The following is a 72,089-nucleotide window of genomic DNA, read 5'->3' as shown; positions in this document are numbered from 1 at the left end:
CCACCTTAGAACACACAACACCCAGTGACGCATTGCACCATTTTTGGTAAAAACAATTTCCATTTGGTCTCCCTTCACACTGTGCAGTTTTAAAACACTCAAGTAAAATGGAAGAGCTTCAGGCTCGTACTTCAGGCACGTACTTCATGCACGTACTTCAGGCTACGTGCATGTGCAATCATGATGTGACATGAAGGACGCACTGAACAACACAGGCTGTGCTGTACTTCCACAAGGACCAGGCCCTCAGTGTTCTGCAAAAGGGTGCAAGCCCAGCGAGCTCCAAGAGCCACCAGTGTGGAGGTGGTGGGACATGCAGGAGCTGCTGCATGGTCGTTTGGGGTACAGGTTGGGGTGCTGCCAGCTGCTGGGCACAGGTGGCATTGTCATTCTCCTCCAAGTGCCCAGGGCAGAGGAATGGGCCCAGGGAACAACAGGCTGGGGTCAAAGGTGCCTGAGGAAGCGAGACATGCCCTGCAAGTGCGCGTTGGTCTGTAAAAGGTCAATGAACAGCAGCACCATCTGACTCGCCTGGTCACCTCATGAGCTGTAGACATGTAAAGCTCCCACCCCTGAGTGCAGACCTCCCTAATTCCTGCAGTCCCTTGCACAACTGTGAGGAGTTTCTTCAGGTCTGAGAGTCAAGCTCCTTGTCTGCAGCGGCCTCACCACCTGGGAGTTCTCTCTGCCTCTGCAGAATATATTTCTTTCTTCAGCCAGCTTGAGCAGGCTGGCTTCAGGTCTGCCAGGCTGCTGTCCCATACCCACCCCCAAAGTGCCTGTTGTGGGGAAGAGTCCCCACCTGCCTGACATCCAGCACAGCCCCCTGGCCAATGGCTGTCAGATGGGAATAGGAATGGGCACTAATGCTGCTGTTTCCCAGCCCACCTGGAGACAGCTCTATTTATGTCTTATCTTTGATGGCTAATCATTACACTTTAGATGCATCCTCCTGACACTCGTTTATTCTTTCTGGAAATAAGTTTAGTCTCCTGTGACAGAGTGAGTAGTGGTAAAAAGAAATAAAAACTTAAAGAAACTAAGCTGAGCATCTCATGCCCATGTGTAGAACACCTGTACCATCAGACCTAGGGTATTTCTGAAGGTCATGAGTCAATATGCTTATCTAAAAGTGAAGCCAATGGGTTGTTAACACTGGTGTTGCAAATGGTAACATTCAAAAGTTAAATGTTTCAGGTTCTGGACAAAGCCCACTGCTGAAGTCAGCAATGTAGTGAAGCGCCAGGAGTGTGACAGCGACCTCCTCACTCCTGCAATGCCCCTTGGCAGGTAAGGGCAGGGTGGTGTCACGTGCCCTGGATGAGAGGGTTAGGACTCAGAACAAGTGGCTTTTATTCCCCCTTCTCTGTTTAATGTGCTCCTTACTCCTGGACCATGTCAACAAACTTCTTTCTTCAGTTTTCAGTCACTGGGCTGGACTCCATGGAGTGTTGTAATACTTAAAACAGCTGGACAAAGTGGTTGAAATATATTATCTACATGTAAAGTGCTCAAGTATTTTTCTAAGATAATAAAAGTAACTGGGTAAGCTGGGTTCCTGGAGCACTGAGAAATGATGACAAAATTAATGAAGGCCATATGGAGAGCCAGATAGGAGCAAACCCCACTTTAATACCACTGGGAGGGCAGATATGATGTTTCTGGCAGAGGGGATGTGGGTGTTCCCAGAAATTCTCAGTAGAAATAAATGCTTTTAGGGTGAAACAAAATTTCTAGGTGAAAGCAAAAATGCAAAAATAAATTTCCATACCTCTATTGAATATGAAGAAGGCTGAAGTGTTCTCCTGTGCAGAAGGCAAGCAGGAACCTGTGTGCTTTCAGGTCAGGCTGTAAATCCACTGAAGCCAAAGGTTATTCACAGGAATTACGGGCTAACAGCACAGATCCTGTTGTAAAAATTAAACTGTAGTTTTTACTCATTTCCCGGCAACTGTTCTGGATATTGGTCGTTTCTCAATATTCTCTGAAGTATTTTGTCTTGAAATAGAAATCTGGAGATCATTTCCATGTAACTAAATATTTATTCTGAGAGTTTTCAATGATTAATTCACATTTAATCCCCTACCTATGTGACTGAACATGAAAATGGAAGTACCTCAGTAACTAGTTATAGCCTTGAAATATGGTTCTATTTTTACCCTTTCCCCCTCACCACTATTTTAGGGACATTTTTCCCAGAGCAAGTCTCTGTTATCTTGGCAATCCTTGCTGGCCCTATCGGCCCTTCCAGTTGTCTCTGAAAGCAAAGGAATGCTCTGGCTCTTGGATGTGCACTGACCAAGGGCTGATCCCCCAACGTAAAATTTCTCCTGCGAATGAGTCACTGGGTAGCAACCTCAGCAGTGTTTATTTTCCCTGCCCTGCACGATAAGGAGTGACGTGTACTGCAAATCCTGAAGCCTCTAGTGCAATTTAAAGCTGTTTATAATGAAGACCAGAGCATAATATCGAATTTCATTTCGGTGCACTAAAGGGAAAAGGTGCCAGCTGTTCTTTATATTGCCATTAACGAATATGCAGAAGAGAGGGACCCGCTCACCTCTGGAGTGGCACCACGCTGCCGTAGGAGCTGCAGCAAGACCAGCCCTCAAAGTGGTTTTCTTTCAGCACAGCAACCACCAGAGCATCAGGTATGGACACATCCCTGGCATAGCCCGCCCTGAGGGACTTACTGTCAGTCAGATTCAGAGTTAGGATCTACATTCACCACAATTCAGGAGACAGCTTTAAATAGGGAAAGGATGGAGAGGCACCCCAGCACGAACCAAAATGCTGCAAACTGGGAGAGCAGCTGGAAGAGGCTCAGCTATGGCCATGTGCTACACACAAAAAACTGAGGACAGAAAAAGAGCTCTTCTGCTCCTTGTAGCAAACAGCACGTTCTTAATCATTTGCAGCTGACTCAGATTAGCTGTAAAAATGCATGGCAGAAGATTCTGCATGGGGTGTATTATGTCAACAGGAACAAAGGAGATGTACATACATCATTTTGCATGTGCAGGCAAGGGAGGAATGGTTGGCAAGGGTTCTCCAGCTGCAGAAATACCTTCATGATTTCAGGAGTGAAGTCTGTGCTAAGGTTGTGTTATAACAAAGGTTTGGACTGAGACCTTCTGGGAGAGATTAAAGGAAGGCACAGAATTACTGCGTGACAAAGAATGAAAGCTTGTCAGGAAAGAGAGGTAAATCATGGAAGGAGGAGGACAGTGTCTTGACAGAAGGGACAAAGTAAAAAATCAAGATGCTGCAGGTAAAGGCTTGATGCAAGGGGTCATGTGAAGTTCAAAGTCAGACTCTAGCAAAAAATGGCATGTGAAGAGGCACAGCCTGTGACAGCCAGCATAAACCAGCCCCTGTATAGGTAAAGGTTGTGCAAAAGCATAATGCGTTACACTGCTGCATGGAAGAATTTGCAAGAACCAGTGGACTATGCACAGCCTGAACAGAGAGAAAGAGAAAGATGCTCCTACATCATGCAAATCCTCCAGAGTAACAAAACCAGTGCAGGTTGGCAGAAGTGAACCAGCTGTCTGAAGGAAGAGGAATATCTATGGATCCCAAGCTGGACACATGCAAGAACAGTGCAGATGAACTGTGGTGGATGAAAAGTTCTGATTTCCAGTGACTGCAGGCAAAAATGCTATCTGAGTTCCAGTGCTGTCATGCCTCTGTTTCCCACCAGAAAGATGCCTTTATGCTGGGCCAGAGCAGTGAAGGAGGGATGAGAGGAATGCCCTCCAGGGCCATGATAGCTCTGAACCCAAAGAAGAGGTGGGAGAACTCATGCAGCAGGGCTTTGTAGGTACACAGTGCTGGTACACAGTGCTAACAGGAGTGCAGAACGTGAAGCACAGTCCTTGGTTCTGGATATTCCCTGAAGCACAGGGTATAACCCTTTTCCCCCTGCATATGAAACCCCCAGGAATCACAGGCTGTGTTTGTGGCAACACCCTCTGCCCCTCACTCCAGCCCTTCCCTCCCCGTCTTCCAGGTAGCTCTGTTGGTCTCACTGGTCCAACATGAGCAATGTCCAACGATCAGAACACAGAGACTGTTTTTTTGTCAATACCAGCTTCCCAGGGATTTTTTTCTTTTTCCCAGACTGTTTGTTTACTAAAATGCTTACTCCTAAAATGTATGTCTCCTTAATTTATTGGTCCACTAGAGAAATCTTCATCATGTTTGAAACGCTTTAATAAGGATCTAAGGCAAGGGATGATCAAATAAATGATAATTACAGTGTCAGAGAGGCATTCCCAGATCCCCCACCCTCTTCAGATGCCAGTATGCCGCAATAAGCAAGCAGAAGCAGGAAGCGGGTGTTGAAAGCCTGTGTGATGCCCTTGATAGCCAGCCACCCTCAGCAGCTCTTCCCTGCCCTGCTGGGCACAGGTAGGACTTCTTATCACAACTTCTTATCACTCCAGCCTTTCTGGTGACTAACAGTTAATGAGTTAGAGCACCAGTGAACTCAAAGGCACGTGTTGGTTTTCTAATAGACTTTTCCTAGGTACCCTTGGTCCTCACTGCATGTCAGTGGAAAATGAAAAGTTCATCTCTCTGGACAGTGGGGGCCCAGTTATGTCATGAGCCAACACAGAAAGGAGCTAGGTCAAGAGGGGTCTGATTCTGAGTATGCAGGCTGGGAGATCACAGGCGAGTTTTAAGGAGAGGGTCCCATGCCTCTGTGCAGCACATGCTTCACTTTGGGGCATGTCCGTGTGCAAAGGGGAAGGGTTTTCCACTGATGCTTCAGTATACTTGGAAAATCCCCTTTCAGTTCAGCTCTCCTCTCAGTTCCTCTGTTGCCAAGGCCACAGTCTTCATAGGAATCACATGTTGTCAGGGCTTTGTTAGGACCACATACCTCTTTTACACAAGGCTTTAGCATATTATATACCTTAAAGTGGCAATATTTGTAGTTGACCAATACAAATCTGAAAAACTAAGATCCATCCTAAATGATGGATACATCCCTAGCTGCAGGTTTGGTTGTCTTCATGTCCTGAGAAGGAAAAACATGCCTGCTCTGAGCTTTGCCATTGTGTCCAGTGGAGCACAGGGGTTATCCCTGTGGGGAGTAGAGGGGAAGACTCTTTGTCTAAGGTGCGATGGAGAAAACACAAAGTCCCTCAAGCTCCTCTCATGGGAAGGAAGAGTGAAAAAAGTGGGCTAGGAGGTTGTGGAGAAGGCTACTTAGGATTTCTAGTGAAGCTGTTCCAAGAGGCTGAGTTGGAACCCTGCTAGTACCTTGCAGATAGAGTGTCTTTCCACCATGGCTCACACAGCCCAGCTCTATATGTACCCATGGGGGGCCAAGGGCCTCCCAGGCACCAGCTGCCTCCATCTCCACTGAAGACTGGGACACCTTCCCCCATCTCAGCCCTTCTGAGTCCTCTGGGTGGTAAGATCTCTGATGAAGTCCCTCCATAAATCATTTCTTTGCCTTTGCCTTACACTGAAAAATCCAGCAGTTACTTAATATTTATAATCCACCTTGACCTAGATGGTATTACACAGTATGGCAAAATATGCATATTATTTTGTATCTATTCTAATGTTGCAAGGAGTGTCAGCTCTTTCACCTGCCATTTCGTGCTACCAGTGAGGAAAAATACTGCGTTCAAACCTTTGTGGCATAGGGTTGATTTACACTAAGCTTCATGGGATGCTTTTTCGAAAAGGATTTAGTCCTTCTCAAGTGTTTCTGTTGTTGACTAGGATTGAAAATGTGTCTGGAAACGGCATGGGCAGAGCCCACAGAACTGGCAGTGACCAGAATTCACCTCAATCACTCATTCTCACAACCCATGTCTAAGGCACCATGTTTTTTGAACACAGAGGAAGACTGGTCTCTGTCCTCTGCTTCTCAGGCGCCCCAAACCATCACAGTGTGATTAGGACACTCAGAATCACAGTATGGGAGCTAAATGCTAAGATTGTCAACAGAATTGCTAATGAGAACCTAAAGATGACATGGTGAATGATAGCAGATCAGTAATTGCTTTTTCCCCATAGTGACTTAGCAATTAGAAATGGAAGAAGAAAATCAGGATGAAATTTGAGAGCTGTGCTGTTCGGAGTACCTCCTTTTATTTATTTTTAACCCTCTCTTTTATCCCACTAATCCCTCGCGCGATGTTTTCGCTCCCTCGCTCTGCTCAGCGCTGCATTATATTTGCAATGCCTTGTCACTCCCGTCATGTCTTCAAGCTGTCTTCTTCAGGCATGAGCCTATTTAGACAAGTTGTCAGGCTGAATGGGAAAAATCTTAAATCAATGCATTTCAGCATGCAATCATATATAGGCTAATTTATCTGCTGCCCTGTTCGGCCTGCCAGGTTAAAACGAGGTCTTTCAGTCATGGTTCCTCTGAAAGTCTCCTGATTAAGAGAGCCATTTTTATTGGTAGGGCAACAACATGATTGTTTTATGGTAATAGTTATCATTTGGACCTGTGTATATGCAAATGGAGAAGATTAAAGTAAATAAAATATAAAGATGATGAATATGCAGCACATAGCCAAGATGGCAGAGGGATAGAAATATTTGCTACATTGGTGTTCTCTGCCGTGGCTGGGGTGGTGAAGAGCTGACTGCCTCTCCAGGAACATGGAGATTCCCTTCCTACGGTGGCAGCCAGCAGGGCACCTACCTGCAGGTGACAAAACTGTGTCCACTCTCAGTCCCATGTTTCTGTCTCTCAGTGCCCTGACACTGATCAAGGTGGCTGCCTCTCCTCCCTGGCAAAGGGATGGAAAATAGATAAATGGAAAAAAAGATGAAACAGTAGCACAGTCACATCAGTGCAAGCAAGACTTCTTGAGATGGACCCACTAGTCCTAAGGGTAAGTCCTTTTAGGCTGGGTTTAAATGTAATTCAGTTTCTCTTTTGCTGGCTTTTCTGCTCATTACTTCCTATGACTTTTATTTCTCTTTATTTCTCTACAGGCACAGACCTTTCTAGCCCTCACTGACACAAAACCACACAGCAAGCCTACCCTACCAGTAAATCTAATCCCTCACTGGGGAAGAACTACCTTTGCAAATAAAGAATACTCCAGTCTCTATCCCGTCAGTTCTGCTGCTCCTGAAATCGAAAGTAAAATCTCAGTGGCTTCTCTGGGGAAGGTCTGGGCCCTCAGTGTCATGGCTTTCTTGAGGAAACCAGCAGCAGGTCAGGAGCACAGAGATGTTCACTTAGCCTGGATCTGCCCGCTAAGAGCTGGACTGAGCTCAGCAACTCACTTTAGATAAAGCACCAAGCATGAGATCATACCCCTTTTTTTCCTTGTTACATTACATTATTGAGGCTTACAGGAAGGGAAGCAAGACAGCAAATTTTGTCTTTATTAAAAACATGCCTGGCTTTTTCTGTTTTGTAATATATTTTAGTATCCATCTGGGAGAGCATCTCTGGCTGTTCCCTGCAGCTACAGCTGCACAGCCCGAGCCACTGCAGCCTCCCTTTTGCTCCATCTGCTGTAAATGTCGCACCTCCATTCTTCTTCATGTGCCACCATCCTCAGCTATATATTCTTGCCTTGCAAGCCTTAGTTACTCGCTCTCACTGCATCTCTCAGCTGCCAGTAGCTGCTATTTGCCTATTCCATCTCTTTCAGGAGAGCTGCTGGAGTGTGGACTTACTCTGCCTTGCCCAAAGCCCATGAGGAAGGGTGATGGCTGGTAAGAATCCGTGCACAGTGAGGCTCATGCCCAAGCTCATAATGCATCCATGGGTGGGACTGCTCCTCACTTTTGCAAAGTATAGCAAGTGATTTTACAAGATGCTTACGTGTGACTGATGTGCCTGAGCAGATCAGGCACACAGTGCTCCGGTGTCAGAGATGCTCTGTCTTCCACCAAGCATTGCTCAGGATTCTGGTCCAGTCCTCAAGGTTGGGAGGGCACATGGGAACATTGCACTGTTTTGACTGGGAGAGAGCTAATTTTCTTCACAGTAGCTGGCATGGGGTTATGGTTTGTGTTTGTGCTGAAAATGGTGTTGATAATTCATGGATGTTTTAGTCATTGACTTGCACAGAGTCAAGGTCTTTTCTGCCCCTCACCACAGACCACCAGCGAGCAGGCTGGGGATGCACAGGGAGCTGGGAGGGGACACAGCCAGGACAGCTGATCCAAATTGGCCACAAGGATATCCCAGGCCAAATGGCATCATACTAAGCATATAGAGCTGGAGGAAGAGGAAAGAAGCAGGGTACAATTACAGTAATGATGTTTGTCTTCCCAAATCTCCATTACTCATGATGGAGTCTTGCTGTCCTGGAGATGGCCTGTCCATGGGAAGCAGAGAATTAATTCCTTCTTTTGGTTGTCTGAATGCTGCTTTGGCTCTACCTGTTAAACTGTCTTTATCTCAACCCATGAATTTTCTCACTTTTACTCTTCTGATTCTCTTCCCCATCCCACTGGGAGAGAGTGATCAAGAGGATGTGTGGGGTTTAGCTACTGGCTGGGGTTAAACCAAAACATGCACATAATTCCTTAAAAACTTAATTACTTCAGCTGCTCGAGTAGAGACCAGTACTTTCATAGCAGAGGTTTGTCATGAGTGGGAAAAGCTAAATACATAGAAGATACATTTCTCTCTGCTCTTTTGTCTTGTTTCACCCCTCTTTTCCTGTGTTTCCCAGGTATAACATCCTGTCTTGTATCAGCAATAGAGCAGGACCAGGACAGTGATCTCAGCACTGTACTCAGCACTGGTGAGGCTGCACCTCGAATCTCATGTTCAGTTTTGGGCCCTTCACTACAACAGAGACATTGAGGTGCTGGAGTGTGTCCAGAGAAGGGCAACAGAGCTGGTGAAGGTTCTGGAGCACAAGTTTGATGAGGAGAGGCTGAGGGAGCTGGGGGTGTTTAGCCTGGAGAAAAGGAGGCTTGGGGAGACCTTATTGCTCTCTACAACTGCCTGAAAGGAGTTGTAGCACAGTGAGTGTCAGTCTCTTCTCCCACATAACAAGAGATAGTACAGGAGAAAATGGCCTCAAGTTGTGCCAGGGAAAGTTTCAGTTGAGTAGCAGGAAAAATTTCTTCTCTGAAAGGGTTGTCAGGCATTGGAACAGGCTGTCCAGGGAAGTGGTTGAGTCACCATCCCTGGAGGTATTTAAAAGATATGTAGATGTGGTGCTTAGGGACATGGTTTAGGGGTGGCCTTGGCAGTGCTGGGTTAATGGATGAACTCCATGATCCTAGAGGTCTTTTCCAACCTAAATGATCCTCTGATTCTGTAATTCTATATTTACAAATATTTCCTTGTGAGCCTCTGTTGTTCTATGCTATTGCCATTTCATTCACTATAACAGTGATTGTTTGGTTTGGCATTTTGTTCAGCTGCTGTGTGGGTTATGGACCCTACCATGGACCTGATGGAAGATATTCTCTTACCACTCCCTTCTCTCGCACTCCAGCTGGCAGCACAGAGACTGAAAATCTCAAAGCATCTCCACTACACAGAAAGGATGATAAAAGTGTTTTTTCGTTGAGGGCTACCTCTGATTCTCTTCCATTTACCATGACTCAGGCCTTTCCTTGGAGGGTCTCACCCTATATCAGCTGAGATGTGGTGACTTGCTGCAGTCCCAGTGACTCCCATGCTTGAATAGTTCCACTGTATCCTACCCCTTAACGCAAGCTGCTTCTCTGTACTAGACAGTTCCATCTGGAAAACCTATCCCAAATCTCTTGCTGCTCACACTGTTGATCCATTTGAGGTGTCTCCTCTAATTTAATCTGACAAAGCATGTCTTTGTTCTGCAGTTTCAGCACTTCTACTGCTTTCAGTAGTGTTTTCCCCAAGAAGTCACCATGATAAAGCCACAGATGCATTCCAACATGCTCCTCTCTTTGAGGAGCGTTGGCCAAGCATCTTCCATAAGGTACTTTCACTCATGAGTTATGTAGACCTGAAGACATGTCTCAGAGTTATCCCTTCCCCACGTCACTGGCAGGCATCGGCCTCAGGGATGAGGAATCAGTCCTGTTCAGCTTTGTCTCAGCAAGGAGCTAACTGCAGCTCATAGTCCAGAAAGACTGATTTTTTAAAAACTGAAAGACAAATTACTGGAAAAAAATCCTACCATTTGAAGTGGAAAATCTGTTCAGCTGGAGCTGGGCCACAGAAGAGGATGCATATCTCATTTTGTATGACACCAGCAAGTAATCTGATGCTTTTCTGTGACTAACACAATAGGTCATATTTGAATGGTTGATGGAGAGATGAGAGGTTTCATATTCTATTACCAAATCCCTGAGCCATCTGGTTCCTAATGGCTTCTTTCAAAACAAACAGAATAAAACTTCTGAATTGTGCAATGCAAACTGACATCCTCTCTTAGACAGAAGATGCCCATTGCTTCACATCAGCAAATGAGATCAATGCCTCCATCAATTACAGCTTCTGTGCACCCCTTTGAGGTATTTCTGATCATGCACTTAATGGCAAATATATCCTCCTTATTGCTCAAGCTGGTATCCTCCATCACTGGGAACCAGAGGCTGGAAAGTAGAGGGCAGGGTCTGTGGCCATAGTGAGTGTTTGTTTCCAGTGAGGCAGTGGAGTTATGATGGCATGGAGAGAGGGAAAAGCCTAGCAGGGTGACCCACGTGAGTGGGAGCTGTAGGTGAGGAGCAAAGGCCTTTCCTATGTCACATCCTTTTTCTCTGATTAGGCTTTGACACCAAAAGCATGTGCAGAGTCTCCTTCATTCATAGCTTGGCTTCTGCCACAGATTGGCACATCCTGGAGAGGATTCCTCAGAAAAACTCGGATGCTCACTGATGCTCACCTGCTCAAGGAGGGGCACCCCATGCCAGTCCAGATCCTGAGCTGGGTGAAATGCAAAGTGCAGACAGAACACCCTGGAGAAACAAAGTGTTCTAAATGGGAAGCTGATGCCTTTGCTTCCCGAGGCCAAGCTCCCAGCACAGCCCTGAGATGCCATCACTGCCTGGGGAAGTCAGCCATGCTGGTGCCTCCTGAATTACTGATCTGAGCATGGTATCTATGGCAGTGACAGCCACAGGGGCTCTCAGCAGCCTAGACAAAAGTCTGTGGTCATTGAAGACCATGCCACACTCACCAGACTGGTAAAATTACCTGAGCTGGTTTGCTTAAGTGATAGCTCAGTAATGTTTATTATTTGTGGTTGCAGTGCAAACCTGCCCCAGGGAAACCCAGAGTTTATCCATCCATGCTTTCACTGTTGTGAAGCATTCAGTGATGTAGGGTTTTCATGTTGTCAAGCAAAGGCCCTGAGCCCACTCTACATGCTGCAACCTCTGCTCCAGGTGGTCTTGAGCCACAGCAGAGGTGCTGACGTGTTCTGCTTTTGGTCCTGCATATCCTTATAATTTGAGTTAAAACCATACCAAAATGAAAGGACATAAAATGTATATATTTATTATTCTGTATTTATCACTTATATAGTTTAGCCAAGAACATCATAACATTGTTTGTGAGATGTTATCTGGGATTACATATCCAATAAGTACAGTGTATTATCAGCATACTATAGCACCATTATGTATAATTATATATGTTTATAGATACCCCATCACAACCCAGCGTAGTTCTTGGTTACATTTGTGATGTGCTGCTTATTGCATCATGTTCACAAATGTTATGCTACCTCTAATTATGTACATTTATAGATATACTCTGTATTTACTGCACAGTATCACATTTGCATCATCAATCAGAGTCATCCTGTTGATAGGCCAGCTGATGTTTATTTGCCTAACATCTTTTAATTCTTTAAACATCTGTTTTTTAAGTGATGGGTGCCTTATAATGGACTCATCCCATAGTTAGACCTGACTTCCACTACTGATTAAGTCAGTCAGTGAAATCCTGATTTTTCTATGACCCTCTGGACAACCTCCCGGCCGTTTCACAGGGAGCAGGGTTTCACTGCCTGTGCTGAGTTACGTATCTACCCAATTCAGCTCATTTAGGAAGAGCAATTCCTAATTTTGAAGAGATTTGGGGTTGCTGTAGACCTCAGTTCAGCTCTCAAGTGAAAGGCTGGATGAGGGTTGTAACAGCACCCAAAATCTGGGATGCCAGCTGTAGCTCCTCTCTGTTGTTTGCTCAAGGGTAAGGATTCTTGGGTCTGCAAGTAACATTGGTCTGCTGTGCTCTTTTCCTAATGTCTATCGAATCGTTCCTCTCTTTGTACTATATAATTTAGGTCTGGTTGAATACAGAGTATTTTATTTATTTATGTATTCAAATTTTTAAAATGTATTTCTAGGCATCTTAGCAGTACACTGGGCGCCTACCACATAAATTAAAAATAACAGCATAAACTTAGACAAAGGACCTTCCATAAATAATTCCTCCTCAGCTTACACCCTTAGCAATAGCCTTATCTTGGAACAGGGAAATAGATTAGTTTTACAGCCTGTTGGGAAGGTTAATAAATCTGGGTGCTGGTGGACCAAAGGGAAAAATTGGTTTTAAAATTGAGGCACACCCTTTCCATCCCCTTTGTGGAGACTCCTTGTCTGGAATTCTTCACCTATCCTGGTCCTCAGTGGGAGATCACATCCTGTTGTACAACTTAGGGCTAGAAACACAATTGTCAGGGATATCTCTCACTGCTACTGTGGTGCAAAGTAGCTGACCATGTTCTGATCTCATGAGTACCTCTTTTTTAAATAACTTTTGTCCACAGCTTCAAAAGTGATTTAATATATCACTATAATTAGGTATCCAGTCTAAGCCACATTACAGATAGATGGGTAATCAGAAGATGGCTATTCACCCTTTTCTAAAGATCAGGCACTTTTTACAGATGTCAGGTTGAGCACCAAAATCACTGGTTAGTTTTGAAAAGGTAAATCTCTTTGTGTGAGTGTGCAGGGGAAAATATCCTCTTTAGAAGTAATTTGCTGAAAACAGTTTTAGTATTTTGTTCCTGCCTATGGCAATTTATGAAACACAAATGAGATATTGTACCAGTAGCAACGCTGAAATAAATCACTCTAAAAACAGAACTGAAATTTTATTTCATTACTAAAGTAAATATAAAAGTGCTTTAGCACGGTTTCAAATTAGATTGGGGTTCGGTCAAGCTTGTTATAAATCCAATGATTGTAAAGCAAATGGCTGGAGATGAGCTCTCAGTAGAGCACAGTTGCGAACATGGCTAATGGGATGCTGTGCAGTGCAGAGCAATAAACAGGGAAAAGCAAAGGGGTGGATTTTGTGCCTGCAGGAATCAAAGGCAGTGATTCAGCATGCTGTGCCCAGGTCTGCTGCCCAGTTCTTAAAAGGATGCTGAGGAAATAGAGAGGGGGACAGGATATGCCCCTAAAACTGACTCATGGCCTGGACAAAATTCCTTCCTCTGCAGAGGGGAGAGGCAGCTGAGCTCAGCCTGGGGTTCTACAGCCCAGCTGTAAATGATGCTGGGAGACCATGGAGAAGGGCACACCACAAAAGAGAAATATCTGCAGAAGGTGGAGTCCTCTGTGCTGGCAAAAGCCAAGTGATAAGACAGGCAGTGGTGGCTCTACCTCCTTGAGGGCAGGGCTGGCCCTCAGCTTAGGATACCCTTACACTGGAAGTGCTGTACCCGCATCCACCCAGGGATCACTGGAAACTGATCGTACAGATGCACCTGTGCAAAGAGATATTCTGGTACAAGGGGTTCTTTCTAAGGACCAAAAGCATATAATAACATCAGCCAGCTTCTGGGAGTAGACGTTCACATCAGAAACATGTTGCAACCCATGACAAGAAAGTCAAAACTGGATGTGGGTGGAAGCTGAGTAAACTTCATCTGGATGGACTTTGGGAGAGGCCTGACTGTTGACTGTAACATTCAACATAGGTGCTCCTGCCCCGGTGCATTGATGGACTCCGGGAACTGGGCTTTTCCCTCCAATCCATGTGCCTGTCATTGTCTGCTTGCTCTCATCTTGCAGAGCAACTGGCGAGGAGTGAGGAGTGACCATCTCATCCCTGAAGCCAGCAGCACCTTGGAGGGCCAGGTGTCCTGCAGTCTTTCACCCAGAGGAAAAGCCCCCATGTTGCCAATTAGTGATCAACTCACCTCTGATTTCCCACTGGAGTTAGTTGCCGGTACACTGTCCAAAAACCTGGTGGCATCTGAGCCCACACCAGCTGCCCTTGAAGGTACAACCCTTCCTTCACCTTCACGGGTGGGGCTCCTGCTGGAAAAGCCCATGGAATAGCACTACCTTATCCCTAAAGCCTTACAGCCCAAACACCAAACTGCCATTCAAGAAGGCAGGACTTGATCTCGTCAGAGACCTCTGTTTAGCAACATGCTTTCCCTCCTCAACAAGAATATTTTCAAGCTGGTAAAGAGGGAGCTGCCTTGGCATTATTAACCCACTTGTGGGTTGATTCAGAGATGTGAAAGTTATCGGAAAGATGCTCGTTGATATGTGAAACCCTGCATCATAATGACCAAGAATCAAGGTCCGGTCCTGAAGAGAGAAAATTGAAACTATAGTTTCAGGTCACTTCCTAGCAGGGCAGATGCTGCAATCTGTGCAGCACCCCAGAACTGTCGTGTTTTCTATGTGCTTTGCTATCCCCTCCTGTCACAGCACCTGCACCACTGTAACTGAGCATTACGCATGTTCATCAGCTGAACAATGAGCCCCCTGGAATGAATGATTCATTACAAAATGGTTTCTTTTGGAAGAGAAAGAAGGTTTTGTCTAGTTTTCAGAAGTACCACAGGAAAACTCTATTTATTTATGCCTGCTTTTGTTTGACAGTAGTTTCTTTGTTCCTCTCTGCTCTTGCTTTTCTAGTGCCAGTTAGCAGCAACATTTGGCAATGGCAGTCGGGAAAAGAAAGGAGAGGCAGAATCATTGTCAGAAAGCGAAAAGAAATGTGTGCCTAACAAAATAGAATTGAAGCAACATGTTTAAGCAAACCAAAAAGCATAAACACTTGAGGTTTTTCTCCCTGTGTGTTTACATTTTCTAGTTATTGGAGCCTGTCGTTTCCCACAGCAGTTCTGATTTCTCCCTTCAGGTTGTCCTTGGCTCATTACCTTACTCTGGTCAGGGGAAGTCCATCCTAAAGAACCAGCTGATGTTTTGCTTTGCAGATACAATCTTGGAGATGTTCTTTAACGGGCACAAGCAGATTTGTATCTGTTAAGGCTTTACTGAATGTGCTGAGCAGTCACCAGTAGTGATTATCCACTGACATCAATCTACAGATGCTTTAGCCCATTGCTGGCTTTTAAATCTATGACCTGTCCCAGGAGGTCCTGTGCAAGTGGACACAAGTTCTGATACCCCATCACCTCCTGTGACTGAGGAGCCCCAGCTCTGGGAGCCCACGCTGACCACCTTCCACCACCTACCTTCATTTGTCCACAACATGAAATTCAGATGAACTTCTTATTCATTTCTAATATGCAGTGTATGTTCTAGATGTGGCCTCTGAGGAGAATTCATCAGAACTACTTGTGCTAAAATACTATCTACCTGCCTTTAGTAACTTATTGTCCCATAGGACTTTACAAGCATTCCGACAGATAAGTTGTCTCTTCCCTGGGATTAATTGTGGTATTTGAAGGCATTGTCCAAGAAAGACATATCCAGGCCTGAAGATTTTTAAATATAGGATTAAGAGCATGTTTCCGTGTTACAAGGCATTTTTCTTTTATGTAACAAGAAATCCGTGGAAAAGAGTGGAGAAGTATCTTGAGAGAGTATGAGAGGACACATCAGCCCACTGATAAAATAAAAGGAAGGTGTTAGACATTAAAAAAACGTTGTACACTTCCTCTTCAAGGTTTCCCTCTGTAAGTTCATAAAGTAGCTTCACTAATGAAAGCAATTTGTGGTGTATGGAAGAGGTAGGAACGAGAACAGAGACACAGAGGGACTCAGGAGCATGCTAGAGTCTGGAAATTTGCCATTTGCTTTATAATTCAAGGCACAGTAGGCATAAATAAAACGAGATGAGAAAAATCAATGCAGGTAAATAGTAAAGGATGCTTTGGGGAAGATTGGAGAGGAATGGCGTAATTGCTGCTGAGGAATGTTTAGAAATAACTGAGATAAGAGGCATTAGGAAAATGGTATATGGGACTGGTTCAGGGTGATTCAAATCAGAGGCCAACCCTAGCTCTTTCAACAGATTAAAGGATGGCTTAAACAGATTTCTGGCTGGGACGGCTGAGATAAACCTAGCTCTGCCTGATCTCCAGAGGACAGAGCAGATTCACCACTTCACCCTTTTCTAGGTTTCTCTGCTTTTACAGCCCCTCTGGCACCCCTTTCGATTTAACCACAACATTTCCTGCAGCGCTGGGGAGAGCTCTGTGGTGACTCTGCTCCACCACACTCTTTTTTTATGTCTATCCAATCCCTCCAGCTTCAGTGTGGCATTGAGCCAACCCACAGCCAGGCATCCACAACTCAGTGTCAGCCACCACTCTTGCCCTGCATCAAAAAGGCATTTGAATAATGTCCAAAATCACATCTGACCTCACCTGTATGTTTGACACAAAGGTCGAGTTAGGGATGGAGGCTCATCTGAGAGCCCACAATTTCCACTAGCAGTGTCAGCTTGGGGCTGGGTACAGCAGCATCCCCAAAGGTCAGCACAGTTCTTGGACCAGCAGCTGGTGAGGAAAAGCCATTTGTGTTCCCTGCCATGGAGAAGGGCTGGAGCACAGCTGGACTCAGCCCACATCAGCCTACAAGGAGGTCTGGCAGGGGCCATCAGACAGCATGGCCCTGTGGAGCTATGAGCTAAGTTTGGGGTCAGCCAGGTGCTTATGGTACTTGGAGGTCTCAACTGAAGAGAGACAGAGCCTGTGGTTCCACTAAACTGTAAAACAAGGTGGAAACAGTTCCCAAACAGGGAGCAACAGAGATATCTCCTTGTAGTGCAGCTGCTTAGTGGAAAACAAGAAGCATCGGTGAGTTTGAGCATGCAAGTTAAAGGAGAGAAAGGACATGAGGTGGGCTGGCAGAAGATGAAAAGCAGGGGCACATAAATCATGGCCCATCCACAAATTTTATATGCCACACAGTAATAAATACCATGGGAGTTAAAACAGGGCACTGTGAATGAGTATGGAAGAACAGAAAATAATCAAGGCTAAGAGAGAGACATTTGTGCAGTGTAAAATATCACCCCAGAGAAGGGAGGGAAGTGTTTCAGGGTACAGGGGAGCGAGTACAAGAAGTAACACGCACGTGTGCACATATGTAGACAAACACACAAAAGCAAAAATAAGCAATGAAAGAAATATTGTGCAAGAGATCAAGGTGAATATGAAACTCTTCAGACATGCAAGGGAAAAGGTCTCAAGAGGAGACAGCAAATTTACTTGCAAGATGTGGTAAGGATAATTTATTGATGTGAGCTGGCCACTGGTAAATGGGAAAAAAAAATATAATTAACTGTTTTCCTTAATATTCCCAAAGGAAGGTAGCAGGAGAGAGAGGCCAGGGCATATCCTGCATTAATTTACATTGCAAGAGGACAAAAAAACACTGGGAAAAAGCAAGGAGATCATGGCCTGACTCTCAGAGCACTGAAGAAGTGACGAATCTCTGCGGGGAGGTCAATGAATTGCAGGAGGCCAGAGCTGACCCAAAGGCAGGGTGATAGGAGGTGGGGGTGCAGGGGTGGGAGGATGGGGAAGGCTCTGCTGAGGGCACTGTGGGACTGTGAGAGCTCCTGTGCACCCCCCAACCACACCCCTCTGCTCCCCTTGCAGACGAGTCTGCTCAATGCCTTCTTGGAAATTATAGAGATGCCCACTTGTGGGAGGCACAGCAAAGATTAGGGAAGATTCCAAAGTGCAGGTCTGTCTTCAGGAATGCAAAATAAGCCATTTTGCATTAAAGCAGAGAGGACAGAGTGATAGTGGAAAAGTTATGACTGGGCTCTAATCCATGAAGTTTGAGTTTTTCTGACAAAGGATCCACTTCTCAGATGTCCTGCTGCTCCTGCAGGAGGGCTTGGGCATCACCAGACTCTATGAAACTAGACAGTAAATGACTCTCTGACTTTAGACTGTACTTCAAAGCTTTAATAGTACCTGCAGCATCCCCAGGATGAGGTCCTACCCTAAGCACCACCTTTGTTCTCGTCGTCACCCCAGCTGCACATCGAGGGCTGCAGGACTGGGGGAAAATGTGGATCTGTGCCAGCAGGGAGAGTGGCTGTAGTGAGATCCAGCAGCTCTGCCAACCAGTGGCTTGGCAGCATTAACCAGGGCCAGGGTAGGCCAGGGCAGGAATGGTGAGGCTCCTCCATTGAAAAGGACCGGGGAGCTGCTGGAAGTACGTTGTGGACAAGGGGAAACAGATGAAATGTGGCCTGGTAGCTCAATCTGGAATGACAATAACCCTGTTACACACAAGTTTAAGAATTAACAGGATCCAGTATTATGTGGCTTTTGTAAACAGTTTGATGAGCTGTTTATCAGGCGCTCTTAACCTTCCCCTCAAACCTGTGCTATCAGCCTATCAGTGTCAGGGTGCTTTTTTTAGCCTCCCCTTTTATGTCTGTGTAAGCTCCAAGGGCAGATACTGCATCCAGTAAAAAGGATTGTGGCCAGGAAACTGATGAGTAACCCTTGCCAAATGGAGGCAGCAACATCCCTCATTTGGTTTTGCAGGACAACTCCCAACTGCATCTCTGTGTTGGTGTCCTAAGTTGTTAAAAGTGTTGCTCAACTCTGCTCAGAATCTGGACGCTCACCCCTCAGAGAGCCCTGGGAACTGGGGCTGAGGACTGTGTCCTCATGGCTTTCCCTTCTCTATGAGTCCCTATCAGCGGCAGCAACCAGCTACACGGTGCTCTGGTGTGTACTGGCAGCAGTACATCTACTACAAAAAGAGTATACTAAATTAATGGGGTATAAAACAGCTGCACTGAAATAAAGAACTGCAGCTCTTCTGAATGTTTATTCTCCAGGTCAGCTCCTCAGGTTTCCCTCTCATTTCATTCAGCTAAATATATGTGTCCATCTGCTTGTGTAACCTTTGGTGGTAAGAGGCAATCTGCTGCTTCCCCCTGCCAGGATTCCCGCTTCTGGACAAGCCCTGCTCTTGAATGTGCATTTTCTCCTGAGAAGCCTATTTCCCCTGCAGTCTCCTGTGTTTCATAAACCTTATCCAGGCACCAGTTTTCATTGCATGCCCTAAAGATTAATGGTGTCATGGTGTCTCTTTGGAAATGCTTGGTAGAGCCCTCTGCTTCACAGACAGGAAATTTTCTTCTCCCTGGGACTGGGAGCTTAAAGACCATCCTGGCACTTGAGGGGACTGTGACCAACTCATATCCTCCCCACAAACTGATTGTTTCCTCCAGACTGGCAAAGCAGCTTTTGAGCTCTGCCTCATAACCCTTCATGTCCTGATGTTTTTCCCAGAAACAACTGAAGTAGTGGTCTGACCTCCAAGGGACAGAGGAGGAACCCACAGAAGGGTTAGAAGGGAAGGTTTTGAAGCTCCCAGGTGCCTAGAGACTGTGGAAAACTTGGAAAATCTTCCTTTTTATTCCTTATTATACTGGTCCCTCAAGTCACTCAGCAACACCCTTCATTCTCTGCTTTGCCCACAGGAGCTTGTTGATCTGCTGGCATCCACAGAGATCTGACCAGGATAATAGATTGCAGGGATTTCACCTTTCTCCTTGTGTTTGTGGGAAAGCTTTTCTGGGTGCAGTCTGAGGTGTTAACACAGAGCAGCTACACTAACATACCCTTTTTATTTTTTTTCTTTTGTGGTTAAACTTGGGAAAGAAATGAACAGCAAATGAAGAAGGCAGTTATACCACAATAGTAGTGTCATCTCTGATCCTGTGCTAGGGCATCTGGCAAAACTTTCCAGTCCAGGTAACATCTAGGGTAGTCAGTTGTTCAGGACGGGGCCTGAGCTCATTGGGGATATTCAGACAGTTCCCATCAAACTCTTAGGTCTCATGAGAGGAAAAATAAACCAGAAAGTAAAGTGATGACCAATTTGAATAAGATAGAACAGTAAGTGCCTGCACTTCCTCCCCACAAGATGCTGTCATTTTTCATTTTATTTGAATTTTTCTATTACAACTTATATTTTTACTTTAAAAAGATCCCATTGGGGACAAGTGTATTTTGTGTCGTATTTCTCCTGCCTGGTTCACAAGGCACAGAGAAGGAAAAATATTGGGGCCTCTCAGTTGTCCCCACTGAATAAATCTCACCTGGAGGACAGTGAGATGATGTGATTTCCTGCAGGAGCCATCCCATACCTGGGAGCACGTGTGGTTTGCTCTATAAAAGCTGTCTTGGTAGGAACCACACAGGCATTCTGCTCTCTATGCTGACCTCCTGCATGCCTGCACCAGGATGATCTGTCTGACCCAAGGGGGGAACACTGGGGGTCCCATAAATCCCAGCACCTTTTAGAGACCTGGGGATATCTGAGGAGGGCAGACTCAGCAAAGAACAAGCCAGAAACATCCACCCTCCCAAAGCAGCTGCTGGGAATCAATCAGGATCCCCTAGGACGTTTCAAATGGCACTAGACACTGATATTTAGGCACCTGAATCCTACCTGGTGAGTCAGCAAAGCCCTTTCCTGGCAGATCCACTCCCTGGTGACAGGGTGGGGCAAGACGGATGAAGCGTGCCAGCACTTCCCTGCATGTCACTGCTAAGCATACCCTGCAGGTAGCAGTCACAGGAAATTCCCCCGGAGCATGTGAGAGAGAGAGCCTTTCAACAAGTTTATTTTTAACCATCCTGCAGAGCTATATCATTGCCTGGGAATACAACAGGCATGTCTGGGGACACTGCCACTCTCAAATGGGCTCTTCAAAAGAAAAAATAAATAGTTAACACACCCTTTTAAATCTTTGCTTCTTGTTAGACTTGTGTTGGATGTCATTTGTAAGCACGGTTCATTGTTAATTCTGTGTGGAGTTATGAAATCTGTCTGGGGTTTTGTGAGACAGGTATGGTAAAGAAAGGATCTCTCATCTCCAATGATATGGCACACAGGCTACACAGGAGAGGAGTACACCCATTCAGAATGAAAGCTGAATGGTGTACGTTACCTTCTAGCCTCTGGATTCCTTGAGCATATTGCAGTGGGTTGTTTTTTTTTTTGTTCTAGTTTTCTTTCTTTGAGAAGCAAAAGTGAAGTGACTGAGCCCCACAGCATCTTAACCCCAGGGAGCTGGTGGGCTGCTTTAACCATGATTACACAGAAAAGTGAGGGCCATTGAGGCTCTTGATGTGACTGGTCTCCGGTGCCTGAATCCTGGGTCAGCTTTTTAACTTGTGCTGCTGCTGACTCCTGCAGGATGGGAAAAACCTCTCGTGGGGTTGGGTAGCCTAATCTCGAGAGTTCGGGGTTTTCACCTGAAATGCTCTGATGCGTGTCCTTTCCTAGCTCTGTGAAGGATGAACACAACTTTTATTTCACCCTTGAGTGAAACAGAGAAGGCACCACTGACTTGTGTTTTATTAAAGCCAGGCCAACTGCTTGGGGCTTTCTTGTGACAGGAATTATCAATCTTAAATATATATAGTGGAGCAGGCTGGTTTGGCCAAAAGCCTGAAGGATGAGCTGGGCACTACACTGCCTTGTATAAACACCCATTCTTTGGTGCCCCTATGTCTGGGACAAGGACAAGTTTCCTGGCCTAAATGCTGCCTGTCACCAGGGACACTTTGCCAGACAAAAAGCAGCATATGACCCTAAATACATCATTATGTTGATTAGAAGGAGGGGCTCAGGAGCTGTCACAGTTTGTTTTATCTGTTCCTAGGGTATTCCTGCATTCCCCTCATGTGGGCTGGCAGTCCCTCAGGAACTTGCACCTACCCTGAGATCCCCTTGAGCATCTCTGGGTTTGAGAGCTCCCTGAGCATCCCTGGTTTCCCTGCTGTGCTGCCAAGGCATCCATCTGTGCCATGTGGGATTCCCTGGTGCCCAGCACAGGCTCCTCTATTCCCCTCTGGTGATCAGGTGCACAGGAGATGGGGCTGCGATTCAGTGATGCTCTTTTGGCTTTGAGCCTCGGATCAAAGTGCTGCAGCACTTTACGTGATTCCCAGAGCCCAGCAGTGCCGTGTCCTGCAAAGCCTGGATTCACTGGGAACTCACTCTGCCAGTTCAGCATCTCCAGGAGCTGTTTGAAGGCTGTGGGCTGCCAGGTATCCCATCAGCTCAGGTATTGTCTGTCCTCACACAACCCTCACAAAGGCAGCACAAAAGCAGAAAGGCATATTTTGCTCTTTGGCTACTTCATCAGAAATACCCACGCCTGCAGCCAGGCAAGTTCCTGATGGAGGGGAGAGGAAGCACCTCATTTTTCTGCAGATGCACAGAGTCTATGTTCTTTTGTCCATGATGCCCAACAGGATCAGAGGGAGAAATTATTCTTAATGTTTCCCCCCATGAGAAGGCAGGATCTAATTCTGGCCTCCCCGAACAAAAAGCAGGATGAGAAGGCGAGAATCCAGTTTTGTCTCATCTCAGATATCTGTTTCAGGATACAGGGCTTTAAGACCATTGTGCCTTGGCAGCTTCCAGCTAAGAGAATGACATCCAGAACAAACACCAAAACTGGTTAAAAAGATTGCTTAGAGAATAAAAGCAGGTTGGGGATGACTTCCCATCCCAGATGAAATTAATGTAATTGCTTCAGCCTTTTCCTCTCAAGACCAATTTGCTACAGGGCAGTTTGTTTTGCTCCTCCTAACACATACCATGTGTTTTTTGGACTCATTCTCCAGTCACCACATGACCTGATGGCTGCTTTCCCCTCTGATGCACAGGCAGCTGTGAGCAGCTGCTTCCTCTGCCCCACCCTCACCGAGTGCCTCCACAACCAGAGGAGATGAAAAGGGCCCTCGCACTTCTGTCTCACTCCTTTTGATGGCTGTACAACATTTTCCTACCTCGAAAGACAAGAGCAGAGAGGGCAGACTGAGTCCTCGGGCACCTCCCTCTTTGCCAGGGCAGTCCCATTTCCCGCAGGACAGAGTTCAGCATCACACACCAAATTTCAGATGGAATTTTGCAGCAATGCTTCCTTTCCGGCACTTGGGCTTTGTGTCTCCACTGTCTCTTAATGCCACTGCTAATTGTCTGGAGAGCCTCAACAGAAATTGCTGATTGTATTCCCAGAATTTCACAACTGAAACAAGTATAGATTGTGTCTAACCGTGGATTGAGTGGGCTGCCAGGTTCCCTTTTGTTCATTTTGCTGTTTAGGAGGCACCTTTATTTATTTATTTATTTATTCTGTATTACAAAGTAAGAAATACTTAGCATTTATTTAATTATCTTGGCTATAATACAGACGTTCCACGATTACAAACCAAAGTCAGTAACTCCCTCGTGTGAATGGTACTTTTTCATATCATTGGAAATTAAAAATCAGTTGCACTATGATTAAATTGATTCCGGGTGGTTTCTTTTGAGTAATTATGTTCAAAAACTGTCTGCCAGTCCAATTTGCTATCAAATCTCACTCTATCACTAGCATTCCACATGCAGGTGCATAGACAATATAAACTCGACGTCCTACAAAATTATCATCCTTTTGTAGGAATGAAATGCTGATTGTTTATTATCTGATTTAATTTCTGGTGGTTAAATCTGAGCAGTCTGATTTAGCAACATTTTCAATCAACCTTACAAATATTTGAATGCATTTATGCAACAATTAATGTGCAAAATAGTGTGGAACAAAGTCAGTTTTCCTTGCAGAAAAGTCAGTTTTCCTTGCCCTTTTTAAATCAGGGCACCCATTTCCTGCCCTCTAGGGAGTGGGATGCCCCCATGGCAGGCTGGCACGGGACTTCACATGAAAGGAGCTGTGGTCCATGTGATGTCTGGACAGAGTCAGGCAGCCTGGTGTGTTGGTCCATTGCTCCCAGCAGTGCTGTCCTTCAGAGAAGGCCACCATCAGGACACATCAGCCTCTTGCAGCAAGAGGGGTTGGAAACAGAGCACCTCTGGGATGAATTTGGGACCACAGCCCAGCCCTGGGTTTGTGCTAGTGCACCTGAAAGCAGGATTGCACCCACTGGACTGTGCTGGCAGCTGAGAGTGAAGTCTGAGGATGGCTGCAGGGCAGGACCTGGCCTGCATGGGCCACAGTATTACCACCCTTTTTGGGCATGTTGAAGCAAGGTCGTCAAAGGGAGCTCATTTGTGAATTCAGCTGGGCACTAGAACAGCTCTAACATCACACTATCTGACTTTATTGACCAGAGGCACTGGATGGATTCAATATTGCCCATAAGCTTTCAGTCATCCTTTCTAGGTGGAGGCATCTCCCACGGCAGTGGATTGGAGCTGTGCCAGTGGATGGGGACCCTCACCCTGAATAGCTCTCCAGCCTGGGCACTCTGAGCTTCACTTGTGGCACTTCCTGCTGTTAAAGGTGTCCAAGTGCAGACTGGGATGGCACTGGTGTCATTTTTGCACAGCCACTGTTGTCCTGGATGCCCTCTACACAGCTTCCCCTCTACACAGCACGCTGCAGTTGGTAGCAGTGCTGTTGACAAAGAGGTGACTCATTTCCACCACCAAATCTCTCTCACACAATGCATCTATATCCTGTTTAATTTCACACCTATCCTGTTTGCTTAGTTGCACAGGATTGCTGTTCTATTTGGTGAATTTTAGATTGGATTGTAAGGAGTGAATTTTTATATTATATTATGCTATATGATAATTGCTCATTTAATTTTAACTTGGTAATAGGTTTATTCTGCAAACAGTTAGGAAAATTACTTATGAGTGCTTTAACTAGATGTGTAATTTGAGGATACAAATTTAATATGCCATACAAAGCCTTCTGGGGCAAAATTGCTGTGCCCTTGCTCCGTTAGGTAAATGGGACTTTACTTGAGCACAGAAGCATTCGTAACCCAGGGAGTATTTTGAGACCACTGCTTAATTATGATAATCACTACTCTTAAGTCACAAACTCGGATGTTGTGTATCACCAGATCTGCTCCCGGCTTTTCTGCAGATGGACAGTACAATGTTGAGCAAGGGACACACAACCTAGGCTGTGCACCTCTTACTCACCCCTGCAAGGAGTTACTCGTGCTGCTCATTTTGCCACAGGAGTAATGAGAAGATGAACACCTCTGTTTCCACCAAATGCTCAGGAGATCCTCAGGTGGATCGACAGGATGTTGTTGGAGCAGAAGAAACATTACTCCATTATACTGCTGTCATGGTTGGGGGGGCTTGGACTAGGGAATTGGATTTTTGGGGCTCTCAAACCATGACAACTGCTTATTTTTTTGGCCTGAGCTAATATATTGCACTGAGCAGAGGCCTGATATCACAGCACTGGCAGTTTTGTGCATCTCCCTGCCAGCACCCCAATCAAACTACCTGCTGAACATCCCTCCATGAGCCACAATCCTCCTAGGTGCACTCTCCTTATCTTTCCAGCCCTCTTCTCTTGATCTCACTGAACTAGCACTTTTCAATTACTCTTAGTACAATTTAATGGGGGAGCTGAGGGGGTGGACAGGGACTGGGGGGAAGATCAGAGGAAGATGCTTAAATGGCCCTGCAGGTCTTGTCAGTCTTCAAGAGGCCCCACATTAGGCTGGACAGCTTCCAGCTTTCCAGTCTGTGTCTGCCCTATATAGACTAAAAAGTTGATCTCCTTCTGTCTCTGTTTCCACAGTGGATTTTACTATTGTAAATACTGATCGGACAAATGACAATGGAGGAGACTCCTCAGAGCACCTGGACGTTTGATAGGTAATGTAATCCGGCTTGCTGTGAACACTTGTACTTGAAATTTCCAATTTCAGTATGGAATTAAATTTTGACCTCATCAGCATACCTGACTTAGCACTACTGGCAGGTTTGCTAACCCTTTATTTAATGTTCTGATCTACTGTTTGTTTCAACTTTAGCAAAAACCTTCCTTTTCTTCAGCAAAGTGTAGCAGCCAAGCTAAACAAATATCAGAAAATCCTTTTAACTGTGTCCACTTCTTTTGTTTGAATGCCCAGAGCTCCCCACCCCACCATGGCACTGCTCCAGCTCTGCAGCCTCACAGCAAAGGCACCTCATTTCTGCTGATCCTGCTGTTCATGAGCACCAAGAGACTCACTATCCCCAAATGTGGAGGAGTTTGACTTTCCCATTTCTCTTTACTGACAATAGAAGTAGAAGAGGAGCATTTTAACAGCTTAAAACCATGCTTGACTCCGCACTGACCACTTTCCTGCTTTCTCCTTGGGAGCTGCACAGCAGAGGGTCCAGTCTTTCTTTCAAGGTGCAGGGCTGCTGGGAGAAGCAAGTCCCTGGATGCAACAACGCTTTGTCCACCCCAGGCCTGGCTCAGCTGCTCCCAGGCCGGGCAACCTGCTGATGGAAATGAGGAGCCAGGCAGGGAGCTGCCCTCCAAGCAGCAGAAGCAAGCTTTTAGGGTAATGCCAGCTCTGCCTCTCTTTTTGGTGTCAGTTCCTCACTAGGGTGTGCTTTGGGATGGCTTGGGAGCAATCACACATAGGGGGCAGTAGGGGAATCTCTGCTGGGTTGCCTGTTTCCTTCACCCAAGGAATCTGCTGAAGCTCGATCCCCCTGTGCAGGCTGGAAAGCACTCTGGGAAGCCAGGGCAAGTTAAGAGACATGGGAGGGATGCACAGCACGATGAGACAGGCTGCTGTTGAAAGGGGCCATCAAAAGACACTGACACCAAGCCAGTGGGATGCATTGCTCTGCATGTGGCTTGGGTGTAACCTGGAGGTAGGTGTCCTGGAAGTGAGCTTTCTACAGCACTTGAGGGTGGCCAAATTCTGCCCAAAGGTCTTCACCAAAACGCATATTTCTCTACTCATAAACTGGAGGAGCACCTGAAAATGGCAATGTAACCCTGGAGAGAGCCAGCTGTGCTGGCCAATATCTAGGGCAGCCCCCATGCCATAAAGCCCATGGGCTGCCCGGCAAGCGAGGCCAACGCCCACTGCCCACACAGAGACACTTTGCTTTCAGCAGCTGGGTCCTGCCTGAGAACAGATGTCATGCCTTGGCCCCATGGGTTTCAGGCAGCTGCTCATTTCCCTATTTATTCCTGCTCTGCCAGCCTTCTTGCTCGTGGTCTCCTGGGGCTGCATCAGCACTCATCCCAGCAGCACAGGATCACACCCTCTTCCTAAGTCAAGTGCAAAGTCAGAGGCTAAGCAGAGATTAAGGATCAGGTATTTTAGCCAGTGGACATCCTAAGAACTTGATCCGAATGTCTTGGCTTAAAATAAATAACCTATTTTCAATCAGGTTTTGCTTCTGACACACAGAGCTCCATGAACAGAGGAGAGGAGAGGTGAGAGAGGGATGAAGCAAGGCTCTGGAGCAAATCCTCCGTGGTCATGCATGGCAGTAATATTGTACCAAGCAACAGGGACTCACTAATACTCATGTTTAAGCAATATGTCCTGGTTTTCCATCTATGTAGCATGCAAGTAGCCAAGTTCCACTGGCAGCTTGGGTTCTTGTGGGACTATTCCCATAAGGCCAGTCTCAGAGGAGAAAACTCAAGGGAATAACTGGATTTTTCCCAGTGGTTTCATTGGCTTTCGAATCAGGCCTAAAGTGTTGTTGATACTAAAAGTATATGCACTTTTGGCTGCACACAATTAGACATGACCTTTAATAACCTGATCCAATCCCTTTGCGGTACCAACAATAACACCAGTGTTGGGGTGATGCCGGGGGTTGATGACCCACCCTGGTTACACTTTGGTTGTTCAGGGAGTCAAACTTCTACCACTCCTGCCTAAGAAAAATGGGTTCCTTTTCACTCCAGTGACCAAATCCCGCTCCCCCATAAGCTGCCGGGTACCTTCTCCCACAAGATCCTACCTTCCACAATCCCTGTACTGTGTGTCTGCATTACCTGCACTTGCAGCCCAGCTATTAATTTTGTTTTTCCCCTGTCACGGTCTGTCTCATGAGCTGAAAGGGTCTGGAAAACATGCTGGCACTTCAGCCCCTGGATGCAAGCCACTTACACTGTGCTGAAGCCTCTATTTTTGCCAGGCACATGACAAAGTTGGCCATCATGTCATTGTGGTGAAGAGGATCTGAATAAGAATCTCTTCCGCAGACAGCCTCTGGTGCCAGTGCACAGGACTGGAGCTGCTGGGGCCCCACTGGAGGGAGAACCTGGAGGATGAAAACAGGGAGCAGTCTCTCCTGCATTTGCAATGTGGGAAAGGAGCTTTGAAGGTATCTGCTCTAATCCTGCAAAAACAAAGCCTCCTCACACGTGCACCTTTCCCTTGGTCCCGTTTTTCTCCCTCTCTCTTGGTCCCGATATTGATTCCTTCCCCATGAACTCCATCTGGCAGGTGAGGGCTTGGCCTCAGTGTACTCACCTTTAGCCAGTGTTTTTTAAAATCAGCTACTGAACAACCTATTGTTCAGCCAGGTGACTGCTGAGGCCGTTTCTAAGTTTTTCTTTCTCCAAATGCCCGGGATGTCTCTTTGACAGCAAGCTGCTTGTTCCCCCCTGCTGCCTGCTTCTGTGGGACACAGCATGCCAATGCTGCCGGAGTGACTGAGCACGGCCAGCCTGGGCTGCAGGAAGGGCCCCTGACCCTTGCTGGAGCCATCGGTGTGTAGTTTAAGGCATAACATCACCAGCGCAGGGCAGGCTTGAGCGATGACACAGCGGGGACGGGGGACCTTGGATGCCCAGGGTGGGGAGGGAGCAGGAAGAAAAAGAGAAGAAAAGAAAGAGAAGAGAAGAAAGAGAAGGAGGTTTGTTTTCTGTTTTCTTTGCTGCAAGTCTCAGCAATACACCCTTGCTGTGTTAGAGCGGCGTCTCTGCTTTCGGGACACTGTAAAATGCGCAGATTAAAAGGGAAACAATAACACTGCCTTACTCCCAGTCAAATCCTGCTTTATCGTAGGTAGTGGGAGGCTAGAACTCATTCCTCATCTTAATTCGCATGCCCTGGCGCGGCACCAGCTCCTCTCCCCTCCGGCACCAGGAGGGAGTCTCCCCAGGGCTCTCCGCCCCTGGGCACCGCGCCTGGGCTGTTGTGCCACGGTACATTAGAGCAGATCTAACCCTGTAAGCCCCACTAATCCCTCCGGGGCAGGAAAACGCTGTTTAACGGGAGGGATGCAGCAGAGCGCAGAGGCTGTGGAGCACAGAGACCACGGTGTCAGGGGCAACAGTGGGAGTCAGCGGGGATATGGCAGTGCTTACCAGAGGTACCCCAGACTCGGGGCCGAGCTGAAGGACATAGATTTTAACCCGAGGCCTCCAGGGCTGCAGCCACAGCTCAGTCCCTGCTCAGTGTCCACACCTCATCCCAACCACCACATTTGAAAGGTCTCAAGCTGCTGTTTCCATACGGAGGGTTTCTTTCTTTTTCACTGATTTATTGAAAAGAGTAGGGTCTTCTGGCATCCCTCAGGATTTCTAGAAAAGGTATTTAAAAGAAAAACCCTTGGATCTGTAGGTTTCCATCAAAATAACAGCACCTATGATGACAGGCAAAGTATAAACGCTTAGGCAGACAAAGATAAGCGTTGGTGCTGTGGCTGCCTATTTAAATCAGATCCCCACAAATGCCGGTCTGGACAGGAAAGACCCAAAGCCTTTCTTGCTCGTTACGTGAGCCTAAGCAGAAGACCTTTATTTGAAGCTTATTTCTGCTTTCATATGTCACAGCAGCGGTATTCTCCAGCAGTGGAGGGCAGCTTTTCTCTAATTTTAGATCTTTCTCTCAAAAGATGGCAGCTGACAACAGAGACAGGCCTCTGAAAAGGATGGATTTGAAGGCTTGCCTTTTACTAAAGATGTACAAGCTGTGCAGCGCGGCAGTTCTTGGGAGATCAAACTGAGTGGATTTCAGATTCAAATCCCACCCTACTTTGAGGTCAGACTCCAGGCAATGTGTCCCAAGCTGCTCACCAACAGAAAGGCAGGCGTCGCTTTTTTTAACACAAAAATACAAATTGTGAGAGTCAAGGAAGGGGAGCAGGAGCAGGGATAAATGATTTACACACAGTAAACCCGTTGAGGAAGTCAAACAGATGCTTTACTGTCTCCCCATGCTCCAGGCTGGATATGTCCGTTTCTAAACAGAGCTTGTTGCATCTCGGTGGATCCTTTCAGGCAACAAATTGTCCTGCAAGATTCAAGGCAAAGCTTCTCTGTTTCCCCCATGAACAGAATATTGCGCCTGCGAAAAGGCAGAGCCAACCCACCACATTGGCAGTGGTAGGAAAAGCCCCACTAGGTCATCTGCAATCCCAATATTTGTGTCCTCTATATGGTCTGATGGGCTTTCAACAGCAAGCTTAGGAGACACTTCAACAAGTTGCTTTACAGCATCTGTTTAAATTATTAAGACACTTCAGTGAAAAGCTTTATGTATAAACAGAGCATTTTGACTTTGTAGCCTTGTGGCTTGTAATATTTTGCTATTGAAAGCAAAATTTCCACAAATACTGAGTCAAAGTGGGCAAGGAGAAGCTTCCAGCTGAGTTACTCATGGGGGTGACTTAATTTTTTTTCCGTGGAGCTACTCTCTTATTACAGAAATGTCACCTTTTCTGTCCTCCCTTGGGGCAAGTGATGTGTTCTGCCCAGAGCCCTTTTTTTGTCATCAGAAGGAATGTAAAGCATCCATCTAATCCATCCATGTGTCTGCCTAATCTCATTCTGGCTGTTGCTGTGATGGCCAGATAACACATATGAAAATTAGGGGTTGTCTAGCAAGGCACAGCTCTCCTTCTGAATGACTTCCTATAGGGAGTGATGAATCTCTATGGCTCAGAGGACTGCCCTGACAGACAGGCAGCAGCCCGGAGACCCAGCTTCCAACTCCCATATATGTTTTGCATTCACTTCAATGTAATTTTTAAAAGGAATTTTGTATTGGATTTTGTTCAGGTGCACATTCATCATTTATCAATGTGTTGTGAAGTTAAAACTTTAAAGGGATGTTGTAAGGCTAAAAACAATCTTGGCCTGTTTCTCTTTTGCTAATCAGGTGCTGACAGCCACACAAGTTGAGTGGGAAATGCCTGTCTCTGGCTTGCACTTATTTTGCACAGGAGATGGAGACAGGGCAGAGCCCAGCATCTCACAGAGGGGTTCAGAACCATGGACCTTGAGCATATTCTTTTTGGAGGCTTCACCAATTACTTCCCTAATTTAACAGACTGAAATTTAAATATCTAATTTAGCTTTCAGCTGCATGTTATTAGCCTGTTTTCCCCCTTGCAGTTTGAATTGTAAAAGAGAGAAAAAAAGAAGACAGGAAAACCTAGGCTTCCCTCTGTAGCCAGGCCCCTGGTTTGTTTTCCTTTTCAGTCTGATGCACAAGGCTCCACTACAGATTTGCAAATGCTGCTGGAGAGTGTTCATTTACATCAGAACATGCTGTTTGCAACTGATTTTTAAAGCACCACTCTCCTTCTCTATTAATTTTATGCTGTGAAATAAAATTGTGCAAAAAAAAAATACATGCAATGATTTTGACAGCAAACTAAATAAGGGGCTCTGTAGGAGATGCCATCACAGATTTAGCCCATTTTGTTTAGCTGAGAAGGAGCAGGGGAACACTTGCTTTAAGAAAAATCTCTCTCCAAAGAACAGCAGCTAGGGAGGTGGAGACTGGTAGGCAGTTGCTGACTGAGGAGTGCCTAAGCCTGGGAGCACTTACCTACAGGCAGTTGTTTTCCCTTTGGAGAGCTGGGAGCTGTGTGTGTTACTCTGCCAGCCAAAGAGGAAGAGTCTCTCTTATCCTCCAAAGGGACACTTTTCCAGTGGCTTGCTGTCCCCTGCCAGCAAAGAGCAAATATCTGTCTTCATCTTTTTTCTCTCCTTTGACTGTGAGTGCCTTAGTGCCAGCCTGTCTTTAAAATAGCTTGGGGAGCATGCCTACAGACACATCTTGGCAAAGGAGGGAAAGGGAGGAGTGCAGTGCAACCAGTCAGGCAGAGACTCTTGTTTTCTACTCAGAGCAAAATGAAGCAAAGTTCTTCATGTAGAAGAAGTAGCAACTGTAAAAAAAAAAAAAGGCACAATCATCATAGAAATGTTACACTTGTCTGTACACTTGGATCTCCTGTGATGAGACCATACATGGAGGAGAGACTGTTAATATTTTTCAGATAAACATGACATTCCTCTGTTTCTGCTGAAAAAAACACCTCAAGGCCGTGGTGGAAAAGGTAGTTTTTCCAAGAGCTGGAGCACAACCCTTTCCAGAACCGATGAGGGGACACTTGGGTGACCTGTACACCCCATCTGACTTCACCTATTGGGAGGTGCCCACTCTGTGATCCCCAGGGAGCCCACATCCTGCTCAGCACCCCTGGGACGGCTCCACAGCGAGGGAATGCTGCCTGCTGCTAAAGCTGCTGCTTGTGATCTTTGCATCCATCAGTCGCCAGTGCCACCGGCTGGGGACTGGCACTGCTCTCCAGTCTCCTTAGCACCAAGCACATTACCGGCACTCACAAATCATTCTCACGATAATTAGCAGCAATTAGTGACTTAATGGAGAGTCTTTGGGGATTCCTAAGCGTGCCTCGTGAGCGTGGGTTTTTTAGGACGCTGGAAGTTGAGAAAGCCCTGGGGAATGCTGATGGCACCTGGCAGTCCCTTATCTCTGTGCCTGCCCGGATGGGTTTGTTTGCGTGTGCGCCCTTCCCAGACATCGCCCCGCCGGGGGGAATTCCACCCGGCTGCGTGTGTTGGCTTTCCTGGCCAACCCCAGAGCAGCCCCAGCCAACCTCTTGGCTGCTGCCCCCGCCTCGCCCCTCTCCCACCCGTGAAACCCCTGTACGAGCCCGTGCGTGGCACAGGGGTAAACTCCAAAAGGAGGGGAACGAGCTCAGCTGCTTACCTTGCCCAACAAGGGGAAAACGCGGTGGGAACTACTTTAAAATCGATTAATTTCTTTTGCCCCAGTAGGTCCTCGGCTCTGCCAAGGCTCAGACTCCCGGGTGGCGCTGGGCAGTCACACAGGGTTTGCTTGTTGAGGGCGCAAGGCATGAACTCCTCTGCCAAAAAAACCCTTGCCTAATTAAATTTCTCATTCTGAAAACAAAAGGGGTTCTCAGAGGAGACAGCGCGGGGTCTCCCTGAGGTTGTTACTGTTGGGCAGATTTTTGCAAGTCATTAACAACCTCGGGAAATTGTTGATCAAATGGCTGAAAACGCAGCTTTCCAGTTTTCCAGTAAACCGAGCATAGTAAGCCGCTGTGGCATAAGCATCTTCATAATGATGTTTCTGAGTTAATAGGAGGGGCCTGGGGTGTTTTAATTGCCTTAGTTTCTAAATAAATGTAAAGAGATTTGTACACGTCCTGGATGCAAACGACCTCTTGAAGAAAGGCTGCCTGGCTTTCCTTGTGGATTTTGCCTCTGAAAGAAGGGGGGAAAATCCCATTAACGCCGGGCTGTGAGCACGGTACAAGCATGTGCCCAAGACTATAATTAATGCGGACACTTACCACTTCTCATCTTGAGATATAACCAACACCTTTATATCTGTGAACCCCTCTCAGCTGCTAACGCAGGTTGTTAAGCACTCTTTCGTCTGGCTGATTTTTTTCAAGATTTTTGTGCTGTTTCACTGGCAAATGACAAGTGAAATGGAGACACATCAATAGAAATAGCACAATTACAATAGATGGATAGATAGATAGATAGATAGATAGATAGATAGATAGATAGATAGATAGATAGATAGATAGATAGATAGATAGATAGATAGACAGACAGACAGGTAGATAGATAGTCAGTCCTCAGGTAATAACTATTTTTAGAAATTAGACATTTTTGCTTTACATGTGGGATCTCGTCTTATCTTTCTGTAATTATGGGCATTCTGCTATATAATAGGGTCTACTGCTGTATGACAAGTTATCTTGTAACATGTTGGCAGCAGTTTCAGTTGCACAAATCAATTCAGGCATTGGAAATTTAAAACAGAATTTTTACCTTTATTGCCTAGTTTAGTTTTTACCTGTTCTGTGCAGGTATATAGGGAACATTAGTCTCAACTATGTCATTTCAGTCCAAATTCCAGATCACTATTTGCTTGAGGTAATTTTAATTGAGCTGGCTGAAGGTGAAACTCACCCCAATGAATAATAATACCTGCTCTTTAAGAAGAATGACAGAGATGAAAATAGAATTAATTCAGAGATTCAGTCCTGTGGTCTAGCTACTGGGCACACATCCTCAAAATTAGATAGGACAGAATGGGAGCTCCTTTGAAATTACCAGGCAAATGATTCAAAATGTACGCAAAAGAATGCTTTTCCATACCATACATAATTGAACCAGGGAACTCATTGGCACCAGATAATGTGGAGGCCTCCAGTACAAACAGGTTTCAACAGGACTCAGCCCGAGTCGGGGAGATGGACTAACTGGTGCTGCAGGGCACAGAGGTTTGGCTGCAAGCTCCAGCTCAGGCAGTCCTTCAAGCCTCACGTCTGCCAGGAGATGAGAATGTGGCGATGAGATGGATTATCTTCTCGCCAGGTTTCTCTTACTCCCCATTCACCCTTGGCTGCTTTTGGGAATGCACTACCAGGATGACCCAGAAACTTTGGTCTGACCCTGTGCCCCGCTCTCGGTTTCTGTGTTGCAATGTGGTGCAGGTCAAGCCATGTGATCCCCAGGCACAGCAGATCACATGCATAAACAGTCAATCCAGAGCTGATGTTTGCACCCTTGCTCCAGAGACAAGACTGTTCTACACATCTCTCTTTTTCTAATTACTGAGGTTTGTGGAGAGAAAACCATATTTTCCTGGAAGGAGAATAGGCAAACCAGCTCATTCAACCCAGAGCTGGCTTTGCAGTGCCCCAGTGACCCTCCAGAGGAATTCAAGGCAGACTGCATTTTTTTGTGTGTGCTTGTTATCTTATCTTTGATGTCCTTTGGGAAGCTGTGATCTGCTTTCAACTGACCTGAACACAGTCTGTCTGCAAATCTTTGTTTGAGGAAGCGCTTGTGTGACCCATATACCAGGTAGATGTAAAGAACCAGCCCAGTTCTGTCTTGTATTCAACACATGGCTCCATAATACATAATGTTTTTATTAGCATCACTACCAAAGATGCCAGGTCAGAGTTCAGCCCTCCATCTTCGGTGGGCCTGACACAGTCAGTGCTCTCAGACCTCTCCTTTCCCTAATGCACCCACCCTGGGGCTCAGGAAACAGCTATTTTCCAGCTCTTCCAGAGAAAGCTAGGTATCCTTTCAGGATACTATTTTCCCACATGCAATCATTCCCCTGTTCATTCTTCAGCAGGGAGCATACTTCCAGGGACTGGAAATGACCCTGTGGTTCACCAAGGTGCAAGACTTGCAGAGGAACACTTGCAGAGGTGGAGATGACAAGACTGCTAACAAAGTACTATTATCCTGATACAGGAGGCTGGCTGACTGGGTCCCACGTGGTGGCTGCCTGCACAGCAACATCTCGTTCAAACATTTTCCCATTCATGCAATTCTGTAAACGCTTGTAGGCATCAGCTTTCCATAAATACTGTGGACAGACTCTAAGTGATTAAGGCATTTTTTTTCTTTATAGGTGCCTACATCCCAAGGGTGTCACTGGGGGTGTGCTGACTTTGCCTGTTCACCGTAGCACCCAGGAGGCTGATTTCAATTTCTGCTCAGACCCCTTTCCACACTCTGGCTGTAAAGGAGATATGAATTGCAGACTAAATGCAGTGGTTCTCCACGAACTACCCGCAGTGGGTAAAATCCACCCTGCCAGGCCTTGCTTCAGAAGCTGTGATGCAATTTAGACAGAAGGATGGTGGGAACAGCAGATCTGTTGTACTGCTCTGCCATGAGAAGTTTTTTCATGCTAGCCTGAGAGTCAAAATGGAAAACAACAGTCTAGGAGACAGATCAGAAGGTCTCACAGGTCTGAGGTGGGTAAAGAGAAGGAACCCACAGGAATGTAAAATGAGTAAGCTTTCATCTTCTTCATTATCTGTCTTGGTAGCAGGGCTTTTGGAAAAGATTTTTTTTGAGATTTTCATGGCAGATCTTGGCACTGACCGACACAATGGTAATTCCCATACGGTTGGTTCTTTCTGTGCCTGTGGAAGGCAAGAAAGAACCTCCTAGAGCATGAAAGGGGTTTGGATCAGGCCCTGTAGTGCCCGCAGATCGTCTCTGCCATAACTAATCCCTGCTGTTTACCTGAGCTAGTGCAAATTCTCACCTCGCTAAGGGGAAGCACTTCTAACTTACTACAAGGTGATCTTGTTTACCTCAGAGTTTTTCAAATATAACAGTATTCCTTGTGACATAACTTTACCCATTCACCTGTCTTTCTTTAGCTGAGAAATACTTAGCAGCACCTGTTGTGGAAGTACAAATGACTGATGCCAGAAGAAACAGTTCCTATAATGGACAGGAGTTCATCTACAGATACTTTACTTACAGAGGCACAATTATATGATTAGGGTTAATCTAATTGTATGTCTTAAGTATGATGGATTTAGGTCTACTATTCTCTTGGAGGAACTGTGGTATTTGGAGAATCCACAAAACAGGAGGTATGGCTGTAGATGAGCCTGTTACATGGCAGACTGGTGTCCTCCTTTTTTTTTGTAGCAAGGACTTCTTTCTAAGCTGAGCTTTATTTGTCCTAATTTGCAGCCACTTTAAGTTTCATCTGTAAATGCAAAACTCACAGTGGTGCTCTGAAGACAAAATTCAGGAAGGGTCTGTTCCAAAAGCCACCAAAATGCAATGGAGCGACTCACCAAGATTTGGGTAATGCCCAGACAGCTGGACAGTGGACAACTCAGTTTGTTCTGGGATAGCGAAGAAGCTGGATACCAATGGCACAGGTTCACATGGGACTCCATTGCCAACATGGTATCTATGAAAAGTATCTGTGCCCTCAGCATCCCACAAAAAGACTGAGGAAGGTCAGAGAGGCATGACCTGAACTCTCATGACCTGCCCTCAGGCAGCAGCTATATTTCCCTGACCAGTGGTCATGAAGTTGAGATAAAGCGCAGGACAAGTGATCTCAGAGGTGCCACAGCAGGTTTTGCAGTTGGAGAGAAAATCCTGAAGCTCCCTTGGCTTCAGCACAATTACTGCAGCAGTTGGGGTGTACTTGGAGGGACCTACAGCTGAATGCTAAATTAATTTATTTCTCTGATTGGATTCTGCTTACCTATTTATCTATTTACAATACTGTATGTCTCTCCAGCCTCCCATGGGCACTCCCTTGTTTTCTTTTCCCACTGCCAACAAATAGTAGAATGTTTAGCAACAGCTGGCTGGGAGCACCCACTGCCCAGGACAGCTGGAAAGCAGAGGATAAAGAGACTCTCCTAGTAAAAGGCAAAGCAGTGTATCACATTCCCTTGGGCAGAGTGGAAGTTTAGCCCTGGTCTCCCACATCCCAGTCACCTCCTGCTCTGCTCGTTGGCACATAAAAAAGAAAAATTATAGAAATACAAGCCACATATTCATACAGTGTCATATAAATTGGCCTCGCTCCAAATTTGGATTCCTGCTTTGAGCAGGAAGGGCATAGGTTAATAATTTTTAAGATATTAACACCTTTTGTTCCAAGATACTTCACTTTTTGAAAAAGAGTGTGTGTGGTTTTTTGTTTACCCTTTAAATTGTACTAAGTGAAACAGGCGCTTTTTATCAGCAGAGGTAATCACAATGACTTAGGAGAGGAAGTAGAGAAGAGTCACATGTCTCATTGGAACTGCAAAGGGAATTTAAGTAAGTAAAATGGATAACTTGTGCTGGAATCAGGACATGATGCAGACCTGGAATCAGTCTGGTACTTGCAGGCAACCTGCTGAACTGAATCTGGGACAATTAACACCACAATTTGTTTTATTAGAGTCATAAAATGCCCTATCTGAACTAGTGGTCAGGATTTAGGAGTGGGTTGATATTGAAAAAAATTAATTAATTGATTATGGTGTTTTTCAAACTTTCTGAACTGCCAGCACTGTTGTGTTCACTCAGCATATCTGCAGAGAGAGGCTGTTTGCAGAATGGGTGACTCTTTTAAACTTTCTTCCTCATTAACACATTTTTTATCCAGTGAAGTTCTAAAAATGCCATGTGAGTTCTGCCCCACTGTGCGAGTGGCAAATTTGCCACAACTGCCCCACTGATGAGTCCTAGGAAATAGTTTGCAAGGCCTGCCTATGCTAAACTTTGTTCAAAGAAACCAGTGTCAAAATATGAGAAGAAAACCCCACCTAACCTTGCGGAAGGTTAGAGGAAGAATCCAACTAGGGATTTGCACGCCCTTTTTACTCCTGTGGATTTGCCTGTCTTGGCCATTGACTGATGTCTTCTAGAAACATGATGCTTTACCTCCAGCAGCACAGGGAATCAGAATCACTCCAATTCTATCCTGCCACAGAATCACCCCGACCCAAGGTCACCAACACTCACTGCTTCCCCCTACAGCCGGGTCTTTCACAAAAACACCCCCGAAAGACTTGATTTGGCCTCGTTCTCTGCCTGAACTTCCCGAGAACAGCACGAGGCAGTACAGCTGGAGGTGATGTTTGGAAAACGTCATTCGTGAAATGTAAATACTTGTAGGTGATTGCATAGATAATACAGTCTCATGAAGGAACCTCTTGATATGTCAGTGTTAATACCTGCAACCCTCCATTCCCCCGGTGTTTGTATGCGCAGTACATATTTTGCTTATAGAATACAGAACAGGGTTGTAATAGAGAATGTCTTCAAGCTACATTTATTTGATCTATTTGTTTTTACATTATTTTTATGCTACTAGTGAATGGGCTGTTTGGGAATCAAAATGCCAAAGCTGAGGTATGAACAGGATCGCTCATCTCCATCCCCCGTCATCCGTGATAAAGAAATCAGAGTGGTATTGATTGTGGCAGAAAGGGGAACAGAGTACACTAAGTATGCAAGTCCATGCTAGTCATTTAACACCTTGGAAAAGGTGATATTTTTGCTTTACCTTCCTGGCAGTTTAGAGTTGTGCTGTGTACTGTGGGACAGCATCGTGTCTTTCGGGTAGACACAGGGGGAAATACCTTTCAGTAAACATCATTAACAAGCAGCTTCAGCAAATATTGGTGATTATACATCATTCAAGGTTGAAAAATGGCAAGGGAAAGATGTCTTTCTTTAACCAGCACACCACAGGCATTCAGACCTCTCTGCAAAGAAGGATCCTGGCAGGGCTAGTCCCAGGCTGTCAGTTCCTGAACTGTCAGTGTCTCATTGTGTCCCAAGGGCATTTCTCCCTGGTCCTGATGACTTTGGCAGGTTTGCTGGCTGCGCCTTTAGCAATTGCAGCCCCAGTGAGAAGTTGCCCCTACAATTGTCCTCACCTGCAGGCACATTAACACCCCAGGGGTGCTGAGATGCACATCCCAGGGCTGACTTCTGTTTTGGAGGTACCCAGGATGAGTGCTGATGCTCAGCTGGCTTCAGCGGACCCCAAAAAAGTGTTATTTCAACCAAGATAAATGTGCAGTCTGCCACTAGCATGCTTTCGGCCAAATTGCTGTCAGGCAGTGTGACCTGTCTTCCCCCCATGATGACCGTGGCCAGGGCAGTCCCATGTCTCTAAGATCCTGGAACCCAAACACCTCTTCCTCTTTCTGTCATAGCTACTGCTTCCTGCAGTTTCTTGTCTTTTTCTCTTCTGTGTTCCTGGACGAGGTCAGTCAGACTGTAACTCTCTTTCTGCTGAAGCTGAAGACCCATTACCCCTGTTGTGCAGAGCCTGAGGGATTTGCATTTATCACTGCCCCATGTGTTTAGACCTTACTGAAAGTGCTCCTTACCTTTCTCACCCATTGAGCAAGGGATGTAATAACTTCCAAGCGCTTACCTATACTCAGGATATGAACACTGCCACTTCCAAACAGCCTGTGACACTGCGTCCATCACCTTGCATCTGTCATATCTCAGCCCTGTGGGAGCTCTGCTCAGACCAGCTCCAGGCAGATACACATGGATTATGTATCTCTGCTTTGAAGCAGAAGATTTTATTACTTTCTCAATGGTTATAAAATACACTCTTAGGTCTGCACGTGCTTTATCCTCCTCTCCTTCTGAGAAGTGTGAAAAACAAGGTCTGAGATTTTAGGAGCAAAGATTTTTTCTTTTTCTTGGTGTAGAGAGGAGTCAAGGTCAACGTGTGAAAAACTTACCTCCAGCTCCTAAAAGAAGTTATGGAGGTGTCACTGGCCTGTGATATACAACTACCCGAGGGACAAGCTTATTTGCACAGGAGAGGGTGCGTGTCAATTGATTTGTGCATGTACAAATGAGCGTGTACATATGTGGACAGACCAGTAGATACCAAACAGACGAGAAAGGGAAAGCTGAAATACAAATGGACAATGGCATTTCAAAAATGCAAGCCTTTGTTTTTATGGTGCATTTATAACAGGCTATGCAGAAGTACGTACCCCTGTGTGTTAAAGCAAAAGGAGACCTGCAGGGCCAAGTAACACCTTTTATCAGACCAGCTGAAAACAGCCTGAAAAAATCGTATATACTGGGACACACAAACACTTGCTCAGGCCAGAGCAGAGGTTTCTCTTAAGATCTGACAGAAAGCCCATGTATCTGTTAAACTTGTCTGTTTTTCATGACTTTCGGTGGTTGCAGTTGCTGTCAGGCCAAGGGATGCAGCTGTCAGGAACAGCTGGGAGCTGGCAAGGGACTCTGCATCCCCAGGGATCCCTGCATGCTGTGCTCTCCTCCCCTGCTGCACTACTCACTCCTTCAGCCAGCAGCTCCTTGCCAGGGGTCTCTCTGATGCACAGTCTGAAACCAGGGCTGCCTGGAACATCTTTTCCATGGAAAATGTGTATTTGTGTTGTTTAACATGCTCCACAGGGGTATAGCCAGGACATCAATGGACTCCAGCAGACTCCTCAGACTCCATTTGCCTCCCAGAGCTTGGACCTACATTCTGGAGATGCCCAGTTTCCCCACTTTGCCCAGTTTACCAGGATGGAAGTGGTCAAGAAGGGTTGGGAGCCTTGAGGGTTTCACAGAGTTTGTAGCACTTCCTGTGGTTGGACCCAGACCAATCTGCTAAGACAGGTGCATTTGGGGGATCCTGAACTGGAGGATAGAATAGAACAGAATGGAATCATTTAGCTTGAACGAGACCTCTAAGGTCATTGAGTCCAACCATTAATCCAGCTCTTCAAGTCCACCCCTGGACCATGTCCCTAAGTGCCACATCTGCACATCTTTTAGATAGCTCCAGGGCTGGTGACTTCACCACCTCTCTGGGACTCCTGTTCCAATGCTTGGCAACCCTTTCAGAGAAGATATTTTTCTAATATCCAATCTAAACCTCCTCTGCAGCAACTTGAGGCCATTTCTTCTCATACTCTCCTTTGTTACTTGGGAGAAGAGACTGACGCCCACCTGTCTACAACCTCCCTTCAGGTAGTTGTAGAGAGCAATAAGGTCCCCCCTGACCCTCCTTTTCTTCAGGCTAAACAACCCCAGCTGCCTCAGCTGCTGCTCATATGACTTACTCTCTAGACATTTCCCCAGCTCCATTGTCTTTCTCTTCTCCAGCACCTCAATGTCTTTGTTGTTGTGAAGGGCCCAAAACAGAACACAGGATTTGAGGTGCAGCCTCAGCAGTGTCACGTACAGGGGGATGATCACTGCTGTGGTCCTGCTGGCCACACTATTGCTGATACAAGACAGGATACTGATCTTGAAGTTAGTGTTTAACTCAGGGGTGTTCACCCTTTGGGGTTTCCTGGTGCACCTCCTGTGATCCGCATAGCCTCAAAATAGGTTTGAAAATGTCAAAATGGGTTTTAAAAGGTCAAAATAAATTGTTTTGACCTTCCAGCTTGTGGGGGAGAAACTGTTACTTCTATTTTGTACCCCATTTTTGTTCCACAGTGGAATGAGAGTATTTCGCATCTTTGGCTGAAATTTGGGAACGTCTCATAAACTCACCATTCCTCAACCAGTTCCTTCCACAGCCCTTCCTTAATAGCAGTTTTGCAGACTCCTCTGGGTACATTGCCAAATGGAAGGGATGCTTTCGCAGGAGCACAGGAGAGAGGTTAAGAGAGACTGTTTGATTCCCTCCTATCTCTATATTTGCACCAACAGAAGCTAAAAAAAGAAGTGCTTCTGTACCTACAGTTGCACTAAATATAACCACCTGGCTGGTTCTATATATATATATATGTATGCATCTTTAAAAGCGTGACATGCGATACTTGCGAAGAGTTGAGCCTGGAAAATAAATTACGGTGCCAGAGGGCCAGACCTGTCAGTCACTCCCTGCAAGGTAAACCTCTGATTGATTTGGTCCTAGAGAACGGCTGACTTTTCTCTTTATCGTCCTCTGGCATAACAAACAAACCGCATTTTCTGGTTTACAAAAAAAAAAAAAAAAAAAGCTCAAAAATAATAACTGATACAATCTGAAAACCTGGGGAGAGCTAAGGATCTAGTGTAGAGATTTTGGTTCATTTAGGGTTAAAACCTCCAGCCCGCAGCACCAGCAATATCAGTCACTAATAGTAACCTTGCGTAGCTGCATGCATTAAGGTGGTATTGGATGATAAGGCAGAAGAGCGAAGCAATCTGTTGGGCTACAGCTGAAAATAGAGTCACTGCTGCACAGGGAAAAGCTTCATTCCCTCCCTGGCTCCTTCTTCAGAAATGAGAATGCAGGGAGTCATGCCGAGGGAAGGAAAAATCTGATTTCCCACTGCCAAGAGACAGGGTGGCACTTGTGAGAAGGATTTCAAGGTCACGGTGGCGATGCTATCAGTGGTGATGAGGGAGCCCAGCAGACAACAGGTGAAGGCTTCCCGGAGGTGGCGGTGTGCTGCCGAGGGAGATCATCCGATAGCTGTGGCAAGCTGCCTGCTGGGGGGGCACCTTCAGCCCTCGTTTCCCAGGCAGATGCATGGGAATGTGGCCATCAAGGTGACAATGAGGAGGAGTGAGAGGTAAAGGAGCCTTATGTGTCTGTAGATAACTGGGTCTCTGACCATGCTGCATGAAAGGACTTTACTCACTTTTTTACACCTTCCCCCTTTGTCCCTGGGTACCTCCCTGTCTGCGTTTGCACTCTGACATACAGGAACCACACCAGCTGGTGTAGAATACATAGTATATGCAACAGCATGGCTCTGAGGTAGGGGCCATCCTCACACCCAGGTGGTCACACCCAAGGATGGGCACAGTCCCCTCTGTGTGGTTGCAGACACCCACCATCACACCCACCAGGCAGTCCTCAAGCATTCCCTTCCCCTTCCACTGCCCACTGTCCTGGTAAACCTTCTCCTACTATGGGCAGATCCTGAGATGTTAGGAGGGCAAAGTCAGTCTGGGAACAAACCCATTTTTTCTTTAATCCCATGTATTCAAAGGAAATAAATGAAATGGCAGGGAATCAGGAGGCTTGGCCAAGGCCAAATGAACTCTGGTGGTGTTTTAAAGGCAGTGAGGTCTCAAAATTGCAGCTCTGTCAGTAAAAGGCAAGGATTTGAAAGCAGGACCCTATATTTCCACTGATACCCTTAGCTCCAATTGTGTTCCACCTACAACTCTAATCTTGGACAAACCACTTACCAGCTCGGCACCTCTGTTTATTCCTCTTCATGTGACAAAGGAAAGTCATGAACCACTTCACAGGCTTGCATTAGAGTTTCATAACTAACATTTATTTGGGTCTTGGAGATCCCTACCTGAGAGGTACTGCAAAGGGGACATCTACATCAAAGGTGCAAATATACACAAAACTGGTTCGGCAGTACAAGAACTGGCTTTTGCAGAGGGGCTGATGAACTGAGGGCAGCAGTGTGAGCAAAGGTTGCACAACCCAGTCAGGATAAGTTCCAAGGTGATACTGAGACCTTACTAGAGGGCAAAGGAAATTTCACCCTTTTAAGAACTGGTACAAGGCAATCAGGATGTCATAAGCTTAATCTGGACCACATCTCCTAAATGATCTTTTTTGGGTGGAGAATTAAAAAGTGCCACTTAGCATGGCATCAAGCACTCTGACCTACCGCTTTGTTTTTTCACCAGTCTTTTTTGTCCTTGTATGCTCTTGCTCTCCAAACTCCAGAGCTGATCTGGACACTTGAAAACCTGCAGTCAAGGGTTTCTCTGATTACGCCAACACTCATCAATCCCACTGGCAGAAATACTTACAGATCCTTGGTGCTCTTTTGTAATTAGGGAACAAGTATATTCTTGCAGATTAAGCACTGGGGAGGTATGTGGGAGATCTGGATTAAATTACCTCTGACAAAACCTTCTTGCAGAAACTTCCAGAATGCTGAATCTTTCTGTAATTGCTTGTACTCCTGAATACCACATTCCTATTCCATATTCAGTGAATTTCCCCTGTGAATCCTATATAAACATTTCTGGTAGCACTGGCTACCCGGCCTGATCTGTGGCCTGCAATCTTATCTACCTTGTGTGTGTACATATGTATATATATACCTCTTGTCATAACCATAGGACTATGAAGCTATGGGGACCTAAGTAATATTACAATGTAAGGGAGCTAGGACCCATCTTATAGGATATTCTGTTTTGCCGTTTGTTTTTCTTCTAGCGCTTCTCTCCATTTCTCAGTTTTCCATTGCACCTCACTGGGAAATTGAGGACTGCCAGGGGTTGACACCCAGGTGTTTTCCTGGCTGCTAATTTATAGCTTTAAATAAAAAGGAAAGTGGAGCTGACTTGTAAGGCCAGGTAGGGCTGACACTGTTCCAGCAGGGATCAGTGGGAATGAGAAGGTGCTGCTTACCCCACGCTGGCCCTGAGCAATGGGAAATTGAGCAAATAGCTGCCATCACTGCATGCCAAAGCTGCACCCTACAGACCTGAAACACCCTGTCTAGTGAGACGGGTAACAACTCCTCTCATCCAGAGTGCGAAAATGAACCGAAAAAGAATTGCGACCAAGCCAAAGACAGCTGGAAAAATCCTGCTCTTTTGCCTTCTTTTGCCCATTTTCTAGAGTAAGGTACCAAAGGCTGCATCCTGAGTGAGGGGAGCCCAGTGCAACTTCACTGGGACAATAGCACTACACTAGCTGCTGCCACTGCTTGTGTGCGTGAGGACTGGGGGGGATAAAAGGCTATTGCTGGTGTAGGGCCAAGGAGAATCAGAGGAATCGTCTAAGAATCAGTGTGGGTGCAGCTGTCTGTTCTTCATTTGGACCAAGAGCCCTAGCTGCAATGGACAGGACATAAATACTTAAAATAGTCCCCTGTTGGACACTGAACTGTGTCTATGCATCACCAAATAGTTATTACAGCTGCACTACTTTCACTGTTGCCTGCCTCACCCGAAACTTTCCTCGTAGGGTGGGTCAAAAGTCTTTTGACATTGTGGGGCTTTCCAGCCAACACCATTATGGCATTAAACAGTCAGCATCATATTTAAACACTGAAAATAGTTTTTTTTAGCTTCTGAGCTTGGTCAGAGAAAGAAAGACAACACATCACTACTTCAATACAAAAACAATATTTCAAACAGAACTTTAAAATCTTTTCTAAAGTCCCTGTTTTAAGAAATGTCACATCATGGCTTTCCAAGTTGGCAAATCATGCAGGCTACTCTTTGTAAAAGAATGATAAAGGTGAATTACTTCCCAAGCAGACACACGGTTCAATGTGTAAAGGTCTGCTGTTGGCTGTGCCAGGCTGTGGCTTGCACATCATTAGTGACCTGTGAGGCCGGGGGACAGGATCTCCAGCCAGGCTGCACACTGTGTCAGGACCCCTGCCCAAAGAAGGCCTTGTAAGTGGCATGTGACATGGGCCCAGTGCAGGGACTTGGCTTCTCTCCAAGTACAGTGATCCCAAGGTGACAGGTATGCCCCAGCACATGGCAGTGGCCCACATGCCACGGTCTGTTTGGCATGGTGAGCAGTAATAAAAAGGCCTTGATCTACATTATTATGGCCTCAAATTGGGCTGTGCTCCCAGCCCTCCTTGCAGCATGCATGCAGAAGACATTCAGGAAGGACAGACAACTTTAAGGTCAGGGCATGAGACAAGAAATAAGGGGAATTGGTCGCCTTTGGGGATCAGCCATAAACTCCTTATGTGAGAGGGAAACATCTCCCTGCTTCAGTCACGCAGAAGAAAACCTTCCCCCTAACACAGACCAGGGCTGTAGAAAATACCCAAGCAAAGCCAGGTCCTGCCATTCTTACTCCTGTACTACTCCTTTCTGCCCTCCAAAAGGGATGTAGTGCTGTAATATAAAATGAGGTCCAGCATTTAATCCAGCTGCATACAAAGAGACATGAAGAATGCTTGTGGCACCCACTGCTTCCCTTACTCCATCATTTCCATTTCTAATTTTGTATCCAGATTTTGTGTTTATCTTTCTTGAAGCCATTCAGTGCATGCTGGGATTTTAATGCCTGGAAGATGTATTAAGTAATGAGCCTCTTAAGTACAGCTGCATCCCCTCAGGTGTCTCCTGGGTCTCCTATGGGATCAGGCTCTTTCCTACTTTTGTTGCTGGCATAAGGCTGTGCCAGTGGGGTGACTGCCGCAAGGATTAAACTAGGGTCAGAATTATCTCAAGATTTTGATTACTGAGGCCAGGCCTTAAGGAAAGTGGCAGAAATATAGAAAGGAGGTTGTACCCAAGCAGCACAGCGGGTATCCTGGGCTATCATGGGTCCTGAAGGTGTGCTGCACCTCACTGCCCAGCACTGCACAGATAACCCAAAGCTGAAACTCCAGGAGAGCTGTGCTATCTCTGTTTTTCCTATGTTTTGTTCTATGCAAAACCAACTCAAAAATCTCAAGGTTTTATTCTTTGGCAAGGTTTGGGAGGAAGAGGAGAAAAGCAATGTTATGGGTAACCCAGAGCCTCAGGCTGATCCCAGAGGAAAGGAGCCAGGAAAGGGTAAAAGGGAAGTGGGAGGAGAACTGGGGTTCCAGGAATTGTTAGCTGCACATACAGGAAAAACAAAATTGCCCTCCCTTTCTCAGTAGCAGCAGCAATGGAGATGCTTTGTCGTAAATACTGAGAACATGCATGTCTTCAGTCGTGTGCCTACATGTGTCCATGCTTGCAACACTGACCAAGGAAAAGGCTGAATTCTCTTAAATCTGAATTGCTTGCCAAGCTGCACATTTGATAGAGAGTTGATAGCTGTTGATAAACACTTCCCTCCCCCATCCTCTCCTCTGCACCTAAAATATTAACCACGGTGGAGCCTCACAGCCTCAGCAGTTTTCAGACAGTTCCAGCGCCTCTGTGTCTCACAGAGAGCCTGAAGCTCCCGGGGCTCTCTGCAGCGAGCAGTCAGCAGTGCTCCACCCGACACTGCTGCCTGCTTCCTAAAGATGGAGATGTTCAGGAACAACAGCAGTGATTCTGGATGATTTACTAATGAACAGAAGTATGGCAGGAACGTTGCCTACCTTTTATTAAAAATCATTTCTAGATAAGAAATAAAGGACAGGAGGGTTCTTTCTTCCCAAATTACGTTTTGCAGGGTGGAAAGTGCAACTTGGCAAAACAGTTCTTTCGGTTAACACACTGATTTTAAAATTTCTCATTCCTGATTTCTTTGCAATCTCCCTTTCTGTGCAAATTGTAATGTCCCTGCACCTTGGGGTTCAATTTTGGTCAGTTTCAAAGAGAAAATTAGTGTCTACCTTGCAACACTTTATGAGGATGCCAAAGACAATACTTGTACTTATTTCATCAGTCTTAATCTTATCTTCTCCAGGCACTTAGCAGAATTGTCTAAGCTGGTAGACTAAATCTTTTGCATAGTCTGTGGAGAAACACAGGCATCAAAGAAGGGTAATTTATTCAGACTCCCAGCTCCCTTTACTGGCCTCCAAGGCAACACAGCTTCCTAAGGTAGACCCTGCTCCTTTCATAGGGACTTCCAGTGATATAGCAAGAATTAGCTGCAATAGACCCAGACCTAAGAGACTTATCTAGTGTCATACTGAGATCCTGTGGCAGATCAAAATTTAAAATCGTGTTTCCCTGGGTCCTAAAGTATTCCATTATAATCAAATGATTTTGTTTTTTTGACTCTTACTTCAGCGAGGTGACAGATAAGTTCCTTTTGGAGATTTAGGTTTGTCCAAGTTAAAATCTGCAAGAAAGAAGCAGGTGAAAACTTTGTAGAATTGCCCCCCTTGTCTGATGAAGAAATGCAAGGCCAAGAGCAGAAGTAATCGTTCCAGATCCCTCAAAGCAGCCTAATCCTGGTCATCAAACATCCTGTTAGATATGCTGGGTCAAATTTAGTCCTGCTGTAAACTAATGCAACAACATTTAGAGGAGTCTGGCTTACATCCATTGATGAATATCTATTTGTCTCTGTTTGCTTACATAAATGACCTCAGGAAAAATAATATTATTCATTTGGGCAATTTCTTCATAAAAGCAGCCAATTATATTTCATATGGGCTTCATAGGTTTAACTCCAAGTCTATTGCACTTAACACTCTCATTTCCATGGGCTATGCAAGAGGACTCTTATGGACACTGTGACTGTCATTTGTCACAGTATTCACCTGCTTCTTTCTTTCAGATTTTTAACTTGGACAAACCTAAATCTCCAGGGGAAACTTATCTTCTACCTTGGTGATGCAAGAGTCAAAACACCAAAATCATTTGATTATAATGGAATATTTTAGGACCCAGGGAAACATGATTTTAAATTTTGATCTGCCTCAGGCTCCCAGTATGACACTAGATAAGTCACTTAGGTCTGGATCTATTGCAGCTAATTCTTGCTATATCACTGGAAGTCCCTATGAAAGGAGCAGGGTCTACCTTAGCAAACTGTTTTACCTTGGAGGCCAGTGAAGGGAGCTGGGGGTCTGAATAAATTACCCTTCTTTGATGCCTGTGTTTCTCCACAGACTATGCAAAAGATTTAGTCTGCCAGCTTAGAAAATTCTGCTAAGTGCTTAAAGAAACCCAGGAATAGTCTAGGCTTTGACCTTTGCATGAGGTTGTTTCAGATGTGCAGAGATACTTAGCATTTAGTCCACACAATAGCACTGCCAAGAAAAATATTAAATATAGTGAAGTAATGAGATCCATCCTTCTATTCCTGATAGGGAGGTGGATGGGTATGTAGGCTCTAGAGGAAAATCTGAAGGTTGGTTTGAAAAATGACACAGAAGCTGACCTGGATCTTTTAAATCTGCACAGGATCTCCTTAGGTTTCAGAATATTAATAAGCCTCTAGAATAATGGCATAACTGAGTTTTGTAGCCAAGATGATTGAAGGTCAGAAGAGAGAATATTACCTCTTTCTACAAGCCTTGCCTTGGTTCATAAAAACAGAGCTTAAGATTGAAGCTTGAGATTAAATCTCAAAGTCCACATTTGGGATGATTTGTGAAATTCAATGTGAGCATTTGCAAAATGCTCATGTTTACATTTCTCCTTGCCTCTTGTTGTTATCTTCCATCATGAGGTGCAGGTGTTAGAGCACAACTACAACCTCACTGCACTCTCTGTGCTGTTATGAGCTTTTGATCACTTTAATCACTGTACTTAAGAGTAGCTTGATCTATTTTTTCCAACTAATTTGACATTCTACAAGGTAAGAAGATAATTAGTGGCGCCTGCTCTACTGAAAGAATACGGTATTTCACTTATTCCCCCAAGAGCATTATAGTTTGGATATAGCCACTGTTAGATAGAAAACAATGCTTCTTTCTTAAAGAACGAGAAGTAAAAGACAACTTTGAATAACCTCATTATGCAGCTTGTTCATGTTTTATTTTAGCTCTGTCTTTGATTCAATGCAAGCAATGAATTTTAGCTTTCCTTTGCCCTCGTAGATCCAGCTGCTGGAGTAGTCAGTGCTAGTTAACTACGTGTCTCTCTCTCTTGTATGTTTGCTGACTTCATTTGGCAATAGGCTCAGGTACATGGCTGAAAACTAGGTTTTCTTGTCTGGGACATGGTTTTGCGTCCCTAGGATGTTTTAAGCAGGAGGTTCTGCTACTTTTACAGCCTGATCTTATCTGAGCCACTTAGAAGGTACCAGCTGTCTGAGTATTAGCTAATTGCACAAACCGTGTGTGCTGTGCATGCTTTCATAAAAGATAGGAATGGCATCAGAGGAGTAATGCTTTCACCTTCCCAAGGGGACTCTCTGGCTGTGTGACCTGACAGCGTTACATGGCTCATTGCAGAACAACACTGGTCTGCTGCCTCTTGAACAGCAAGTCTGACCTTTGTTTAGACAAACCATCTGCTTTCTCTGCTCTCTCTCACTCTCTCTGATCTACAGTGACAAAGGAAAAGGGATGGTCAGCAAAACTTCAAACACCGAGAAACATTTCAGCCTGGATTTGCTGAGGTGCCTGGGATCCCAGCATCCCCTGGGAGGTGGTGGCTATATCAGAGCTCTCCAGTGTGTTCACAAGGAGAAGATCCTTTTGTAGCCAGCCAGGCAGTTTCTTTGCTCTGAAAACTAGGCATGATGCACTGCTAGGGGCGGGTTGAATGGAAACAGAGGTTGCTTCAGAAGCTCTTTTCCAGGTTTTGATGATCAGCACACTTTCCAGTGCCAGCAGCACTCTTAAACCTACTTCAGGACTGCAGTGTTGGTAAAGCATTTGCAATCTCTCACACAAGTGCCCTCTCACCCTTCCCTTTTGCAGAGGTCCAGGTAGTCCATCCCTCCCCATCATCCCACAGTTGCACTGCTGGGAAATGAGATGCTGTTAGGTCAGTGCTGTACCACTGAGCAGTCCCCTGCACTGCTTTGTGTTTCTAAGTGTAACAGTGGGAAGGCATTGAGTGTATTTGGATTTCCCTTTCCCTGGGTTGCTCTGCAAGGAAGGAGCTGCTGTGTGTCACTGTCCATTAAAAATGGCTGGGTTTCACTGGGTAGATTCAACTGAGCTCACAACAGCACAGTTGGAGCCAGGGGATCCTCAGCTCACCAGGACAGACTGGCCACTGTTCTTCTGCTCCCCTCAGCTTCCTTCTCTCCATGGAGGTGGGTTGCTATAGCTGAGAAAGCAAAGAGGTGAGAGGATTCAGGTCCATCTCAAGACACCTCAAGGTCTGTCTGAGGGCAAGGCAAATGTGCACCACTTCACTAAACTTCCAAACTTTAGGGTTTTTTTAGAATTGAAATATGTGCTCCTGGTTGTGTAAATCCTGCAGCCTCCCTAGCAGGAGCAGAGAGCCTCGTGTGTAGCACACACAGCTCTTTGGAGCATCCCAGGGCTTTATTAATTCTTTGCACCTATGTTATAGTAGTGTGCAGAGTTCCCAATGAGTTCCCCAGGCCTCACTGTGCAGATGCTGGACTGCAGTCAAACCCGGCCCTAGAGGGGTTGGTGATGGTTCCAAGTCTTCCAGCTGCTCTCAACAGCCTGGGAGTGATAACTTTAATGTTTCTGGAACCAGATGCTGATGCCAGTAGGGACTGAGCTGAGAAGCCCAGAGCTGCTCACACCACTGTGACCTGTAGTCCCTATTTAGCTTGTACATTAAGGAACAAAACGAGGGTTACCTGTTGATAGTGCACAGAGTCTATCAAAGTTCCAGTCTCTATCAGTCACGGGATGAACTGCTCAATATACAACAAATTTTGTAGTAAATGAATGGTCAAATCCCCAGTGCTCCTCAGGTAATAGGATTTCTTCCACCAGCATATCCTAAGTGAAACCATTAGCCTGTCCATTAGAATGACAGGACAGATGGCTGTCTGTGGATGGACAGTCGTTAGAGGAGCAGTGTGGGATTCTTCTTACTCAAGAGCTGCTGAGATGTTTGATCTTATACTACAGAAACCACATACTTCAAAGGCAACAGGATCTAGGCCATAAGGAAGTGAAGATGGGAAAAAAATCAATCCACCTTGTCAAATAAACTTGTGCCTGGAAGCACGTGCTTAAGATAGTGATGTGTTCTTTGCATGCATAAAAATTAACAGTCTGGTGAGAATCAGTATTTTTTCATTATGATGAAGTCCTGGGGAGCACATGTGCTGCCTATTATCAGAGAGTCCAGGCCCAAAGCTGCTGCCTGCAGTGCCCTGAGGATCCTTCACTGTGGCCACAGGCTGAGATCTTTGTTACAGTCACCTCTCTACCTTCTCTCCCCTACCTCTCTTTGCTCTGACAGAGAGTCAGGCTGCAGTGAGGGTCACATCCACAGCACACCCCCTGTGCCCACCCCCTGAATATCTTAAATGTTATGTAAAGAGCACAGAGGGGTTTTTTTACAAAGAGACAGCTTTGCATTTCCTGGCTTCTTGCTGCAATAAATTGGCAGATGATGCTCTAATGAGAACAATAATGCACCCACCCTACCGCCTTCAATCACTTATGGGCTCTTTTGCAGCTTGTGAAAGGCTCTAAAAGCTTTCACCAGACAGGTTGTCTGATTTTTAGGGAGTGTCACTAGCGCTGTTTACCCTAGACAGGCAGAAGCCTGTTTTTACAGTGCGTGGCTGCTGGAACAATTAATGTCAGAGTAAGTGACCAATATCTAGTCTGACCCAAGAAGTGCCTGATTCCAGGGATTTTACAGCAATTTCAGCAGTGGAGGCTGCCTCAAAGCATCCTATCTAAACTGAGCACTTCAATAAACTTCTTAATGGGTGGTGTGCTGGGGTGCAACCAGCTGGCATCAGATGTGCTGTGCCAATTTTGCATCAGCTGATGGTCAGCACTAGTGACTGTGTGTGTGCTGGTACGAGCTGTATTCTCATGACAGTGATCTATGTTCTCAAGTTTTTTCTACTCAGATACACATGCAAGGGAGAGATCAGTGCTTCAATTTGCACAATTGTTTCCACTTGTTCAGCTCTCCATCTTCAGACTCGGGACCGTCTTTACTCTTTGTTAAAAAAGTTACTTGGCAGCTCAGATGAACTCCCATGGGAGGTTATCACCAGTTTGTGATTAAAATTATCCACCAAACAGCTGTTTCTTTGGAAGAAATGTGTTTTATTAATCTGTAAACCCACAGCAATTAAAATTGGGGTTTGAAACAACAACAGCAAAAAGCTGTATGCATCCTATCTCACTGTTCAGCATGCCATTTCCCATGTGCTCTGCTTGTCTCCTTTTCCTGCAGCATCTCGGTCTGAGCCACTGAACTGACAGGTGATCTTTTACGACTTTCAGTTTACCTTTGTCTGCTTTAGGACCCAAAGCCAGTCTCTACTTATTTATGCATTTTTATCTGAAGGGGAATCGACTCTATTTTAATTGCACATGAACGGGATGATAATAAAATGTTAATTGCTTTTTTTGCCCGTGCACTGATCTATATCTGGCAGAATTTGCCCTTGATGATCCTAGAATGTCAGCACCACTGCAAACAAATAAACACAGACATGCCATTCACATCAGAATCCAGGTATCTCTGCCATTGTTCCCAGGCTGTTCAATGCTTTTTCACTTCAGCAGCTGCATGCAGCACCACTGATGTGGAACAGCTCAGCACATATGCTAATATCATATATTCGCTATATTTGCCATCACTATTTGGGAGGTAACATGGGATTTCTTTTGGAAGAAGGTGGTGTCTTTCTTTTGCAGGACTTAAATCTTCTTATTGATTCAACCACCTAGAGACGGCCCACTCATCTACCTCAGAGGAATCTTCAGTTTGCAATACCCTGTTAAAAAGGGGGGCTGCTTAAACATGTATCCGTCATCCATAGCCTTTCTATGTCCTGCAACATACCTACTGCTGTGATAACTGAGCACCTGTCAAGTTACTGTATTGCTAGCCATGAAGTCCTCTTGAATTTATCAACAGAGAAGCTTACACTGCTGCCTGGCAAGCTTTTGTGACTCAACCTTGACCTCCAAGGGTCTTCTTCTCAGGACGAGAAAGCATCAAATTCTGCTTGCAGATTTAATCACTGTTTCCTCTGCTGTGGGCTCTGACTGACAAGGTGGTAGAGATATCTTGCTCAAATAAAATCATCCGAAAGCAGTCACTGCTACAAGACACAGACCACACACTTGCGCCATATGTTGTGTTTGGCATCCCAGGTTCCCAAACAACACACACAGCAAAGCGGAAAACTGCCCACAGCCTGAGGCCACCAATGATCATCAATGTCAGTCAGCCACCTTCCACATGCTAAGACTCTGGGCCATATTTGAACTGCTCGACCAAGTGCAAGACACTCTTTATACCCTCACTGTCCTTTGAGCTTCAGAAGGATACTTATAACCTTGTAAAAAAAGGAATGAAAAAGAGCCATGTCAATAAGGCCTCAAGTGATACTAGACTGTACCTAGAAACCATCAGAGGAGAGTGCTGAAAGATTCCTGTCTCTTAACACTAAATAGTTCCATTATAACTTCTAGTAAAAGCAAATGTGATTTGTCCTATGCATTGATGTCTTTCTCAAGTAATGCTTTTCACAGAAGTTCCGGTTTAAGGCATCTCCCTTTCTTCCTCGGGGTGCTCCCTGTTTCCCAGAATGTGTCCCAGAGTTGGAGACAATTCTGTTGCTGAAGATGCTGCATTTCTCACCTGCTGATTGCAATTAGCCATGGCCAGCTGGGGCCTGGTGAGCTGCTGAAAAGCTAACAAGAAGAGGAGACCAGCATGAGGCCTCAGCAGCACATATGCTGTGAATAAAAAAGAAATGCAGGGCTGCGTTCCTGAGGTGGCTCCTCAGCAAAACAAGGTTCCCAAGGCCCCACACGTGTGGAGGCTCAGCTTTTGGAGGCTCAGCTTGCTCCTCACGCTCTTTCATGTTGTCATTACTTGTTTGCCAGAAAGAAAACATGGGGAAATAAAGGTTGTTGCAAAAAACAAATGCAACCATGGTCTTGTTAAGAAATCCTCACAGTCACCCTTATGCTGAGGCAGCATCAATCATCACAGTGGATAAGTTACCTTTGATGTGGTGGTTGCCACACCAGGGGTATACCAGGTGAGCTCTGGAGGTGGGCAGGGTCACCCCCGTCCCCTGCCCAGCCTCCTGTGATTGAAGTATCCACAAGGGCTCTGAAGAACAGTTCCCAGTAATCTTTACCTCATTCTTCACCTACTTGTAAGGAAGCCTATAGCAATGCTGACTTGTCTGCTGGGGCCAGGCAGGTTTTCATCTCAGATCTCCAAGTGAAATTCCCCTGAAGTCTGTGAAGGTAAGTCAACCTCTCCTGTGTGTGCCCCAGGAAACCATCTCAGCATTCTCTCAGAGGTTCATAAGCTGCCCAGTGCAGAAGATGATGCATGTAATTCCTGAAAACACCAGAGCATGATTATTTCGGAGGAAATTCTGTGTACAGCAATTATGACCCACAGGCTGTTCTCTCAAAGCAATGGGAGGCAGTAGTTGCATCTGCTTAGAAATTCCTAACAACCCCCAAGCCAAGGTGTTAAGAATGTACACGCTAATAAGGTCTTTCCCAGGACCTATGTCTGCCCCTTCTTCTTAAATAAAAAAGCAGTGAGAAGGTTCGCCTTTAAAACCAGAGACTAGGGCAAGGGTGAACCTCAGACTGAAAAGAAACCCCTCCACCTCTGGGCCCCAGGGGTCTCTGTAGCCCACTAACAGATTCCTCACGCTGCACCAGCGCAGCAGCTCGAAGGATGCCAAGCCCTCTGCTCCCCTCTCCCTCAGTGCTCCATGCAGAGGAGATGGCATCTCTCTGTGCTCCAAGGGCAGAGACGGCGGCTGGGGAAAAGGGGAAAAAGGCAATTCTTTTATGAAGTGCAGGAAGACCTTTTGCAGGCGGGGTGGGTCTCACTTTCCTTACAGTGGGATGTCTGGATGCTTCACCCCTTGACAGCTGCTGTCAGGTGCAGGGGGCTGTGCCACTTGCTGGGAGTTGGGATGGTGGGAGGTCACTGCAGAATCCTGACCCCCCCACACTGTTGTCACCATCTCATCACTCACCATCAACCCCAGGCACAGGATGCAGAGGAGACACACGAGGGAAGGTGGAAGGCAGTCCCTGTGCCTAAGGGGTAACAGAATGGCACAGGGAAGTGATCCCCAGCAAAGAGGTCCTCCGCCCCTCTGACCCTCCTCCTCTTCCCACAGTAGAGAATCTTTCAGGCCGCAAACCCCCAAATCCCAGCACTGTCATCTTTGGCCACATCCACTGCCTTCACAGTGGCCTCCTGGTGTCATGAGACACCTCACTGTCCATCGTTCTGGGCCTTAAAAATACAGGGACCCTGGAAGCTGGCCCACAGTTCAGAGTTTTGAGGCCTTCTCATGATAAAAATGCTTGGGAACAAGAGTTCCCAGATCAGCAACATCTGGGAGTGGCAGAGAAGAGAGATGGTTGCAGAAGCAGCAGAGAAAGGTGAGAGCAGGGGGCACGATCAGCCCAGAGAAGCTGTGGATGCCCCATCACTGGAAGTGACCAAGGCTGGGTTGGATGGGACTTTAAACAACCTGATCTAGTGAAAGATGTCCCTGCTCACAGCAAGGGGATTGGATGATCTTTAAAGGTCCCTGGAAGGAAAAAGTCAAACTATAACTTCCTGTAGAACTGCAGAAGAATGTCAAAGCTTACTAAGTTAAAGGAATGCCTTGAAGGATTAAGCTATGCTCCTGTCCATATTTATAGATGGAGTCCAGAGGTTTTCACAGTCCAGCCTCTGTGTGTAGGTAAAAGCAAGATGAACTCACACATCTGTATTTCGTGGCACAGCTCTTCTGTTGTTTGATTTAATCTGGGAAGGTTTTGGTGGATATAGAGGATCGGGCTGAGAAAAATGTAACAACTTTTACAGCAAGTCAAATTTTTTACTGGCAATTTCCACCTTTTTCTGGTTCTGTTCCCAGGGGATTCACAAAGGGATTTGGCACCTCTCCAGGTCATTCAGCACTTCGGAATGTGCTGTAAAATTATTTGCCCTGAGCAGCATTGCAGGAAAGGCATCCATCAGTTAACTTCATCGTCAGCCTTCTCTTCTGAGGAATGTGTTGCTGATGATGAGTCATAAAGACATTGATTTTAACATTTTCTTCGAATCATAATTCTATTCATAAGATTACATAGTGGCTCTCAGGGATCTACTGAGTTTTTAAATCTATAGTCAATGCCTATTCTTCTCAGTTAAGTGCTATATAATGCATAGGATGACCTGGCAATTTTTTATTTTTAGACACAGTGCTTTTGGAAAATGGTGTCTTACATCTGAAAAATTAAGTTAATACAAAAAAAAGCTTTCTTTTTTTGAATGGTAGTCTTTGTTTTAAAAATTCAGTGCAATGGTTCAGTTGGGTGAAGCAGAGTGTTATAATTAAAGGTTAATATCCATCTTGAGTTAATATCAGAGGGATTCCCATCATGATTTGAGATCCCAGTGTTCTAAGTTGCTATAAATCTAAACCAATGGTTAAAAGTATAAAACTAAAAAGGAGCAAAAACCTAGGAGTGAAAATGAGGTGCAAGATCTAGTCACCAGGATTGTAGAATGACAGACATATTTCACAGTCTACATTGCTGTGCACTCATTTTTTTAGATAAATTCTTCCTGGCTATGCTAAAAAGTTATTATTATTATTATTACTAGTAGTACTACTATTATCTCCCACTTTGTCTGCCAGAGTGAACTCTCAAACTCTCTTTCATTTAACTTCATTCCCTTCTTCTGGTCTTTACCTGCAGAATGTTTGGAGAGCAGACAACACTCCATGAACCTCTCTGAAACCCTCCAAATAGACAGCTGGCTCCCCAAATTTGGAGGCAGTGTGTTTTTCATGCACCAGGAAGCCTACCACCATGATGCTGTGCCATTTATGGAGAGAAGGTGAGCTGCTTCCCTAATATGAGTCTAGTGGAGAAGGTGAGAGCTTCAGGAACATACCAATGTCCACATTTTACTCTATTTGATGAGAATTTTTTATTCTGGATGAACATTAGAGCGCTTGATGGACATTGACTGACTCTCTGGCAAACAAAATGCAGTCTTCACTTGTATAATTTGTCTTTAGTGATCATGAAGCCTGTAAGGAACTTTCCACCTTGGTGCTGTCATCAAGGAAATAAAGCACTTTCACTTTGCAGAACTGATATTACAAAATCTCTCTTGCTAATCTTACATGCAGCCACTGTAATTCACCGAGTCAAAATAATAAAATAAAAATCCCAAGACATTATTAAGGGCAGCAAGAAACAGAGGAGAAGTTGATCCAAGTTAGAACCTGACAGGATCTCGTCTCTGGCTTGTGTGTTTACTGGTCCCTGCCTCTCTTTTCCATGTTTTTTTCCCAAGTACTTTGCATAACAAACAAGTGAGAAGTGAGAACCAAGATCTGCCTAAATTTTAAAAGTACACAATAGGATTGCAAAACGAGATGGTCAAATCTGAAAAAAAAAAAAGACAAACCAACAAACAAATGAAAATCCTGTCCCTTCACTCAGCAGCCCTTAAAAGTACTTTGAATATGATCAAAGTCAAAGTTGTTCTTGGCAACCTGCACGAAACAGGACATTTTTTGTTCAACTGGCCTATGTCTCACAGTAGCCTGGCAGGTAAGAGCCCCACAGGGCTGGCTCTCACTTGGGTAGGTAAGGAAAGGGGTATAAGACAAGTGATAGTAAAAGTACCTGAACCTGCTGCTTCCTTTGGGCTGTAAGGATTTTTGGTCTGTGGTTCTAGAACTGTTAAGATCACAAGTGCTACATAAATGCCAAGTATAGTATTCTTGGGGCTAAAAAAAAAGGGCAGTCTTTCCTTATCCTACAACTACGAGGCCAAGGTAAATGCAACTGTTTAGAAACACTGCAGTCCTGATGCCCCTGGGGAATTTTAATGTGTTTTATAAACTTGTTTCCAAACCGAGCTATTAGGAAAACAAGATATTTCTCCATAAAGCCTTTCTTTTTCTCTCTTCAGGGACAGTACTTCGTGCCTTACAATGCTTTAACTCAATCAGAATCATCATTTTTATAAACAGACCATTTTTCATGACTTGCTTGATCAACTTGGGAAGGCAGCTTTCAAGAAATTATAGTCATACACAGGGAAAAAAAAATCTTACTCCATCTGTTGCGACCAGAGATGTAATAGAAACTGTGTCCTTTCTCTCAAGGTAATGCATAAGGAAAAATACAGACATATGCACTTGTTTTCCCTTCACACTCAGCTGCAGTTATGCAATATTACAGAGGGAACAAGCTCTTTCACAATGGATTGCAGAGCTAAACAATTTTTTTTTTTGTACAGAAGTTTATGGTGGAAGATGCAATATTTACCAAGACCTTCCCCTGTAGAGGAGGAGCTTTCAAGTTGGTGACTTTTGAATACTTAAGTTGGAACAAAGAGGGCCTCAAGGACGCACAGCCCAAATAACCATGGTGAACCATGGCTTCACTGGAAGCCAACTGGTTGCTCCACAGTGAATCAGCTTTGGTGATGAACAAAAGGTTTATTTATCTTGGAGGTTTTAATTGCCCACATTTATCTTTATATCCACCAGGTGGACTATATACATAAGGGGAATTGGGATTGGGTTTACTTTTTGTCTCAGCACAGGAATGTCAAAAGGTTGACACCTGGGGCACACACGTAAAGGACTTGCTCTGAATGAGCAGGAGAGGATCCTGCCTGCTGACTCTGTCGAGGGGCTGGGAGTCAGCCAGAAACCTCAGGAAACTTCTGAGTGTTGCGGGACTGCAGAGTGTTTTCAAGCACTCTCATGGCCTCATCAAAGCCATACTTTCTCACACGCATTCCCCAGACAGAAGTGAGAGGTCTCTTTCCCATCCCCTCCTCACACATGTACTCTAACATGTAAAATATTCAGGCAAATAAACATTTAGCAGAGAGTCCAAAAAAAACCCCAAACTTATTCTGAGTCACAGTGGTCTCAAAGCAGTGCTGTCAAACTGGAAGTACAGAGAGCAATCCAAAGAAGTTTTGAGACTGCTGTTCTAGAGAAAATGTGGTGCCACACACCCCAGATAAAGCAAACGTATAAGAGGAAATATCTGCTTATCTGAGAATTACTCAAACATGCCTCTTGTGGAAGGAAAGAGAGGCAAGGTCCTCAGATTTACCTACTAAAAAAATACCTCAAGCAGATGTGTTACACTGCATAGAAATGGACTTTGCACCACAGCATGGATCTAATTCCACCACAACTCACAGGAAAGGAGGGGTTTGGTTGTCTTTGAAATGTCTCTTACCAGCTCTCTACAGACTTTTCAGGTGGAAAACTCAGTTTCCTAATGACAGTTGAAAATTTTCCTTGATTGAGAAAAAGGGCACGCGTAGTTTCTTCTGTTTTTGAGGTCTCTGAAGCTCAGACTGTTGGGGAGGTAGTTAGAGTATTCTGAGATTGAAAACTGTGAATAAAATGCTAAAATGCAAATGTAGTTTTAGAAAGTTACTGGTTTTGGCTGAGCTCTCACTGCAGATCAACAGTGGATTCTCCTTTGCAGGTGCTGGTGCAAGTAACACTTTTTGATAAAGAATTTTTTTTTTCCAATGCAGTGCTACCACTGATAACAAACAACTCTAATCAATGTTCTCCATCACTTTCTGAGAAAAAGCATTAACTGGGGGATGGTGGTAGTGGTGGTGGTGGCGTTTGCAGCAGAGAGGAGCAATAACAAGTAAAGCATCTCTGTATTTCTATAAACTGAAACAAATTGCATAAAGAGAGAGGAGGAGACTGACAAAGGGAGAATAGAAAAGAAATGGATTAAACTATCTACATTGGTTGTGGTTGTCGGAAGAGACCTTATGTTGTTCTCAAAGTATAGGTTAGCTACTCAAATTCCACCAACAGTACTGGGGATTTCTCTGGGAAGTTACACATGATATGGTGAACAAAGGGAAAATATTGTTAGTTTCTTATTATAGACTGTGAATAAGCAGCGTTCTGGGTATTAGTGAACATTGAATCAGAAGATTATCATGGAGTGTAAATTAACAAGTCCATTAGGAAGAAATTTGTAAGACAGAAAGACGGTTTCTGTGTTTCCTGGTATTCCTCAGGGTGCAACAGTCACCCGACACCAGTTCATTCAGGCTGGCATGTTTTCCGCCTCTCCTAGGCTCAGTTTACCCCAGCAGAACTAAATGACCCCTTTCAAGATTGCTCAAGAAGCATATGAATATCTAGTTCTGGGTAACTGAGTGTCTCCCTGTCTCTCAGCTAATTTCCTTGACTACAAAACCGTCCTCCCTGCTTGATACCTTATTTTAAAGCGAATCCTTGACCACAGCTGCACTCTCCACAACCACGTCATCAGCCAAGCCTGCTGCCTCCTTGTTGCCAGTAAACAACTTGATCACATTTATCATGTTATGATATTTTTGCCTCCTTGGCCGAACTCCTCAAATTGCTCAGTTTGCAGCAAAGCCACAACAGAACAACCTCTGCTGCCATTGCTGGTCCTGCTTCTTGCTTTCTGAGGTGCAGATGGAAATCTGACCTTCACCTTGGAGTGATTTCCCATTCATCATCAAGATGAATAGCTGTCGATCCACCCTGTGCTGCCTAAAGAGGTGCCTCGCCAGCGACTCTCGGTGCATTACTTCCCCCCCTGCACCAGCAGGACGACTTCTCTGCGGTGTTTGCACTGGGTGAATAGTGCTCATAATCTGAGGCTTAACGTCAAATATTTTCTGCAAGGGAAATAAAAATGTCAACAGGAAGTGAAATGTGACCTGATTAACAGTTAGACCTCTGACTCTGCTTCATTTTTGACTGATGTGGTGTTTTACAAGGATAATAATACCACCGATTCCTCTTAATTGATGGACCCTGATGGAAATATAAATTAAGCAATTAATACAATTCTCTGAGACTCATAAAAATAAACTGTACATAGAGATAGTCATATTTATTTTTTGAATGACTTTAAAAACATGTGTCATACAAAACATTATAACATTTTTTTCTAGGCAAAGCCAAGGCAAGTTTGACCTCCTTAAGAGCCAAAATGAGCCAGAGGAGGTGATGCAAATGATCTGCCACAGACCTGGGCAGCTTGATAACCCAAGCTGCCTTTTGTCTGGGGAGTTCTGCAAGCCCTGATTTTCATACTTTTTGTTTAAAACAAATCTAAAAAAAAAAAAAAAATAATTACTGTTTAACATTTAGAATCACGCCCAGAGGCCCCATTCAGGACTGGGAGCCCTTTGTGCTGGCTAAGAGCACGGTAAACACATTGGGAGAAACAGACTCTGCAGTAAATGGCTTGTGATCTAATTCCTGATGCTTTTAATGGTTTCTTCCATGGGAGATGGTTTTAATAGTGAATAACAGACCAGTGTGACCTTGAGAGATGCCAGCTTGAAACCAATGTGAGTTTTCCAGAGAGAGCAGGAATTCTGGGAAAGCAAAAATTTAGGGATTTGCAATACCCAAGTGATATGAAACAGTATTTACAAACATTTACAAACAGAATACTGTTGGATTCAATCGTGTTTGCATCCCTCCATGCTTGCACTAATGGGCTTCCTGTGATTGAAACATTCTCCATGTTTCTTATTGACTTCTGATTCCCGAGCAGTCAGAGTTCATACTCAAAAGCTTTCCTCTGCCACCATGAAAGCTCAGCAGTTGTGTTAATAGAGGCTGGGATTCTCTTGTAATGTCTTCAGGTGTAAAGAAAACAGCTTGTTCACCCAGAGGCGCTCAGTGCTTGCTGTTTAATTCCCTTTGAAAAGTTACTCCCTGACACCCGGAGCAGAAGCCACACCACAAATTACAGGCAGTGAATAAAGCAGGGTTGTTGCACATGCGGTCTGCTCCCTACCTTTGAAATTTGAGAACTGAGTAATTCGGAAAAAGGACTTGACTTCTTTTAAAATCAAAGTGAAGCAGATGCCTGTTTCTGTAACAGACATTCCTGTAAGCCAGGCAACTGGCTGTGGGTGCCAGAGGAAGAAATAACCACAGGGGAGGCCCTGTCTCAACATCCTGCCCCTCAAAATGTCCACAAAACTGGGTGAAAATGCATGAGGGTGTGGGACACATCCAGCCATGCTGCATCTTCACTTACAGTCAGACGACAGGCCCTATGAGAGACAGTCCTGGCTGTCAGCTGTGATGATGGGAACACAGCCTGTCCCAGGAGGAAGGAGGTGCCGGGATGCATGGATTTGCATGTCTCCATGACAGCCCCTGTGGGCCATCCGTGCAGCCATAGTGGCTATGCCAACTGGAAGGCTCACTGGTATTGACTAATCTGACAGGTACAGGGCAGGAGGAGCAGGTAGCACATCCACCACCACCTCTACGAGTTACTGCAGAGGTACCCAGGCTGAGGAGAGCCAGCTCTTGCTGCTGAGGCTCGTCTTTCTGAGGAAATGCCTTAATGGACTCGATGATTTCCCTGTCTCAAGGGGAAAAGACTGGTAGCAAGACTGGAAGCCACCCAGCTGGGCTGACGCTCGTGCAAGGTGTGGCTTCCTTGCAAAAGCTGAGTCAGGAAAGTAGCTCTGAGGAAGCAGTGGCAGCATCTCTCTCTTTCTGCCAGCCTACACTGGGGCTGTTGGGATCCCGTAGTGACCCCAGCAGCAGCGTTAAAACAGCCCTCAGTTATTTGTCAAGGATTGTTAACACAACACAAGTTGTTTTGATTGTACAGTGTAACCTGCAACTGCCATCAGTTTTATCATCTACATTGACATTTCTGTTTATCTTTCTGTCCTCCATCTGCCTCCTTTTTGTATGGACAGATTGGAAAGCCTGAAATCATGTAAACTAAGCAGGGTAACTACCTTCCCTTGCCTTGCCATTATTCCTAACCAGCTGCTGTAAGAGCCAGCCAGTCTTTGCAAACAGCCATCGGGGCAGAGGAGGAGTTTAATCAAGTGTGAGGATGTGACTGCCAAGCTGCACTGTAGGAGGTGCTGAAAGGCAGTGGTGTTCTCCATATCTTTCCTGAGAATTGTCCTGGTTAGGTGAACAGGATCACAGAATCATTTAGGTTGGAAAAGACCTCCAAGATCAAGGAGTCTAATCTTTGACCAATCACCAACTGTTGACTAGACGACAGCCCTAAATGCCATGTCCAGTCATTTCTTGAACACCTTCAGGGATGGTGAATCCCCAGCTCCCTGGGCAGTCTGTTCCAATGCTCAACAAATCTTTCTGTGAAAAAATTCTTCCTGATGTCCAACCTGAACCTTGCCTGGCACAACCTGAGGCTGTGTCTTCTTGTTCTGTCGCTGGTTGCCTGGGCAGAGGCCAACTTCCACCTCGCTACAGTCTCCTTTCAGGTAGGTATTGTAGAGAGTAGTAAGGTCTTCCCTGAGACTCATTTTCTTCAGGCTAAACAACCCCAGCTGCCTCAGCTGTTCCTCATATGACTTACTCTCTAGACCCTTTAGTAGCTTCACTGCCCTTCTCTAGACTCTCTCCAGCACCTCATTGTCTTTCTTGTAGTGAAGGGCCCAAAACTGAACTTAGGATTTGAAGTGCAGCCTCACCACTGCTGAGTACAGGGGGACAATCACTTCCCTGGTCCTGCTGGCCACACTATTGCTGATACAGGCCAGGACACCATTGGCCTTCTTGGCCACTTGGGCACACTCCTGGGTCATGTTCAGCCGCTGTCAATCAGCACCCCCAGGTCCTTTTCTGCTGGGCCACTTTCCAGCCACTCTGCCCCCAACCTGTAGCACCATATGGGATTATTGTGGCCACCAAAGTGTGGTTCCCGACACCTGGCCTTGTTGAACTTCATACTGTTGGCCTTGGCCCACCAATCCAGTCTGTCCAGATCCCCCTGCAGAGCCTTCCTGCCCTCCAGCAGATCAACACTCCCACTCAACTTAGTGTTGTCTGTGAACAGGGCATTAGTTTTGTGTTTCTGGCACCTCAGAGGAAACAGAAAGCAATATGGTTTATCAGAGGGAACAAACAGGTATTAGAAGCATTTGGTGATTCCAGTTCATTTCCTTCAGGTACCTGGGACTTCCTGCTGGGCTCTGCATTGTGAGGTAGCGATGGCTGAGAGCATGGCTTTGCCACCAGCACGGTGCTGCACTTCTGAGCACACGCCCAGACACTCAGGCCCAGAAGGGTTTGGGATGTAACTACTTAGTGATCTACAGGGCTTTTTATGGTGGATGCAGCATCACATCAGAAGGGCAATACTGATCAATTTTTATTTCCGGCAATAACTTGGGCTTCTTGCACCACTCCTTCACCAAGGTGCATTTCACACAACTGCTTTCCTAACAGGCAAACAGCATTAGTCTCTCCTGACAATGTTTGTTTAATTTTTTCAGGAGTTCTATTAAAAGGGCATTCCTTTGTCATCAGTCCAGTTTCAATGGCATGTTGCTAAACATACAGGTAAACATACCTACTCTGCAACTGAGCTTTCACAATTCTTTTGTGTCTTGAATATTGCTCATTCATATACAAAGTTAACAGAGTGATGAAAGATGCAGATATGTGAACTTTATGCTTGGGGATAAACAGGATTGACTGGAAAAAGACCAGAGAAACAAATGCTATATCACATATACAAGTTTTCATTTTATGAAAAGAAGAAACTAAGAAGCAAGTCAAATACTTAGAAATTTTGTGCTTGTACAGTTCTTACACACACATGCTTTAATTATAACTTACAACTTCATCAAAGCAAAAGAGGACACCATTCATGAATCCTCATTCTGCCTCTGTAATTTTCCAATATAACTAAAACTGAACCTACACAAAAAGATGTGATCCAAACAGGCCTCCCTTGGCCAAGTTCCAGACAAGCCAAAATGTGAGGTGCAGCATCAGCTCACTGTAGTGTGAGTCCTGGCTTTGCCCTCACACATGCATTGCCAAGCAGGTGGCCAGGTCTAGCCCATACACAAAATAAAACATAGAGAAAAAAAAGTGTGCTTTTCAGGGGTGTTATGTGAATGATGTTATGGGAGTGACTGAATTCATGTCATGACATCTCTGTGAAAATTTGCCCACTCATCTTTGTGACAAATTATAATAAATCTAAAATCCTCAGATTAATTCCATCTCCTGGCACAAGGATAAAAGATCTCAGTAAGAACTCTGCTTCTAGACTGCCTGGGCATGGCAGAGAGTACTTTCTCAGCTTTCTGAGCAATGGTTCCACCTTGCAGGGGAGACAGGACTGGCAGTGCTGCTGCCTTGTTAAGGGTACACAGAGGGCTGCAGTTGGCACATCTTTCACGCAAAAGGCAAGGAGTCCATTGCTGTCACTTTATTGGTACTGGGGGTAGAGAATATCTTCTGTGACGTGTAAGGAGAAGAGGTAGTAGGAGAGGCTGGTTTTGGTATCTTTCTCCCACAGCTTCCTGCTGGCTCTGAAACCAGAGGGGTGTTAAATGGCTCTGCAGAGAGCAGTCAGTCCCTGTCCGTGGCGTTCAGCAGGAAGCAGGTTTATGCTGCTGCTCCCTGAGGTGCACTGGGCTCTCAAGGGCACTGTGTAAATGTTGATTAGACAGAGTGACATTGACCTGGAGACCATTAGGAGTTGGACTAGATGACCTTTAATGTCCCTCCCAAACCAAACTATTCCATGACTGAGCATCACAGCTATTACTGTGCGTTATTGGATTGTTGCTACTCATAGGCTGAGAAGCCATGTCTCCTACTAGGCAGCTCCTTGTGGAGCATTTTTCAGAGCAAAACTTTTCCACACACCACTACTGCTGCTGCAGTGCTAAAATGCTGTTTATAAAGTAATGCCAGTGTTGTAGTTCCAGATCCTGTTGCCTCTGGGCTGACAGCTTGCAGCAGGGAACTGACCACTCCCCCATGCCTTCTTTTTTTCTGGGAGATATGGCAGGTGGAGGTCAAAAAACCTCCGTTGTGTTCAAACACAGGGCCACAGCATGGAAAAGTCTGAGAAAGCCTGAGGCAGTCTTTTTGCAGGGCAATTAGCAGCTGATGGAAGCTAGGCCAGGGTATGGATGGACTGCCTGCCTGCAAAGCCCTTCTTGTGGTGGTGACATGCAAAGCAGCCAGGGAAGCATCCTCACTTCTCATAGACACTGTCCCCTCTCTGAATATTGCTAAATCACTTTGTCTGCAGTGATAAATCCAGGGAATTACATATCCTTCCCAAAGTATCCACGTGAGTGGAGCAGACAGGGGGAAATGCCCGCAAGATGAAATGGAGGAGAAGGAGGTCACTTTGCTCCTCAGGGCAGGAGATCCCTTTGCTTCCCAGTGCAGAAGAGTGATAGCATTCATGCTGCACCCTAGCAGTGTTTGACTTTGATGCCTTGGCTCCCTGGAACCTGACAGGAAGGTCTGAAGAGCAGAGGGCTGAATCGCCCCCAGTCTTGAACTGTACATCAGAATAGTTGTGTGTAGGAAGTTTAAATACAGCTCAGATATTCCCAGCTGTACTGGTTTAGGCTAGGACAGAGTTAAATTTCTTCACAGTACTATGCTGGTTTGGGTTTGTGATGAAAACAGTGTTGTTAACACATTGATGTTTTTGTTACTGCTGAGCAGCCCTTGCACAGGGTCAAGGCCTTTTCTGCTTCCCACCCCACCAGTGAGGAGTCTGGGGGTGCACATGAAGCTCAGAGGGTTCACAGCTGGGACAGCTGACCCCAACTGACCCAAGGGATATCCCACACCATATGGTGTCTTGATAAGCATATAGAGCTGGGGGAAAAGGAAACAGGGGATGCTCAGAGTGACGGCTCTTGTATTCCCAAGTCACCATTACATGTGATAGAGCCTGGCTTTCCAGGGGATGACGGAACACCCATTTGCAAATGGGGAGTGGTGAAAGAGTTCCTTGTTTTGCTTTGCTGGCATGCACAGCTTTTTCTTTACCTATTAAACTGCCTTTATCTCAACCCACAGTTTTTTGCACTTTGACACTTCCGATTCTCCCCCTATCCCACTTGAGTGTCGGGGCTGTATGGGGCTGAGCTGCCCACCAGGCTAAACCACAACACCAGCATTTTTATTTTAGGCTCTGTTCAAGTTCACTTGAAGCCTTCAATCTGTTGATTTGGGATCAGGCCCTTTAATTCTCATTAAGTGTCTACAATTTCAGCAGTGCAGATGGCCAGTGGTACCTGCCACCCTCACCAGCTACCTCCCTCGACAGCTGTGGAGAGGCCACAGAGACTTACAGGAGGAAAAAGAAAACAGGTTTCCCAATTCCTATGTCTTTCTGTCTCAGTGTTCAGGGTACAAAAACAGCTCAAAGGCAGAAATTCTGTGGATACCCTTATTTTGAGACTTTGGACTAACATTGTTACCATGAATTACAGATCCTTTGGAAAGTGGGACTGAATGCTAATTCTCCAGCACAGATGAGGTTTTATTCCATGGATTTAATGTTTCTTAATTATTCCAGCACTGCACAGAGAACAACCCCTTTTGCATAGGTATGACTCACTTTCCTAGCCATGCTAGGAAATATTCCTGAGCTGGCAATATTTATTATCTTCAGAAAGTCTGTATTTGCTTAATTATGAGTTTTTTTGCATTTGGCTAGGGCAAAAGTCAATGACAATAAAACAACTCCAGAAAAATCCCTGGGGTAGTTTTCTAATGAGGTACATGAGAAGTATAATTATAATCCATTGGTAGCAGTACATGTGTAACTGTAGTCTAGAGGGTTAATACAGAGTGTAGAGTGCTTTTCTTGAGCAGAAAGCAGCAGATCCCAGTTGCCTTACTTGCCCTCCTAAATAATAAATCATTTTTATGAATGATTTCAGGAGAAGCTACCTGCCCTGCTAAAGTTATTCTGGTGCTGTTGTTGAGAATAGCTTTGGTGTCAGGGACTGAGGATGTGATGGCTGGAATACTGCTGCTTGTGACATTTAGTCAGGCAGGTTGCAAGCAAGTCAGGAATAATTCCTGGTTTTTTATTTATTAAGATTTTTTTTATTTATTAGGAGTAGGGGAACACAATAACAACTTTGGGGCATTTTTAAATTAAACAACAAGTATGAAAAAGAAAACCAAACTGAATGTAAGTGATTGATGCTGCTTATTTGTTCGTATGTTGCCAGGGAGCTCCAAGGAGAGCAGGGAACAACCAATAGCAGGCAATGGGGGTGTAGGAGGTCTTTTTAATTATATCACATCATTTTTCAAAATAATATTATGTTATCTCTCACAGGATTTTAAACAAACATCTTGGAAACTCATTATGTTATGGTTTTGCATGTGGATTGCCTGCTCAACCACTGACTTTGGTTTAGGTTCCCACTTAGATAGGCTGTGTTGTCACCCTCCCACTGCCAGAAAGTTAATAGTCTAGAAGAGATAGGAAATTGGAGAAGACCTGCAAGAATAAGTTCAGCATCCAAAAAATCCCACAATTAAAGCTGTCACAAAATCCCTCCATCTAAACATGCATACAGCAGGATGAGAAGAGCAGCAGCCAGCACAAAGGGTTGCCTCCACAGATAGGACGAGTCAGTTCTGTCACCACAGAAATGTCCCCTCCCCAGGGAACTGGAAGGGTTGAACTGTGTGGGGCAGGTCAGGCAGAGGAGGAGAATGACCAGGTGAGATCTGTGGGTGTTGCACAAAACCTATATTGGTTGTGCTAGAAACTGTTTTTTTCCGTCTGCTCCTAAAAAAGTGGAGCAGTCGTTAACAAAAAAAAAAAACCAACAGAGAGATCCCTCATCCATCAGTGAAGCAACAGCACCAGGTTATCTTGGGTGTTTGGTATCCCTGTGGTGCTTTGCTTTGCTGCAGCAGTCTCAAGGAAGATGCAAGAAGGGAAACCCTTTCCTCTGGCCCCACCTGGGCTGTTGTGCTACGTGATGTATTCTCCAGATTGTGCACCATGATACGGTCCTCTCTGTGACAGGCACTGTTCAGTCCAGTGTACATTAAACCTCCTACTGCTTAAGCATCTTTTCGCTTTAATATGTGCACCTGGGCAAAAGTTTCAGTACCTCCAGGGATCTTCAGTCTTAGGCACAGGAGGCATACATTTAGGTATCTTCATCCTGGCAGGAGGAAGGCCTAACTTGGGATACAGCTATATCAAAGCAGGCCATGGGCAACGAAAGATTTTGGGAAACAAAGTAACAGATCTAATGAAAGATATTGAGAGATGAATTATGCAACTGAGAATCATAGAATCATAGAACCAACTGGGTTGGAAGGGACCTCTGAGATCATCAAGTCCAACCCTTGGTCCACTACTGCTGTGGTTACTAGACAATGACACTAAGTGCCACATCCAGTCTCATGTTAAAAACATCCAGGAATGGAGAATCCACCACTTCCCTGGGAAGCCCATTCCAATGTCTGATTACCTTCTCTGTAAAGAATTTCTTCCTAATATCCAACCTAAACCTCCCCTGGTAGAGCTTAAGAGCATCCCTCTTGTCTTACTGATAGCTGCCTGGGAGAAGAGACCAACCCCCACCTGCCTACAGTTTCTGTTGTGGAGTGATGTGATTAATCCATGCGGATTGTATCCACAGGAGTACACTAAAGTACACCACAGAACATCTCAGGTTCCTGCCTTTGCAGCAGTCCAACCTGTGTGCCTGCCCAGACCATGTCGTTGCTCACCATCAGTCAGCACACACAGATTTGAGTTCAGAAACTTGCACTGTGGAGAGGTGACAGGGTGGTGTGGGATTAGAATGTGATAGAGCAAATCTGGAGCCAGTGACAGGGAACTGGAAACCAATTTGGAAATACAGACAAAGTTTAGAAACTGCAGGTCTTCCTGCAATTGCATCAGCATCAGCTTGTAATTAAACAACTGAGCTAGTGGAGATCCACAGAAAACCTTACAGAAAAGATTGGACACAGCTCATTCCATGAGAACTGTCTGTGCCTACAGAAGACCCCACATACCTCAGAGAAGTATTCAATACAAGATCTACGGCTGCAGAGGAACTACAGCAACACTAACTTACGAACTTCAGTGGGTGGGCATAAAGAAAGGAGTGGGAACAGTTTTATTGCCCTCTCCTGTCCAACAAAGCATCTGCTGGGGGAGGCTCAGTCATTGCAACCTCCACTGAGGGAACTGCAGTTCACTTGTCCCACGATGTGGCCCATGGGCCACTGCCACAAGGCAAACAGGAGCAAGCCCACCTCTTGGATCTGCCTATGGGCCGCTCCATTTAGGGACACAAACGATTTTCACACAGCCCTATATCCAAAGCATGAAGAAGATGTCTGTGACAAAAAGAGAGCAATTGGGGTCCCAGCTCTTTTTTTATTCCTTTCTTCTACTTGTTTGTGAAAGAGCCATGCACCTTTCTTCTCACAGTCAAATCCATGTGTCTTCTTTCCCCTCTCTTCTCAGTGATACGCCATTTTCCTTTACCACATTCCCAAAAGAATTAGAGGAGGGCAAAACATCTTTTCCTGCACAGCATGTTGACACACTGCCAAGATACTGCTAAGGCCAGAAATAAGTGCAGAAAAAAGCTTGATATGTAAGACCTGAGATCCTACCTTCACAGCTCCAGATTTCCATGAGTGTCTCACAAGCCAGAAGGTGTGATATCATGTCAAACTCTACTAATGGGTGATTTAAAAAGCAAACAAAGCCATACAGGTCTGATAAGGAAGACATACATTTCACCCCAGACCACTGGAGAAAAGAAAAATAAGGAGGTGGAGTGAAAAAAGATTAAAATGGACACTGACTAGAAAAGCTGGGGTAAGGAGAAGTCCCCGTATTTCCTGTGTGGTTCTATGTCTGTAGAGTCTGCTTTTGCAATGATTGATATAACAAACAAGGGACTCACAAAAAGGCTCCTAATGCTCACTGATCAGAAGTATAATGACGTGTAAGCTGCAGCTGTTCCAGTGGATTTCTAAACAGCAGGCTCTTGTTGAATGAGCCCCATGATTATTTATCTCCATCATGGGCTCTTTATTCCAAGGTATTTGTTGTCTTCCGTGCATTTTGCCCATCAGTCCTTACACACAGAAAACTCTGATAATGGATATTTTTTATTAGCCTCCTCTTCCTTTTCCTGCTTCTACAAACACAATGCAGCCCCAAATCACCGCGCTACGAAAGGGAAGGCGCTGCCAGTGTTTTAACAAGTGCCTCCCACAGCATTCTCCCCCATTAGCCTCATAAACACGGGGCAGTGTTGG

At 45.3% G+C, this 72,089-nt stretch overlaps 1 long non-coding RNA gene across 1 annotated transcript; it reads right to left on the bottom strand.

Moving 5' to 3' along the window:
• Positions 1-29,558: 29,558 nt before the first annotated feature.
• On the bottom strand, positions 29,559-42,137 carry LOC108495315. The gene is made up of 5 exons (XR_001874064.1): positions 42,029-42,137; positions 34,346-34,515; positions 33,526-33,647; positions 31,728-32,067; positions 29,559-30,239 (listed from the first exon to the last, which is right to left on the bottom strand). It is a non-coding gene; the product is annotated as an uncharacterized LOC108495315 (long non-coding RNA).
• Positions 42,138-72,089: the final 29,952 nt, after the last annotated feature.

The sequence above is a fragment of the Lepidothrix coronata genome, unplaced genomic scaffold, assembly GCF_001604755.1.
Source record: "Lepidothrix coronata isolate B3197 unplaced genomic scaffold, Lepidothrix_coronata-1.0 Scaffold30, whole genome shotgun sequence".
In the NCBI taxonomy this organism is placed as follows: domain Eukaryota; kingdom Metazoa; phylum Chordata; class Aves; order Passeriformes; family Pipridae; genus Lepidothrix; species Lepidothrix coronata.
This window is presented reverse-complemented; position numbering and strand designations above follow the sequence as displayed.